This window comes from Pezoporus flaviventris, unplaced genomic scaffold, assembly GCF_033815535.1.
Source record: "Pezoporus flaviventris isolate CSIRO_AGI_PZ_B2104156 unplaced genomic scaffold, CSIRO_AGI_Pfla_v1 ptg000013l, whole genome shotgun sequence".
Classification (NCBI taxonomy): domain Eukaryota; kingdom Metazoa; phylum Chordata; class Aves; order Psittaciformes; family Psittacidae; genus Pezoporus; species Pezoporus flaviventris.
Window position 1 is genome coordinate 15,848,806 of NW_026892561.1, and position 71,357 is coordinate 15,920,162.

At 49.5% G+C, this 71,357-nt stretch overlaps 1 protein-coding gene across 1 annotated transcript; it reads right to left on the bottom strand.

The window, feature by feature from the left end:
- Nucleotides 1-6,301: 6,301 nt before the first annotated feature.
- Nucleotides 6,302-45,976, bottom strand: TMEM121 (transmembrane protein 121). The gene is made up of 2 exons (XM_061451826.1): nucleotides 45,894-45,976; nucleotides 6,302-9,393 (listed from the first exon to the last, which is right to left on the bottom strand). The coding sequence occupies exon 2, from the start codon at nucleotides 8,754-8,756 to the stop codon at nucleotides 7,839-7,841; it is 918 nt and encodes a 305-aa protein (XP_061307810.1). The 5' UTR covers nucleotides 8,757-9,393; nucleotides 45,894-45,976; the 3' UTR covers nucleotides 6,302-7,838.
- Between the last annotated feature and the right edge of the window lie 25,381 nt (nucleotides 45,977-71,357).

The following is a 71,357-nucleotide window of genomic DNA, read 5'->3' on the forward strand; positions in this document are numbered from 1 at the left end:
CTGTGGACAGAGCCACACATTTGAATTCCTAACTGACGTGGGAAGAGCATGGCCCTTAGTCAGAAGATGAAGCTGCATGATGCTCTGCAGGAGCATGGAGATGCCAGTTGCTCTGAGGACATGGATCCTGGAGGGAAGCATTAATATTCTGGGCCACCACGTCTCCCTGCCATCTGTTGCACTAAAGCAAAGGACACCAAAATAAATTTCAGAATCTCCTATGAGGGAGAAAACTCTGGATGCTATTTCTACAGCAAGCTGTTTAAGGCTTGCTCACATCATCTTTCTCCTTTACAAATGTAGCATTTTTCAGAGATGTCCTGCTGCAGGGAGATGGGTTTAGTAACTGTGAGACTTGTAGGAGTGTGATTGTACATGCTGAAGATGCATGGCGTGCTCCAGCACAGCAAGCCCAGCTTATTGCTGTGGATAAGGACAAGGAAGAAAGCACACGGTTTCCGAAGCAGCCAGTCAGGATGAGGCAGGGAGCTGCAAGCTGGCAGTCCTTGTGGAATGATTTACTTCTGAGCAGGCAGCACCATTTAAAACCTTTGGACGTTTCCTGAAATGTCTGATGGAAAAGAGGTTTCCCCCAAAACACGTGCAAACTGCTCAAGGCCCTTGTGCTGCTCTGTCTACTGCTGAAAGCCTTTCCCACCAAGGATCCATCTCCTCCAAGTGCTGATTTACTCTTCCCAGGAGGAGATCAGCAGGAAAATTTTATGAGGATTTATTCTTTATTTGGCGCTTGGGATTCTCCCAGTATAACATGCTTATTGTCTATGGCCCATTCCCCTGTCTCCTAGTATGTACAGGTAAAGATGTATGCTATTCCAGGTGCCAGTCTCACCATAGAGATTAATGAGAGATAATTTCTTACAAAGAGGTTTATTGAGTTCTCCGAGTTCATTTCCCAGCTGTGAAGTAAAACATCTGAAAACAGTTTTTGAATACTAAGTTCTCCCTGGCACTAGTGCAAAAAAGGGAAACAGTGCCTTTTTCTGCTCAAGGTATTTATTCTGCTGGGCAGAGCAGGCTTCATGTGCCAAGCCCTGGAAGCTGAGATACTAGTTATTAGATGCCTTTTGGCATGGCCCACTCAAGCTATGAGAGGATGTGCCTCGCATGCTCAAGGCACCACACTCTGCTTCTCAGCATCCTCATTCCCAAGAGCTCCTGCAAGTGATGGGTAGTTATTTCATGGCAGATTGGAGAGCTGAGGGAGCCATGGAGACAAAGGCAAGAATGATCATCAACTATGGCAGTGTAAAGGCCCTAGGAAATGGGGCAGGGGCTGTGGCACCCTGCAGATCTTACGTCTGCTCATCTTGTGATCTGAAATGTTGTTTTGGTGTCATAGTGATATCTCTTCTGCCACATTATTCTTTAAGTGTGAAGAAGGAAGGTCCTTCCTTGGACCTCAATCTGTGCCAGTCTCCTCATTACATGTGTTTTGCTGACTTGCTTCTTGGGACACCCTCCTTCCCTCTGCCCTACCCAAAAGCCAAGCAGGAGCCCAGCCCCTGCACCTGCACACTGGGCTGGTGAGGAGGACAGAGACTGCACCAGCATCGCCCAGCAGAATAATGCGTGGCTGCTGGTTTGCTGCAGCTGGTTTTCTTCCTTGGTTCATGGTGCCTTTGAACAGAGTCACCATGGCTTGGGTTGGAGGAAATGGTTTGCAATCAGTAAACTGTGTTTTAAAATAATCCTCCTATTAGTAATTGCGTAGGTGGCTGCACAGGGACCTGTGGGGTGTATCTTTGTATGCAAATACTGGCCACGAGGCACTAATTACGCTCCTCTTCCATCTCAAGCATATACCTACACCTGCTAATGGATCATTCTACTAATTTTTATCTCTGTTCCACTTAGTGTACCATGCCCATAATGCACCTGCATTTTCATACAGCTGCTGAGGGTACATTAGCTGGGAAGGGTCACTGGGAAAACCCACAGCTGTAAGGACAAATTTTGGAAGATGATTTACCATTTCCCTCAACATGTTACAGTGCATCTCCAGTGAGCCACAATCAGCCCGTGGCTTTTCCTCTGGGATACACCAGTGGGAAGGACGTGAGCATCTTCTTCACTTTTTTATTTATTTACACTTCAATGCCCTTCCTTGGAGGTGACTTTTCTGTTATCTGCAGCATTTTTCCTTGAAAATTCCCCTCCTGACAGCATCCCAGCAACAGGACCACCACTTCTTCACATCCCAATGGAGAATTTGCAGAGAAATGTTTGCAAATGCTTTTTGCGCAGATGAAATGCTGTAGCATCAGGGAAGTTCACATAAAACCGAACTACGGTACTCATTCTTCCCTATGACTGGTCTTTGCCTTCAAACAACTATACAAGAGGGCAATCAATATACCTTGCCAGGGTCTTTTTAATGCTGAGCATTATGGTCGTAATACTTCCTCAGGCAGCTGTGTCAATACATTTGAGACACCAAACATGTCAAAACCACATAAAATCTTTATTAAGGTGAAATTAAATGAGCAAGCCCTACTCAGTAACTTAAATAGACATTATCCTTCAAGAACACCAGACCTAAAACGCAGATGCAGTTTACAAATCCAGGGCATACAAAGTTAGGATTAAATTAATGAGAAACTCAAACTTTTGCCACAGAGGCTGGGCAGGAGGAATTTAGGAGAACAGGAGTTGCTGTTAGGGTGCTCTGGACACCTGCTCTTTGTTTTTTATTGCAGTATTGACCTGAGCTAAAAAAGTGCATTGAATCCGGGGCAGGCAGGAGGGAAAGAGTTATTGACACAAGCATTCAGTCTCCCTCTGCTCAACAAATTAACCTGGATTGAGCAAAAGAAAACATAAAATTACTTATTTGTATATGGTGTGAGGTGACAGTGCATGGGGCTGCCCTGGGTGGCACCGCGATGCGTGGCACTGCAGAGGGAGGGCATATGGGTTTTGCCAATGAGGGAATGGAAAACCTATTCACCCTGCCCAGTTAAATCAACCTGACAGCTTTGATCCCTCCTGCCATACAGTGTGGTGCCTGCTACAGCGAGGCTGTGCATGCAAGCACATGGAGAGCTTAAGGAGGAAACCACAGTGGTGCAGGTTTGGAGGCAATGCATCCTGCTGCTTCACTAGCTGTGGGACAGCATCTCCCTGCACCCTTCTGTAGCTTCCCTGCAACTCAAGCAGCTTCTGCCCCCTGCACCTTCCTGGGATTACTGTAGGAGGTGATGGTCTCAGATACCTCCAAAGCAGCAGCACGTGTTCGGTTGGAGCTGGGGCTCGCTGCTGCCCAGCCACAGGTGAGCAGCCAGGCCCCAGAGCTGCGAGGGAGCTTGTGTTCTGGGGAGTACCAGCATGAGAGTGGAATTAAAACTCAAGAAAAAAGAGCAGATGCTGGGCTGGAGAGCAGCCTGTCCCCAGGCGCCCTGCTCTTGGTGAGTGGTTTGCAAAGTCTCACGCTGCAGAGAGCTGGCCTGACCACAGGGCCATCCTTTGTGCTGCATCGTCATGCTGGGTGTCTTTCTTCTCCCAAATCCTCCCAAGCACTTTTGGATTCTGCAGAGACATCAGTGCTGTGCTCATGTGGGGAATCTGGCTGCAGGACTGCAGGGTACTTCCAGCTTGGTGCCTGCTGCCAGCCAGCCAGCCAGCCTCCCCCCAGCCTTGCACAGGGGCTGCAGCATTATGTATTTTCACCTTCCAAAAGGAGACCATCAGAGGACAAGTAGGACTTGTGAGAGCTGCCAGGGACCTGGGAAAGAAGAGCTAGAGCTCACACTCCTCTCCCTTGGCTGTAGAGCACACCAGCACGCAGGTCAATGCAGCAGAAAGGCGCTTGTGCTGCTGAGAGCTGAATAAGAGCTCCCAGGTGGGTAAAATAGCTGGTGATCCAGCCCAAGGCAGTGAGAAGGATGCAGTTACCGCAGGTAACATGAGGCTGTTGGGACACAAGAGCTGGGTCCGGACTCTTCTCATGGTGCCAGGCATGCAGCAGCACAAGCCTGTTGCTGCCTCTTCATCCAAATGTTTGGTAGGGGAACAGGACCCAGATGGATTTCTCTGGGCTTGATGCTTTGTAACAGCCTGGTATGGCTTGCTTTGCTCCACTTACTTGTGAGCTCTCATTTTTCAGTTCTGCAATGCTTGGGAAGTGGATGTGTTCAGGCCATCTCTGAGGCTAGGAAGCGATTACAGATCATCCATGGCTGCACAGAACTGGAACAATTTGCTGTCTTTCAGGACCAGACTAGCAGGAAGGCTCAGAGAGGCTGGGATTTTGCATCTCCATAGGGTGCCACCACTCTGGTGTCCCTGCAAGCTACAGAGCAGACCTGGCTACTTCAGGGGCTGTCTCTTGGCTTGGAAGGGGCATTTACCTCAGCACTTCCCAGCGGGTCAGTAACTGAAAGGACAGCATCAGTTGGCCCCCAAAGCACTGCCAGCTTCTCCACTCCAAGGGCATGGGCTTCCTTGTGCCTGTGGCCTGTTTTCCAATGCCAGTGAGGGATGCCGCCCATGTGGGTCTTCCACTGGAGGGCTGGGAATTTCTGTCCTTTCTTCTGCATTATTGTTGTGCTGCTTTCACTTCAGCAGGTGGGAGTCTATAGCTTGCCAGGAGGATTTCGCGTTTCACAAAGGAGCTCTTTTACCAATACACCTCAACAGAAAGCTGAAAAACTGCTCTGTTCCAGCCTATTTAGTTTTAATTGTTTCCTTTAGTTCTCATTGCCCATGGCAAAATATCACCTTCCTCTAACAAACTGCCAGGCTGAGAGCCAGTCACCCTGCGCAGCCACCACCACTGTGCCGTCCCTCCTCAAGTCCCATGGCTCCCAAAGGTCTTGTCTCTGCTGGGCAGGGATAGATTTTGGGGAGGAGGCAACAGTGCTTGCATTGCCCTCAGCAAGCACTGGGCAAGGAACAGGTGAAGTGCTCCCATTGCCGTGCTGTCTCCATGTCTCCAAGGTCTTTGCTGGCTACTTTGGCTCTCCCCTCTGCTCGCAGACACCGTCACACTGCCCTTCCCAGCTAGCACTCCTCTACCCTCCTTCCCAGCCTTCCTCCGTCAGTTTCTGTGGAGGGGCCAGCTTGTAACACTTGTTTCTGGGACGGCTTTGAAAAGAAAGAGTTGTGTTGCTGGGTAAGAAACATGATGCAGACAGAGCCCCTGGGGGATGTTGAACAGCAGAAGACAAGAAAAGCCTCTCCTCCCTCCCTTTGCCACAGAGCGGTCTTCAAGGAGCAGTGAGCTCATGTGCCTTTACAGGAATGATGCAATGCACCGCATTCCAGGTGAGCATCGCCTCCATCACCTCTCCTCCCACTCCTGCTCCTAACACAGGGGCTCAGGGCAGCCATGCCCCAAGGACACCTCTCTCCACAAAGACAACACGACATCAGCAGTGAAAAGCAGGGTCTTGCAGCCTCGGGAAAAGGTTGTGGTGACTCCTAAGCCTGATTGGAGATTACAGCAGAGCAAGGATAAAGCACTATTCCCATGCAGGCTCCATCCAGGAAGCACAGCCAGACATTCCTCCAAGCAACCTTAGCAACAGATCAGGCTCAAAGGATATGAACATTCCACCATAAGGCATAGCTGCAGAGCTAGCTATCAGGCTGAGACAGAACAAAAATACACACAACCACAACAACCTGTCAGAGTAACCCCTGGGAAATTCATTTTATCCTCAGGATAAATTACTGCTACAGGTACAGCCTGATGCTGAGCACTGCCTGAGCCGTGTGTCCCAGCCCTGGGCACAGCACCGCGCTGCCAGTAGCTGCAGGGTTTCCTACACTCAATTCTGGGGAAGAGCTGTAAAATAAAGCCTCATAAATTAATTACCTGAAAGAGTGGCAGAATGTTATTATATACTTGGGAGTTAATTGCAGTGATGTTAATCGCATATATTTTAATGGCTCCAGTATAGATGTAATATGTAATTCCATAGGTATTCCAGAATAATTTAGCAATATAATTAATTTCTGCTAATACCTTTTTAATCACCTGCCCTTTTCCTCTTGTTTTCTCCGAGGGAAAGGATGAAGAAACTTTTGCAGTTGGCTAAATTTACTGCAAATTCATTTTTGTTGGCAAAGATACTGTTTGATTTCTCAGCAGACGTATTCCCAGTAGAGAACCCCACAAAGCCATGCCTGGGCAACAGGGTGGCAAAGCAGGGTTGCAATTGCCTGGTCCTTCAATGCTTTGGACAGATGATGATGGGCTGAAAAGATGAAGACTAAAATAATTTGTCAATTTAGGTCAAATTCAGTGAGCAGAGCCAGAAGAAAATGTGGAAGAGAAATGTAAACAGCATCAGGCATTTTATTCTGACTCCTCAAAATTAAATGTTTGGTTCAGAAAAAGCAAAAAGATCCCATTTCAGCATGTTTGAGATGCAGCTTTTCTGCTTGCCTCCTTGCGCCTCCCCCCAGGTGCAGGCAGCTGAGAGGTGCCCAACCCCTGGGGCAGTGTTTCAGCTGGAAAAGCCTGGTTTTTGCTTGCTGAACCCACCACTAGATGAGTGCAGGGCACAGCACCTCTCGGGATGGCACTTGGAGTCCAGGGGAGGTGGATGCAGGAGTAGAGAAGGGATTTGAGTTGTATGGGAGCTGCCCTCCGAGCTGCCCCCTCCCTCCCCACACTGGCAGAAAAGAGACCACCAAAGCCATTGCTCTCATGGGGCTTTTATTGTCCGGCTGGCCCTCACCTCCCACCACCTGCCCACAGCCAGCCAAGCCCATCACCACCACACACACCAGAGGAGGAGACCCATGCCCATCCCCAAACCCAACCACCTGCCCTGGGCAGCACATCCTTCCCAGCTCTTGTTTGAGGTTTGTTTTCTTTTCTTCTTTTTTTTTTTTTTTTTGGAAATATTTTATTTTAAAAATATAGTAGCTGTGGAAAGCAGCCCTCTTTATAAACGCTCAATGCCAGAGTGAAATGCATCATCGCCAGCCTCACTACGAAGCCCTCCTGGGTGCCCGCCTGCAGCAGTGCTGGTGGGGCCAGGGCAGCGGTGCTGGATGCTGCAGGTGGGGAGGCTTGCAACGGCAGGGAGAGACCCTTCTAAAAATAGAAATATTGTGCTGAGTTGTTTGGAGTTAATGAAATCCATAAAACACCAGCATTAGATCAGCTTCAGCTTGTCAAATATTGCTCCCAGCAGGGTTGGCATGGTGCACTGCTTGAGGTGTCCCTTGTCCTGCGGTGAGGGACCCATGCCGGCTCCCAGCCCTGCTCCCTGCCACAGGGCTTGCTGCTCTTGGCCATCACCAACCCACAAGGACTGGTCCCTGGGGCAGCCCAGAAGCCCCTGGGAGCCACTATAAATAGGAAACTGTAAACACAACCATTGGAGATAAGAGACATCTACAATCACAGGGTTTACTGGTTCAAACGTCCCACCTTCCCCCCCCAACCCATACACCTATGCCCCTGTCCCCACTTAATAAAAAGGTCTTCAGTAACAAAATCTTCGTTCCAGGCTTGGGGTAAAGGTGAGGTGCTCAAGGAGTAAAAAGGGACTTTGCAACCTTAGCAGTCTTTGCTCAGGAGTGATGGTGGCGGGAAGGACAGATGGAAAGGGCTAACTGGTTCAGGTCCTTTGCAAGTTCATTTGGTTTGTCTGGAGGACTCCTAGGGTTATACCTGAGATGAAGACATCTAGGGGACACTCCATAGCTCAATTACAATGTGGTTGGTGTTTTGTGCCTAGAAGAGCCCTCGCTGGTGGGATTTGTCCATCTTGCTCGCCCATGCAGCGGGAAAGCAGTATCCCTCCTCTGCTTGGCACAGGGCTATCTGAACCAATGCTCGGCTGGGCGTGACCCCTCATGTGTCAAGGATCTCCCTCGTGGGTGATGGCTCGTGCGGGATGCCCTGTGTGCTGTGGATGCTCTGGTTGTGGGAGAGGGAGTTCTGCTGGAGCTTCCAGAGGGAACTCTTTCACCTGCCGCTTGTACTCGAGGAAGGTGCATGCCTTGGTGGCAATTGCGATGATGTTCTTGCCAATAAAGATGGTGGAGACCCTGCTGTCCTGGAACAAGACCATGTTGATAGCCCGGATGAAGATGGTGACGATGTTAATGGTGACCAGGCTGAGGACAGGGTAGAGCATCATTTTTTGTGGGGCAATGTGCTCCCCTTGCATGCTGATCTCACTGAGGGACACACAAGGCAGGATCAGGAGGAGTATGTAGCAGTAGAAGAACATGAGCCCCTCTGCCCAGATGGGCAGGCCGGTCCTGTGTGGCTCCCACAGGTTGGCCTGGATGTCCAAGATATCTAGCAGGTCAAGGGCCACCCAGAAGAGGCGTCCCCGCAAGTCCTCTTTCTTCCGAAAGGTCCGTATATACTCCATGCTGTCCAAGGCCACCAACACCAGGTAGAGCCCGGGCACACAAATAGAGAGGAGCAGGGTCAGGGCTTTCCTGGCCACTGTCTCCAGGTTCTTCTTGTCTGCTTTGTAATTCTGAAAGATGAAATACAGCTTGATCTCCAGCACGAAGATGTAGAGGAACCACAGGATCATGGCATAGCCCCGCTTGGCTGTCTTCACCTCTGCCCCCACCCACACTGCCACGTAGCGCAGCACGATGAGGAAGCAGATGTCCCCCACCAGCACGATGATGCAGACACCAATCTTGCGGGGCCCTTGGTTCTGCTCCACCAGGTACGCATCCATGAAGGCCATGCTGGTCATGATGACGATGGTGGTCAAACAGACATGGCGCTTGTCGGGCGGTGGCAGCACCATGATGAGATGAGCAGCCCTCTCTCCACACCAGCACTAGGGGAGCGGTCCTGTTGGCGGGGCAAGGGGGGACATCCACAGTGAGCCAGGGACCAAGGGCTGCTCTGTCTGCTGGCCCCAGGAAGAGATCCCTGGAGGAGCAGCAGCTCGGCTCCCACTCTCCTGGGGTTCTGGGCTGCCCCTGCAGACCCTCTCCCAGCTCTTCACCTTTTGCTGGCTGTGCCCTGCAAGTACCTCAGCTCTGCCACCAGCCCTGGCTTGCTGAGCAACCCAAGCACCCTCCGCCAGCAGCAGCCAGGGCTCACAGGCATGCAGGGCCTCCTGGGCAGATGTCCCTACTCTGTGGTGGATCCCCCATTGTTGTCAGGCTCTCCAGCAATCCCACAGCACTAATGCACCTCCAGGTTTCGAGCCTCAAATCCTGGTATTGATCCCTGGAAATGCGGTAGGCAACCAGGCAGCAGGCAGACCTGGCTGGCAGGGCAGGAAAGGGAGCTCTCCTCTTCCCAGCAAGACCTCACACTCCTCCGTGGTCTGGGGATGTTCTGCTGTGTCCTCACAGGGCACTACCTTCACATCTATCTCTGAGGGCCTGTGCCATGCTCCTGCTGCTCCCAGCTGTACATGCATCCCTCCATCCCTGGAAAAGATAGCAGAGAATAAGCATTAGGGTCTCTCCATGTGCTGGACATGGATGGTGAGGACAACAGCTCCCATCAGCTCCCACCACACAGCAGTGTGAGCTGTGTTCCCACCAGGTAATGTCCCACTGCCAGGACACCCACTACCAGGCTCTGTGCATGGCTGAATAGAGAACAGGTTTTTATTGAGAACGAACACAGCCTAGGGTGTCCTGAATGGAAACTTGGTGTGATGCCCTTACACAGGCACTTTCCATCCAAAACTGCTCAGCAAGTTCAAGCCCTGGGTGCTATTGCAGAGAAAGCAGAGGCACAACCCTGGTGGAGACAGGCAGATCCATGAGTGTGCCATGGTACCGTGAAGTCCCACTGGGGGCCGTGGCACCCTCAGCTGCACGTGTCCCAGCCCAGCTGTGCCATGTCTGCAGTGGGGAGAGGGACACACATGCTCTGCAGAGGTTCCATCCTGGGCATGGCTCTGCTAAACGATGGCTATGGGGTTTCACTGGTGACTGAGGAGGGGAATACTCAGCTTCCAGCAAGGAATAAAGGCAAGCTCTCCAGAGAAGACTCAGGATTTCCACACTGCTTGAGCAGCCACCTGGCTGGGTGTGAATGGGTGCTTGGGGTGGCAGGCTGCAGCAGTGGAAGGGGTAAAGCAGCTCGCAGGGTGTGGGGTACTTTCCTCCTTGAGTAGGGGTGAGGTTAGGGCTGTCATGTGGTGCTTGGGCTGCCCCCAGCAGGGCACAGGGAAGGGGAAGGCGCAGCAAAGCTGTCTCCAGGATGGCACAAGGTCTCAGCAGCTTTCTGGCCGGGCACAGCTGCTCATGGCCACAGCTCCTTCTCACCGTGCTGTGCTTGTGTAACCAATTTGTTAATCTTTCCTGTGCAGGGATCCACTCCCAGGAAGGGAATAGGTCCCAGTGCACTCAGGAGTACTATCAAACTGCTTACAGAATGGAGGAGACAGATAATGATCGCAGCCAGATATGCCCATCACATGCCATGTGACAGCTAGCCCTATGTGCATAGCAGCTCTCTGGGAGGAAAGTGCTTGACCCCACAGATCCCCCCTATAGATCACCCCATCTCGCCCTGTGGATCCCAGCTATTGTGGTTGCCTCTGCCCCTTGGAAGGGAATCATGACCCAGGGATAGCTCCAGGAGCTGTCAGAGGAAATTGATGCCCTTGCCAGAGCCTGCCCAGGACTTGGTGGCACTGCTTCTGCTCCCCATCAGCTGACTTTTAACTGCAAACCTGGGCTCTCACATCTTTTAGGGAGAGGCAGAGGTGGAGGTTGAAGGGAAGAAGCAAAGCCTAAGGAATTGCAAGCCATTAAAAGCCTGCCCTACTTTGCATGGGGAAGTGTATTACAGCTGCTTATGTTCATGGGGCCTCATTTAAATAATAGCTGGATTCTCTCCTGCTTCATGGAGAGAAGAATAAAGAAGAAAAAGTGGGAAGCCAGGTGACTCAGAGCCAGCCCTGAGGACGTGTGCCTGAGTAGGTGGACACCAGGGATGAATGTACCTTTGTCCTGGCTCCTGAAGGATGTGGCAGGCGAGGATGTAGTGTTCAGCAAATGTTAGCATGGAACTTAAAGTCCCCAGGCTGGGACCATTCTGTGTCCATTGCTAAAGTCATGCACAGCAGGGAAAACTGACATGTTAAAATAATTTCTCAAACAGGAATTGCCCAGAAAGAAACCAAAAAGTTGCTGGGGGAGGGATTCACGTGTCCTTCTAAATGGTGCTTCCCAGGCAAGGCACTCACTGCAGCTCCACTCTTACCAGCATCTCTGCAATGTCTTGTAGCTGCCATTTAGGGCTTTGGTTTGTTCTTTCTTGAGGTTTTGGATAAAAATATACAGTCACTGCTGTAACTGCTTTTACACTCATGCCAAGTTTTACAGAGGATTTATAGCCAAGAATAGATAATTCCAGATAAATTAGGTCTTTCAGAAGGGAATAGTACTTTTTTCCTTTCCCCCATAAGTATTTATGCCTTCAAAAGACAGTGATTATTTAAAAGGCAACGGGTGCAATGCAGCAGGTTAAGGTTAGGAAGCAGCTTGCTTGTAAATCCTGCCCCTTCGTTCCTGTGTGGTCTGGGAAGCTGGGGGAAGGACAGGATTCCAACCCAAGCTATCCACATGCCTATGTGAAAACACACAGAGGAACCCTACCTTACCTCTCAGTAAACACCCAGGGCAGTGGGCAACACTAATTCATGGTGTTTATAACAGCAGCAAACATTGGTGCTGAGCAGACTGTTTTCAGCAAAAAAAGAGTGGATTCTTCCCTCCCCTCACATCCTAACGATTCGTAGCAGCTTGGGATGGGTTTGGTACACATGTTCATTTGTTACAGTGACCTTTCAGAATAGAGTAAGGGGATCGTGGGGCTGAGCTGAATCACAAGGCTCGAGTGCTGCTTTCTCTTGGGTTAAACCTGTATTACCCAGGGCAAGCACCTCTCTTGCCTTTTGCAAATAGTTTCAAGCTTTTGCTGCAGTGCAAGCTCTTCTTTCCAGCTGTGCAGTAGCTGGTATTTTTCTCACTTCTTGCAGCCTTGGTGCTATATGGAAACATGGAGGTCTCTACAGATCCGTGGAGCAGAGCTTGCCTGTTTGCATGATGCATGACCATCCTACCAGCAAGGGGGCACATAAAACTCTCCTCGGAGGACTATTAAAAAAAGCAGGTAGTTTTTAAGCAACCATTACTCCTGAAAATCCCAATTCATAATTTTTAAATGACTGCATTTGACAATACAGTCAGGAGCCGCTTGAGAAATGTGCTGGATAAACAAGAAAATGAGCATGTCAGTCACAAGAGCATATCTGAGGCAAATATTTGTTTAGACAAGTATTCACAATATTCTTCCTGCAGGAATTCTTGTAAATAAAAGGAAGCTCACCTGAATGTAATGAGCTCGGAGTGTTACGGATGCCAGCGAGCCAGACTGGCAGCTTCCTAAGGGAAGGAATCTAGCACCCTTTGCATCCCACTCGGTGTCAGGGCTCCCGCAAGCAGGTATTGCAGCGATGCTTCACTCTTGGCAACTATAGGCCTCCTTATCAGGACAAGATTCAATCCATAATTGCATATTCTCCCGTACCGCTATCCTATGCAAACACCTCTGTTGCTTGCACTGGAGTGAGCAAACACACTTGGTAACACCCACAGCAGCTTGTGATCAGCTGGCGAGATGCAGCCCAAGAGGAGTATCCAGCCACACCAGTGAAAACTGACAGCACAGCACAGGGATAGGCAGCAGCATCATGTCCCCTCTCCACCTGGGGGCTTTCTTGGGGACACCCCATTTCCCAGTGCAGACTGCCACTTCCCAGCATCCCTGCAGGGCAGGAGGGCCTGCAGTGGGAATGGGGGGAACCCACTGATTTCCTAGAGAGACCTGGAGGTCCTGCAGGTGGGTCTAAACTTAACTGAAGTGCAGGGTTTCACTCTTCATCTCTACCCTGCTTCCTTTGGCACCAAGGGAAAATGAGCAGCAGAAGTGCAGCCAGCCCCTGCCCTTATTGCTCTGGTCCCTTTGCTCTGACTGGGGAGTTATTTCTTGGTCTTGTACCTGTTTTTCCAGCCCTCGTGGTTGCTATAAAGCACCTGAGGATGTAGGTGCTATTCCCCATTATGTACCCACTATTATTACGAGGGACAATGTAGGCCCCCTCAGGAAGCTCTCAGTAGAACTAGCTAGGCAGCATTTGGAGAAGGCTGAGGTTCTGAATGACTTCTTTGCCTCGGTCCTCACTGGCAAAGGCTCTGACCGCACCACCCAAGTCTTGGAAGGCAGATGCAGGGACTGTGAGAATGAAGACCTTGAGCCCACTGTAGGAGAGGATCTGGTTCGAGACCATCTTAAAAATCTGAACATGCACAAGTCCATGGGACCTGATGAGATCCATCCGGGGGTCCTCAAGGAGCTGGCGAATGAAGTTGCTAAGTCACTGGTCATCATATTTGAGAAATCATGGCAGTCAGGTGAAGTTCCCAACAACTGGAAAAAGGGAAATATAACCCCCATTTTCAAGAAGGGGAAAATGGATGAGCCAGGGAATTACAGACCAGTCAGTCTCACCTCTGTGCCTGGCAAAATCTTGGAGCAGATTCTCCTGGAAGGCATGCTAAGGCACATGAAAAACAACAAGGAGCTTGGTGACAGCCAGCATGGCTTCACTGAGGGGAAATCCTGCCTGACCTATTTGGTGGCCTTCTCTCATGGGGCTACAGAACTGATGGACAGGGGTAGAGCAGTTGATGTCATCTACCTGGACCTGTGCAAAGCATTCAACACTGTCCCACACAACACCCTCTTCTCTAAATTGGAGAGACATCAATTTGATGGATGGACCACTCAGTGGATAAAGAACTGGCTGGATGGCCACACACAAAGAGTTGTGGTCAATGGCTCAATGTCCAGCTGGAGACCAGTAACGAGTGGTGTCCCTGAGGGATCAGTGTTGGGACCGGTCTTGTTCAACATCTTTGTCACTGACATGGACAGTGGGATTGAGTGCGCCCTCAGCAAGTTTGCCGATGACACCGAGCTGTGTGGTTCGGTTGATACGCTGGAGGGAAGGAATGCCATCCAGAGGGACCTTGACACGCTTGTGAGGTGAAGTTTAACCAAGGTCCTACACCTGGGTCCTGGCTCCTGGGACTGCTCCCCCTTGGCTCCCCACAGCCTCACGAAGATGGAGGCGAGGACAAGGGCCAGGATGGTGAAGAGCAGCCGGATGGCCAGGTACAAGTCCACGGCCACGTCCGTCCCGCCCTGCTGCTGGAGCCCGCCCGTATTACAAGCCATTGCCATAAAGCGCAGTGAGACAAGAACCTTAGCCCAGGCCCCACACTTGATAAACACTAACACAGCAAATACCGGCTCTAAGTAATGTACTGCATTCTGAAACTGTGAGATCAACAAGAACAACTCTGAGAGCCAATAAATCAGCATTGTGACGAATGACTATTAATCCGGTCAGATCTGTCGTTATCTCAACCCCTCGTGCCCCACGTTGGGAGCCAAAAAGGACTGTTGTGGTTTAAACACAGTCAGGAAACTCGTTCACTCACTTCCCCCCCTTCTTTCCTTCCCACTGCTCCCAGAGGGATGGAGAGGAGAATTGAAAAGAATGCAACTCCCATGGGTTGAGATAAGAACAGTTTAGTAACTAAGGTATAACACAAATCACTACTGCTACCACCAATAATAACAATGATAAAGGAAATAACAAGGGAAGAGAATACAACACCTCAGCACCAGCCGACCGATAACTTGGCCCCCCCAGCCTGACCAAGCACCACCGATACCTCCTCCAACCCCGCAGTGCCCCAGCCCTTCTGGGTAACTCCCAGTTATGTCCTGGGCATGATGTTCTGTGGTATGGAATACCTCTTTGGTCAGTTTGGGTCAGGTGTCCTGTCTCTGCTTCCTCCCGGCTTCCCCTCCTCCCTGGCAGAGCATGAGGCTCACAAAGTCCTTGACCAAACCAAAACATCATTGTTATCAGCTCTGTTCCCAGGCCAAAAATCAAAACACTGCACTGCACCAGCTACCAAGAAGGAGAAAAATGACTGCTACTGCTGAACCCAGGACAGGGACTTATAAGGATGCTGGGGAGGGACTCTTCATTAGGGACTGTAGTGATAGGACAAGGGGTAATGGGTTAAAACTTAAACAGGGAAAGTTTAGATTGGATATAAGGAGGAAATTCTTTCCTGTTAGGTGGTGAGGCACTGGAATGGGTTTCCCAGGGAGGTTGTGAATGCTCCATCCCTGGCAGTGTTCAAGGCCAGGTTGGACAAGGCCTTGGGTGACATGGTTTAGTGTGAGGAGTCCCTGCCCATGGCAAGGGGGTTGGAACTAGAGGATCTTAAGGTCCTTTCCAACCCTAACTATTCTATGATTCTGTGTGTACTCACAGCCGTGCTTCACCATCAGCCCTGGTGCTTTGGAAGAAAATTAAACCGTGCTTCCCATTGCAATGCTAGTGGCACATTGTGGTGTGAGTAATGACCCCTAGCTATGCCGTTACCAGTGTCTGCAACACGCCGCCATGCATGACCAGTACCCTCCTGTATCCTCTCCCATCTCTGCTCCCTGCCTGTGCCTGGCATCACCTGGCATGGCACAAGCACTGTACATGAGAGCCATGCAGGTGCAGGGAGCTGCCAGCACAAACCCCATCTCCCAGGGCTGGGGAGCAAGTGGCCACAGACAAGCCTGGAGGGCTTGGGAGCCACTGTGAAAACACAGCCTCATTAATGCCAGCCAGAGCATCCTGAACCCTGGCACTACCTGCCAAATTAGTTTAAATTATTTAAGTGATTTGAATTCTGTCTATAAATAAAAGAGGGAGGGAGTGAGACAAAAGTATACACAACACACTTCCCAGGTAGTTAGGATGCCACACTGCTTAAAGCTTCATTTGCACTTTAATTGCTGCAATTTATTCCAGCTTTCCCAAGTGTAAATCCAAAGTTCCCCTTCACTTAGTCCTTCAGCCCTCTGAAGAGCTGCTGCTCCATAAAGCCCTTTCCCTGACTGGCAGTGCCCTCCCCACCATGCCATGTGTCACAGCACCACCCCCAGTGTGGGGCAGATTGAGGTGATGGCATGGCCACCTTTTGCAGGGGCTAAAAGGCAGAGCTGCACGGGTGATGGCATCATTCACCCGCAGCCAGCCACGCTTCAGGGAGCAACTAAGGAACAGCCAAGTGATGGGCTCTGGCAGAGTGGGGGCTGAGAAGTGGCTATTAATTGCTTACACCTTTTGTGACCCACTGAATTATTATGAGTGCATCGCTTAAGGATGGTGTTTATAGGGAGAGCAGATCCTCCTCTGGCCAATAAACTGTAAATCATGTTATCCCTGAACCACTGCATTTTCCCACCTCACCTTGCTGAAAATCAGGGCTGGTGGATGTCTCATTCAGCCTCACTGGTCTGCAGGCTGGGATTTCATCTCCACCGCCTGCCCCGGACAGACACTAGAGACTGATAGAGTTGGGGATGCTTATACCCTAGGGAGTAGGGAAGATCACTTCTGGGCAGCAGCTGCACCCTGCCTTCTCTGGGGCAGTACCGGTATCTCAAGTGCATCCTCTGAAGGAAATGAGATTGAGGAAGATTTTTCCGGACCCTGCCCACTAATTGTGTCTGAAGGAGGAAACAGCCCACTTGCTAATGATTACAGATAATTTACTCTGTAGGCACATGGAGAAACAGAGAAAGAGCTGCAGACTGCTCTCAGAACCTGTCCAACATAAACAATACATCAGGGCTATGAGATTCAACCAGCTCCTTCTTATACCAGTGAATGCGTCCACTGTGCTCTTATCCTGCAAACCTCCTCAGCTCCCTTAAGGGGTTCATTTCACCCCCTTTCCCCCAAACAAACCTGAGCAGAAAGTATCAGACCTGTTGCCTGAGTGGGAAAAAAATAAACCCACCCTCTTGAATCATATCATTTTTGTGATGTAGTGGAGAGCTGATGCTGTCCCAAATCAGAGCCCTGCGCAGCACAGATGGCCTTTTGTGTTCAGAGCCCTGTCCCTCATGGCCGTCCTGGCCCGGGATCTCCTGTCAATGCAGGCAACTAGATCTGCTGGGAACAAATCCCTTTTCACAAACATTCTGAGTTTGATGCTATTTGACAGGTATGCCAAAAAAGAAACCAACCCAAAAAAGGTTTTTCAGGTATTTTGGGTGTTTAAAGAAGGTAAATTATTAATTTTGACTGGTACATAAAATGTTAAATTATAATATTGTGTTTTGACACTTCTGAAACTATTTACTATTTCCCCAGAAAAACATGTTTTCTCTGAGTTGCTTGACATTTCCAAGTCGGGTGGATTTGCAAGATTTCATTCTGATCTGTACTAAACCCCTGATTTAAAAGTGTCAAAATCACCCACAATTTGTTGGTTTGGGCATGCAAAACAGGGTGTGTTTAGCAAACATCTGGTTGCATGTGTGTTTGCCATGGTGAGAGATGTACTTGGAGCTCAGTGCCCCTGGTGTGCAGGGCCCGGTCATGGAGGTGTCCCCATCCTCCTCTCTCTGCACCCTATACTCACCTTTCCACAAAGCTTTCCCCACTGGTGCTGGGGCTTTTCCTCACCCTGTTACTTCAGATGACCTCCTGGGCCTGCCTCACCTATAGGGACCTGCTTCTCCTCTGCCAAAGTTCACCATCACTTTCCCATGCCCCTGTCCTCCCAAGCTCTCGTCTGATCCCAGTGCTGCTGCAGTCCCTGCTCCCAGCTCTGACTCTCCCAGGGGTGATATGACTTGCCCCTGCCAGAAGAATTTGACCCAGCTATACCCTTTTTCTGTTTTCCAGGCAGTTTATCTGCCTTTTTGAGACACTGATGGATTTTAAGTGTTTCCTCCAGCATGATCCCAGCCCACCCTAATGTGTCATCAGTAGATATAACCACCACCCTTGCTGGTCCCTTAGCCAGGTCACCTGGGACAATGTGTGTGAATCACTGCCAGGTCCCCAGATAACCTCACACTGTCAGTATCAGGGGGAAGGAAAATACAGAGCCAGCTCACAGTCCTCACATGGATGCTTTCCTCCTTCCCCACAGATGGAGAATGGAAAAGTTCCCTGCTCTTGGTCATCCTTGTCTCCTGGGTGCTGGCAAGGAGCCACAAATTTTCCCAGAAGCACTGCTCCCCAGAATGCCCCAGCACTGTTCTGGCAGCCTCAGGTACCCTTTGCCTCATCTAGGCATGACGGAAAGGGACTCAGCTAATTAAAAGGAAATGAAAGCTGGTGTGTGAAGCTATAAATAGGAGAGTGCTGGGAGCTTCCTGGTGCTGGAAGCATACTTGCAGGGGAAGGGGCTGCTGAGAGCTCTGGGGTAGAACTCTAGAAATCTCCTAGGGAAGCTGCATCTGAGCTCTGCAGGTATCTCCTACCTGTGTGAGAGAGTGTTAGGCAGGGGTTATTCTGCAGTAAATACATGACTGAATGGATGAGGGGCTAATTTGCAGGTTCTCTTCTAGAGACCTGGGCAGAGAAGAATCTGCTAGTTTCTCTGACCTGGGGCCAGACTGGATGCCAGACTAAATAAAGGCAGTAGGTGAGAGACCCATCGTCTTGGCTCCTCCCTCACCCACATGATGAAAGGAAAGGTTGTGAGCAGCAGGTGGCTGATGCATATAAACCAGGTCAAGTTCAAAAGGGAAGATGTTGGAAGACATAGGGGTCTGACTCTAAAGCTGCAATGCTGGAGACCCCTGCTATTTGATGCTGAAGGTATTGAGCACATTCTGCACTTTCAGTGGCTTTTGTGAGGTGCTGCACCGGCTCCCAGAGCAAATTCTGTGCTGGAGTAGAAGAACAGCAAGAATGTCTGTGTCTTCTGCTGCCATGAGAAAGCTTTCCCTTATCCCTCCTACATAATTTCCCCAAGCAAGCAGAGGGCCTGAGCGCTTGAGGAGAGGATGCTTCGGCATCATATAGGTGGGGACACACCTCTGGAGGCCGATCAGCTCACCTGCCAGCCCTGAGAGAGCTCCTCCACAAATCACAGGGACATCTCTGTCCTCCTTGGAAGCTGCCTCGGGCTTGTCCCTGCTGGCAGGCTGTGGTGGCATGTTGCAGCAATTGGAGAGAAATAATTATGCCTCTGTTATTCCTTCTCAGCCCTGAGCATGGGTTTAGTGGAGGTGGGATGAGCTGGGCAGTATGTAGAGATTGATCTGGGCCGGCTGCTGCCACTGCAGCCGTCGGTCTGGCCTTTGATTAAGAGCAATTGTTCTGCTCTTAATTAACACAAGGCAGCTGCTGGCTGTAGAATGGAGGAGCAGAGCCCAGTGACCGTGATAAAAGAGTCTGTCTGCTGGCTCCCACTGAGCCTGGCAAGGCTACCCTCTCCCCAGCCATGCACCCAGGCTGTGTGCAATGCCACCTCCAAACCTCGCCAGGGAACCACAACCCAGAGGGGAACTCTCCCCCTCGGTTAATGCCTGGATTCAGCTTCTGTATGAGCTAGAAGCAGAGATGAGGGGGAACCAGTTAATCTCTGGGGTAATTTTGCTGCTGTCTGTTATTCCATTAAGATGGTAATGTTGGCAATGCCTGGCTGCTCTCACAGAGTTTATGCCCCTATCTGTTTCTCAGAGACCTTCCTGAGACAGAGCCTCTCCTGTGACAACAGGTCTCATCCTCTGGTGACATGTGGCATGCTGCTGCCCACCCAGGTCTAAGGCAGCCATCTGCACTGCATGGTGTGACAAGCCTCCCTGTGAATAGGAGTGCAGCTACTTATCCTGTTGCTTTTGCGTCTGAGCCAGCTCCCCATGAGATGAGAAGGCATCTCAGCTATTTTTGCTGTCCAGGGACTTGTGAGCAGGCAGCAGGCATGGGTGTACTCAGTAAAAACTTCACCATGGAGTGGTTCTGTTTTTTTAGAGTTCAAGTGTCACAGAGCATGCCTCAAATCTTGGTAACACAGGGACAGCAAGCAAGAAACGACTTGTGGATAACCTGCAAGACCAAGGGACCTTTGCATTGCCAGGCACTTGGTGAGTTTCTTTCGCCAAGGCAGGCCCAGTGATGACAACAGCTCACTGGCTGTCCTCATGAAATGTTAGCACTCCCAGTGGTGCATCCTCCTGCAGACAGACACCTATTAACTTGTCTGGTCTTAAATCATGGTTGAGTCATGGTAGAGCGCTGGTGGTGCCACAGAGCTGGAGACTGGCCTCAGTGGACTCCGCTCTGCATTTGCTCTACATCATTTAAGTCTGTGCTACTGCCAGATCTGAAGGATGGTGTGCCAGTGGGGCATAGTGCTTGGTAGGCTCAGAGGACAGCAGGCAGATGTGGTTGGCCCCACATGTAGGAATCAAGCTCAGGGTCACTCTCCCCATCCTGTGTGTGTGCCTCAGAATCTGGGGTGGGCGAAATGCTGGTATCTGCTGCTCTGACATTGCTTGGGAGATAAGCATCACACCCATCTCAACACACTGCAAGAAAAATAATGCTAGCCCAGAGGTTGCCAGGGAGATATTTCTCTTCCTCTGATTTCCAGCCTTCTTTCTACCAGCCATCTAATAAATCTAATAAAATCTGTCTTGCCAGTGTCTAATTCAATTCCAGCATCCAGAGACTGGACTTCTTACATCACTCACAGACCTAAACAGCTAGGTCCCAGGTGCACAAGCAAGGCCAAGGGGCTGCTGCAGGCTACTCCAGAAGAGAGCAATTACCTGGGATCAGAACTCACCCTCCCAATCAATTATGTTTGCAGGTTTTTCTTGGGTCTCACTTAACTGAATTATTTAGATGCTTGAACACCATGGCCAGAGGCCCCTGATGACTTCTAGACTGAAGTCAGGGCACTAAATGAGGTGCACTGTTTCATCTTGAGGACAAATCTCCGCAGCACCTCCTGTTTACAGCTTCATGCAGCAGTTGGCAATCTGCAGTGTGTTCAGCCTAATGCTGTCTCCAGTGAGCAGCTGGGCTTTGATTTCTGCTGTAAAGGTGAAGCACTTCCAAAGTCATGTGAAGAGTTGTAGCCGAACCTACTTCCCCAAATTTGCTCCATCACTTGGAAGCACAGGGGCAGAATGGTGGCTCTGCTCCACAGAGCACATTCTGGTTCCTGGCCCCAAAAGTGTCACAGTTCAGCAGAGCTTGGAGGATCACAGAGCCAGGGCTGCAAATGCCCTAATCTGAGCTTCCAGGAGCATGTCTAATGAGGCTTTCTCATTTTATTGTCTTTACAAGAAGTATCACCCATGCTGTGTCAAACACTGCTAATGAAGGACTGCACAGCTCCCAGTGGGAGGGATTTGCGTTTCCACAGTGCTGTCCTCCCAGGCAGTGACACAGTTGTGCTCCTAGCCACTTGGGAGTCAGACCAAAAGGTTTTGGGAAGTGCTGCAGCCCACCAGCTGGCACGCACCCAGGAAAGGGTTGGAATGGCCAAGGTGAGCATGTGCTGGGGGATTAGAAGTAGCAACCTGTATATCTTGGTTGGGATCTCTAGTACCCTCTCCTTTATACCTGTCCTGTGTTGTCAGCCAGTCAGGGGGACGTTTGCACACACCTTGTGAAGTTCAGACCACCGGTGGCCCAGCCAAAACATCTGTGTGGTGTCCCTGCAAGGGCCTGAGCTGCTGTTTGGGCAGCATCCCATTGTGCGGGAGGTGTATGCTGCTTGTTTCGCCTGGGACCTGTTTGGAATGAGCTGTTCATTTGCATGAGCTACTGCTTTTCCAGGCTTGCTTTGCTACAAAATCTTTCCCTTCTCCAAAAAAAAAACCCTTTGTAAAGAAAAAGAAAAGAAAAAAATCCAAGTCATCAACCCTGCTTGAGGACTGGGCTTGGCAGGACCTGCATGTCATGCTGGCCCATGGTATGATGTGAACCAAGAGGGTGAGCAGGCAAAGTGCAGGAGCTCTGTCCCCAGCACTGGGGTAGATCCTGGGCTCCTCTCTGCCGGATCCCAGGAGATGAGGGTGCCTGGTGCGGAGGCTGCATGGAAATTGGGAGATGCTGTGGCTTTCCCATCCAACAGCATGAGCAGGCGTCCTCCACCCCAGGAGGATGTGACAATTTGCTGTGCTGGAGCTCATTGCCAAGGAGATAAAATATTTATGGCTGCTCTCTCTTGCTTCCCGTTTCAAGCCACGGTGACTTATTTGTTACAAATTTACACACATGTTTAAAGACATATTTATATTTCTTCTAACTACAAAAGGTTTATTTCTCCATGTAGCATTTTGCCAGTCAGAATCAGACACCCCATCTACTGTGTGCCTGCATTTGTTCCTGGCTTCAGTGCTCATTTTCCTCTTGGTAATGATTACCATTATACTAAGAAAAATAGGTCATTTAGAGCAGTTTCTCCCCAAATGAAAGGCTGTGGGATACAGGATATCATTAAAATTCTAAACCTGACTTCCAACCTCAAAAGCAGGCTCTTGCTATTCGGGTATCTCTGCGGAGGGAGGAAGGGAGGGAAGGAGAGAGGGTGCATGATGAATGCGCTTTGGCCACAGAATGACTGGCTGAGTCCACGTGGTCTTGTGCTGCCGACATCTGCACTGGCACTAAACACCCTGGGCTGAGGCCATGGCCTGTGCTGCTGACACACGGACTCCCTGCCCAGCGGTAGAGGGTAGAGGCTGCCTCCCATCCTCTCCAAGACTGCCTTCCCGGCCAGCGCATCCACAGGGCTTCCATTGCATCCGCTTTCCAGCCCCGTTCTGCATGGGACAGTGCAACCAGAGCAGGCAGTGGGAGCTAATTCCTACCATAAAAAGAGCAATTTAGCTCCTGCCAGGAGCAATGTGGCTGTGTCAGGTCCCCTGCAGAGGTAGAGGCTGGCAGGCTTAAAAGCCTGTGCTTGGACAAGAGAAGAGAACAGGCAGAAGTGCACAGACAGAGCATCCCTGGAGACGGTGCCTGCCTTGCCCTAGCACATTGCTAAGGGCTGAAGTAACTCACCTCTGAAAGTGCCAGTGCTGCTCCAGGGGCCAGCTGGCTGTGGGCTAAGACCAGCCTAGCCACTAACCCCTCTAACATCCTGGTCCGCACTACTGCAGGTGCCTGGAGATGGAGGAGATGCTTGCCCAGGATCTCTTCCCACCTTTTCAGCCCTGAATTCATGCTCCCAGCACCACAGTCCCTGTCAAGCTCCAGATTGGCTCCTTGCCTGCTTATTTATGTTGGTGGCATAGAATGTCCTGCCCAAGCTCGGTGGTAGCTTTGTCCACCACTGCAGGTCTCCCACCTGCTCTCTGCTCCCTGATCTCCTGCATGCTGCTTCCCCAGAGGATCATTTCTATCTCCTGGTATCTCCAGAAGGGTTTTCATAAGAAATGTTTTGCTTGGAAAGGCTGTGCAACTTCTGTGCAAGCCTGAAATTGTTGTGTACTGAGCTGCAAGGCAAAGCTAATCCGTTTTACAGCTTAGCCAGCTGCTGAAAGATGCTATTTAGGAGCAAGGAACTGCTAACTGTTTTCTCCCCACTGTGAAATGGTAGGGACAAGGGATATTCAGGGGACGAGAGATGGAGACTGACCCAAAATGGCTAATTTAGAAACATATTTTAAGAAGGGAGACTTGCCCCAAACTGTCAACTTTTGAAGTTGTTTCTTTCTAACTGTGCTCAGAATGGACTAATTTTTCATTCCCTTTTTTCACATTTTAAATCAAAACATGTATGGAAAGTTCTCTTGCTGCTGCTCACAGCCAAGCAAACACACCATGGCTAACATCACATCTCACATGTGGGATGCAGGAACAACTGCATCAGCCCATTGCAGTGACTACATTCCCCTGCTCCACATCACAATATTGACCTCGCATGGTCATAGCCATGGAGTAATTAGTGTGCATCACTTCTAGGCCCCAGTGTGCAGCTCTCCCCATGCTATGCAGTCCCCAGGCACCCAAAAACTGGCAGCTGCAGAGCTGGATGTCCCTCTGAGAAGACCGGACAGGATGGAGAGATGCAGGGGAGCATGGGTGGGATGCAGGGCATCCCTAGAGCAGGGTGGCTCTCCTCCTTGGGCCCATGTCTCCATTAGGAGTGTTTAAATGACAAATTAATCTGGGGCTAGTGGACAGGCTGAAAATTTAATATAAACTATTTCTGTCTGACCACCATTTAGTTATTTTCATTTGGGCTTTTGAGTGAAATAAAGAACTGCAAAGAATGGTTAGGAGTCAACCTGCATGCTTTGTTCAGCCTCAGAAGGACATCCTTTCTCTCTGGGATTATTTTACTCTCCTCCTCCTCCCCTCCTCTCTGCCGCTAACTTTAGATTGACTTTAAAGTAGCAAACTGTTCAGACTTTTCAGGAAGAATAAAGAAGATGAACATCACGTTGTGTGGTTTGGTGCAAAACATAGTTCCAGTGGCAAAGGATTCAAACCTCATTCCCAAGTAACTTCAGACAAAGGAAAGAGCAATAAAACCTCTCTCTATCCATTAATGGTCATGAAACCATCAGCTCCTAGTGGGAGGGGAGCTCATCCCTGGCAAGGTGGCAATAAAGTATGGAACAGATTAGACATTTCCCATTTTTCTCAGTGAAAACATGAAAGGCAGTAAACGTCTTACTGGCAGGTATTTCTCACTGAATTTTCTACTGTAAGAGGCACAGGAAAATTGGCATTTGTAGAGCAACAGGCATCCCTCCTGTGCAAAAGCAGAAACGATGAAGCCCTGCTAAGAAAGCAGAGGGACTGGATGAAACTGGGGGTTGCTGCAGCCTGGGCTGCTGCTGAGCTGGCAGAAATCCCACTGGGCTGCAGAGGCACAGTGGGTGCTCTTCCAAACAGCTTTTATTTTAATTTGTATCATGAAAACTGCTCCTGGAGACCCTCCTGGCCCCCCCTAAGCACTACAGGAACACTTGGCACTGATTTTCTCTCTCCCACCCTTGCTCAGCCTTACCCTTCGCCACCCTCCAGTTGGGCACACCACCACCACCCTACCATGGGGTCCCCATGGCCATAGCTCCTTCTTTCTGCCTGATTTGTCTCATTAGACAACCGTTTCTCATTAGGATTCCTGGCAGCCCATCTCCCAGCATGGGGGGACACAGGGAACCCTCTGCCATGGCAGCTCCAAGGGTGTTTGTCTGCTCTGTGGCCCCATACATTACAACACTTCCCTGCATTTACATATTTGCATGAAACAAGCCATCACCTGCTCTCTGTAGTTAATCACCTTGTGATCATGTAGCTAACATCCATCACAGCAGCATCGTGAAGCCCATGCCTCGTAGCTGCCACCAGCTCCTGCACGCAGGGATGTCCCTACATCCTATGCAGCCACTGCTCTCTGGGTACAAGCAGCCCACAGCAGCTGCGTATGAGCATGGAGGCCAAATATTGGACAGAAAATCACAAATTTCTGTTGCCTGAGGGATGCAGCAGGAATGTACAATTGAGGGGGGTGTCCTCACTTTGTCTGGTGCCTGACTAGCCCCTGTCATCTGGGAGGAGACAGCTTTGAGAAGGGTGCAAAAGAGCAGGGCAGCAGGCACCAGGCAATGATTTAGCGCACCACAAAAGCAGCTGCCACGCATTCCCACCCTGAAAACAAGAGGCACTAAAGACCTGGGTCTGTACAGCTGGGGAAGGGCTTTCAGACATAGAAGCCAATGCAGCTGAGCCCTTCTAGGGGAAGCAGCAGTAGCTGTTCACTGTCTACACGCATGGAGCATCTCTAGCACTCTGGGGGATGATCTCTGTAATTTCTGCTATTTCAGACTTCAGTGAACCAAGTGAGTGCAAAATGCAAATGCTGCTGCAAGCAGCCAGGCGTGGGCTGTGTTTGCTGCCACTGTGCACTGGGAGGGTGCACTGGTCAGGGGCTCATGGTTCTCCCTTTTTTGGTCCTGGGAGAGCCACCTTTCCCATCAGGGCCAGGGCCTGGGTGCTCTGCTAAGGGAACCTCTACATTGGGATGCTGCTGCCCAGCTCTCCAACAAAGCAACACCCACAGCCAGCATACTGCTGTAGGATACGGGATGGTGGGACCCTCCTTTCACCCTGTACTGTGTTCTACAGAGCTCTGATCCCCTCCTGACGAGAGCATGGCTCAAGCCATTCATCACTTAGCTCAGCTTTCTGCTCACTCAACTGTAGGCTCCAGCCAAAGGAGGGTCTGGCCTCCTGAGCTGTGCTTGGCTGGCACTGCAGCACTCACTCATTCTTCCTGCCCTGGGGATAGCCATTAGTGCCATTAGCTCTGCCCACCCTGCTGCCCCCCCGATGAATGATGGCACAGGGAGGGAATGTTGCTCAGAAGACCTCTTGGCCAGGGAGGATGTATCCCTGCTTGTTTGAGATGCTCTTTGGGCTTTTTCCCCCAGTGTTTTGCTTCAGCTCAATTTCTGGGTGTTTCCTCCCACCTTGAGAGCCCCACAGCCTTTCCCTGACCTCCTTCTTTCCAAGCCCCTCTTCCCAGTCCCCTTTGTGTGTCACAAACATTACCCTGCCCCTGTGTGATGTGATGTGCTGGGGCTAGTAGATGGCCATCTTGCCTGCACTGATAGGTGTTTCTAATTACATAGCTAAACCTGACGTGATGCTGCAGAAGCAGAGTGAGCTGGCCCCAGCAGGGCATGCTCTCCACCTCCTGTACTTCTCTGCCTCTCAGTAATAAGTGCAGCTCCAGCTTGTGGTGTGATTTGGGGTGCAACCCCCCACAGGTCTCAGCCCTGCTTCCTGCCTAGGGTAGTGGGTCCTCTGACTGTCCAAACCTGCCCTGGTCCTAGGGCAGAGCTGGATGAGGAGCACGCTGTTTTTGAGTGCTCTTATGTGAATACTGAGTCATCTGTGGCTTTTTGGGTGCATCTTTGTACTCCCTTCCCATTGAAAGCCTATTTCTTTGTGCTGTACTCCAAATTAGCTGAAGTGTACTTGCAGGAGAGACTGTGGAGAGCTGTCATTTCTTTCCTCTGAGCTGAAATACAAGTGGCTTTCTGCGTGATGTTTGCGTGAGCTACATCCTAGAAGATGCCATATGAGCCTCTGGCCCTGAGCAATGGGAGGACTGAGAGAGCGCAGCTACATTCAGGCTTGCACTAACTTGACCTCAGGTCAGCTTTAAACTGATAGGGTACACGCAGTGCAAATCCTGAATTAGTCCAGTTTTATAATAAAATAACTTACACAGCTTTCCACTGAGTGAATTACATGTGTATAAATATAACCTTTCTGTAAATTTAAACAAGTCCTTGAAACACAGCTAACCACTTGTCACTGTACACATCTGTCATTGTGCACATCTGCCACTTTCAGATTGCCACTAATGCTGGGATCCCCTTCTCTGCTGAGCAAGGAGTCATCCTTCCAGTTCACACATGCTTTGGTCTACCACAGTCAACTGAGCATCTTCAGTGAGAAAACAATGCAGATAAGGAGGAAGGAAAGAATGAACCTCTTATAATAAAACCAGGGCACATCTGTGCCCTTTCTGCTAGCTGATAGACATGCTACACTGAACACTGGCTCCTAGGAAGTCATTGCTTATCCCTTTGTCTTGCTAGACAGCATCTGCTGCTGGTGAGATTATAGATGGACTGTTAGAAGTGACGGTAGATGCTAAGATCCCATTACAGGTGTCACTTTTTCTCTCAACACATGGGGAGTTTGTATCTGCAACTTCTGTTTGCTGATGGTGAGCTCCGAGAGATGAAGAGGCTCCTCAGTGTCAAGTGATACACGTGTCATGGGCTGGAGATAATCCATAGTGGCAGTTTTGGGATTCTGCAGCAAGCAACAGCATTACTCATTTTGGACAGTGCTCACAAGGGAAAGTCTCCATAGAAGTCTCTGTTTTTTGGTACAAATGCTACATATCAGGAAGATATGGAAAAGATTCATGAAGACTAAGCTGAGAAAGGCCACTCCACCTTCCCTTTCCTAATGAATTGAAAGTAGTAAAAAATTCTTGGGGGGGGGGGGGGGAGGGAGGGGGACAGTAACCATAAACTAAACAGTCTGTGCTAGGTTCATGTTCAGAACTCTGAACCTGAGGCTTGTCTTCCATCCCAAATTTAACCAGGCATCAGCTCATTGCCTCAGAGCACCCAGCAGCCAGGCAGATGCTGCCTTTGGCTCCATATACCCCTGCATACCCATAGGAAGCAAAATGGGATGGGTAATTTTATCCCATCTCACCAGAAGCAAAGCAGCACACAAGCCTGTTCTTCCTCTCCTCTAAGTTTAGCCCAACAGTGTATTAAATAGCTGCTACTGGATTCTCGCCAGCCCCTACTTAGCTAAACTACCTGACTCTGCAAAACAGCAGAAAATTCTCCATTCTGTGTCATTTCTGATCCTTGGGAGAATGACCCACATCCATCAGGAAACTTGACCCCCCAGGCCTGCAGAAAGCCAGTGTAATTTGCAGAAATGAGTAAAGCAATGAAGGCTTTCTTGTGACATTGGGCATGTTTTCCATGGATATACTACTGCATGGAGCCAGGCTGCTGCAGTCTCAGCTCAGAGCTCCCTCTGTCCCACTGCTGTAAGCCCCTGAACAATAATGGATAAATCTGTCCCTGCTCACTTACAAATAATTTATAAAAGGTTCATAAATGATTTCTAGATGTTTTAATGAATAGTTAATTATTGCAGGGTCCATCAGGTCAGCAGATTGCTTATAGCCATCAATTACAATGTCTGCTGATGAGCTTATAAGCATCAGTAGGGCTCCACTGATGTCTGCATTGGGCTTGTAGCATCTATAAAGAGTTAATAAATAATTAATTTATGATGCAAGTGCTTTTAACTAAAAGCTGTAGAAAGATACTGAAAAACACATTCTTGGAAAGCTATGGGCAACACTGTGAGCAAACATCTGTACCTGGGTTTAAATCCCTGCCTCCAAGGAGCAAATTTGGCAGAGAGGTGCCAGCCCAGCCTGCAGGCAGCCTAGCTGCCTGAAGAGCAGCAAATTTCCTCCTGAATCTGGCTGATTCAAGAGAAACTGTGCCTGGCATGGGCTGGGACAAAGCAGACCCTCCTGATTCCCTATTTGAGCCTGGCGGTGGAATGCAGAGATGAGTGCTCCAGGGATCTTGTCCACATCCTCCCCATCTGCTGCAGAAGCGCCTTCGTGTGCACTGACTGCCCCAGAGAAGGCACTGGAAGCCAGGAAACATGAATGTTAGGGAAACCCAGAAAAATGCCCAGTTCTGTGGGGCTCTGGCCTGCAGCTCTGGGCATGAAAGTGCTTTTTCCTTCTGGTCAAAGGATGATTTGGGGTGAGCTGTTACTCACCTGGCCTCAGCATCCCCCTCTGCCAAGTGGAGAGGATGACACAGTGAAATGCAGTTCCAAGGAGCTGTGCACTATAGCACCACAAGTCAGTAATGTATATGATGTTTGGCCTCCTTAACAGAAGTGCTTTATTATCATTAAACGCTGAGTGTTTCTGGATGATAAAAGCAATTAAGTGTAAAAAAAGGTAATGATCCATTCCATATTGCGTCCAAAAGATATGAAAATCCCTTATAAAATTACCACCCAGGCACAGAATTGGACCTAAATATCTTTATAATGTAAGACAGAGAACTTTGCTTACAGTCGAAACATTCATAAGGCATTCAATTAGCCACCGGAGGGTTCCTTAGTATTCCCTAATTCTCCACAAGCATAGAGGCAATTACGGGAGATTCTAACTTTTTAAATTAAAGACAGGAGAATTTGGATAAAACCTGTTCCCAGGTTCACCCCAGAAGGTACATGAGGAGCAAATTTCATGCAGGTAAGGCTTAATTTACCACACAATTTAGTTCAGAGCCAGAGCAAGACTCTTCCTGTGCGTTTGCTGGAAGATCCTTCTGCGTGAGGAGGGACGAGTACGTGATGAACTGCTCTGTGAGCAGATCCTGAGGATGCTCCTGGGAGGGGCTGGGGCACGGTGCCATCCCTTGTCCCCTCTTGCTCTCTCTGCAGACTCCACCACCCCTGCAGTGTCCCCAGGCCCTTCCACAGGGATCCCATCCCCATAGAAGCACCACTCTGGGGATGTCCATCATGGGGATTCCTGTCCCACTTGCTCCTAGCCTGTGGGTGCTTGCAGCAGCCCTGCATGAGTGGCACTGGGTGTCTATGCCTGCAGCCTGTGCTGCCCCACTGCTACTCAGTCCCTGCACGCTCCACCATGCATCATCACTTGCCATGCCTAGGGACTAATTTAGGTTGGAAATAAGGTGTATATTTGTAACGGGTAGTTAATGGTGAGGGTAATTAATCACAGCAGCAGATTAGTGAGGGACATGATGGATTTCCTGATCCTGACATCTTTAAATCACAATCAGTTTCTCCTTCCAGAACTGCTCGGGCAGAGCCAGAAGCAATGGGCTCAGTGATGCATCGCCAGTCAAAACCTTCCCACAAACCAATGCCGCAGTGGGAGCCCTCATCCACATCCACCCTGCCATGGGGTACTGGGCTCTCCCACCCCAGGAGAAGGCAGCAGAGGGGAGGATAACCTCCTCCCCCCAGCAGGGGCTTTGATCACTTCCTCCTGATTTATATTTTGAAAGCCTTTCAATGGATCAAAATGTCAGATCTGTAGTGCTGCCAGGAAACACCATTTTCTTCTAATAAGCAGACAGCAGCAGGGCATTTCATCTCCTGTACCTGCTCTGCTCCTCCAGCAGAGAGGCAAGACTGCACCTTCTCAGGGTGGCAGCACCTCTGTTCTTTTCAGGGTGGCACTGGCAGACCTCTCCCCCTCAGTGAGAGAACAGCACCCCAGCACAGCCCCTTCCCTGCAGCTTCTTGGGAACTACATAGCCTTACACATCTGCATGGGCATTTGTTTCTCTCTTCAGAGCTCCTCCACACTCTGATGTGGCCTCACACAAGCATCGGCAGCTGGTCCCAAGCATTTGAACCTCCCACAACAGCTTTCTCATGAGCGGCTTCATGATCATGGCAATACTTTAAAAAGGAAGCCAAAGCCATGCCTTTCACTTTGCTTTCTGGCTTCTGAGCCTGCAAGACTGTCTTGGCTCACATGCAGAGCCTTATTCTCCAGCTACCAGTGATAGATGCTTCACGCTGGCTTCCAGTGCAAGCCAAAAACCTCCTGCAGCTACACAAGAGCCTGCTTCCTAGGTGGCAAGGATTGCAAGGCTCTTAATGCAACCATAGGGGCCACCAGCCCCACACCCCAGCCTCCCCAGTGCTCCACAGGGCCTGAAGGACCCAGGCAGGCAGAAGCATCATGTGGAGCAGCTGTTTGATCCCCAGCATAGTTCTGGTCTATGGGGTGCCACCAGGACTCCCATCCTCTCTTGAGCTGGCTGGTACAGACCTCTATGTGAATCACCAATTGGGCAGGGAGGAACCAGATGAGCTTCTCCTGACCCCATCCCACTGCTGCACACCCAAACCCTTCCCATAAAAACCAGTCCTGTGGCTGGCTGTGCATATGAAAAAGTAGAGGGGGAAGGAACACCACTGAAAGGTGAAGTGAAAGTTAATATAGCCACATAAGTGAACTCAAGACACTCAGCACAGGAGGAAGCAGGAAAACGTAATGCTGAAAAGTACTTTATTTGCTAGAAAGCAGAGCTCTCTGATACTTTTTCCAGAGCACTTGAAAACCTGAGCACATCCTGATCCCTTCAAGGCATTCCCTGGAAACCTCTGGCATTCCGCGCTCTCTGTGAGTACCAGACAAAGGGCATGCAAACTGTTTAATCCCACACTACAGCACATTTTGACGCTGCTGTTTTGCCAGAGCTGAGATCATTATAACAGGGGCCAGCTGCAGCAGGCTAGACAGGCAGGGCCACAGGCAGCATCCTCTGCCAGCATTCTCAAGCCCATCAGCATTTCATTTTACCCAGGGCAGTGTGTTAATCCCAGCAATGCTGGAAGTCAACAATAAAGCCATGCTTTGGCATTTCCCAGCTGTTGCTGCCCAAAGAAATAATGCTTACTGCATGTTAACATGGCAGGGCTGGGTGCCCATGATCCTTTTGCTGTGCCCATGCAAGGAAGAGGATTGCTACAGTGCAGAGAGATTCCCTGCTGCAAGAGCAAGGGCTGGCTCTCAGGACACTTACATTCAGCTAAAAAACGGGAGGGGGAAGAGTGTGTTTACAAATGAATGTATTTATATATCTATATGCATACATCTGTATGTATGTCATTATGCTAAGTCATGGTGAGATAAAGTGGATCGGCTACACTGCTGACATTCTAAAATTAGGTTTTATGTAAAATAAGTATTTGCTTCATGTAGGGTAGTTGGTATCAAGATTCATTTTCATCCTGACTTGTGCTACTGCTTGATATGACTGGGCAAAGCCGAGGGTGTGTGCATATCATTGCCATCCATAACATATACATGGATTCATGACCCAGCTAGCAAGTTGAATTGCCTTGCAATCTTTTTTCTGCTGCAGAAAGCTTAATAAGCATATAAGTCTTAGCAAAAAGAGAACCTATGTATTTGCTCTGCAAGAAGAGCTCTTGAACAGAGTTGTAGGAGCCAAAGCTTTGCATCAACTGCCTAACACTCATTACTTCATGAAAGGGCTCATTTCTACAAGCAGGACCCATCATATCCATGGTACTAACAGCAGGGCAGTAAATGTTAGCGGAGCTAACATATAAGCTACAGGTCGGCAGTATAACATAGAAGCTCCAGAACAGCTCAAGACTCCCCTTTCCACAGAAAAAGATCCCAGTGAGGTTACTTACTTCAGCTCTTTAACCAAATGCCTTTGGCAAAGGCACTTTACTGTTATTAAGAAGGCATAAATTGAATGCTTGCAAACATATACCTGTGATACCCCATGCTCCTGGAGGAATAGAGATATGGTTACAATCAATAGGCAGAACCAGTGATTTTAATAATGACTTTTATGTCCCCTGGAGCTTTCCCGACATGGTGAGGAATGCATCCCCACTGCAGCTCAGGTGCAGGGTTGAGAGCAGTGACCAAAGCCCATGGGTGGCTGTTGTGGAGTTACAGCGCTTATTTCATGGAAACAAAAGGTCCATCACCAACAGAAGCCAGGGAATTTAGGCTGCTCACAGGGAGCAAGGAAAGGAGACACAAATAGGAGGGGAAGAGGCACCTGCTTATCCTCACATGAGGGGAAAATGGGCACAGTCGGGTTTCTGCTACAAAGCATCAAGGATGATGGGAAAGGCACTGCATGCACCAGGGATGCTGCTGAGAAACAGCCCTCTTCAAAAGACCTCCACCAGTCCTTAAAGAAAAAACTCCTGACAAAAGATGGAAAACAGCTAGCTCAGGAGAAGGAAGGTTTGGGTTTATAGAAAGCTTTTCTCACAATGAGAGGTAACTATGAAGGACTGGTTTAAGAGTCCTGGATTTCTAGGGTCAGGGATGAGCTGTGACATCCTGAAGGAAAGAAACAGTTTGATGTAAACAAGAAGATAGAGATGCATCCACTGAAGGAAGAGTCTGACCAGGTGTACGGAGGAATCAGGATCATTGGCATGGGCTGAGAAACCAGGTAGTTTTGGAATAAAAGGATCACATTGAGGGTTTGCTATACATCTCCCTGGGAGTCATTTTGGAGCAATGCTGCTGGAGACAGCAATACTGCTAGGGCTGATACCATGTTGTAAGAGGCTGCTTTCCAGGCAGAGACTGAGGTGCAGATGCTCAAATTGATTCTGCTTGGATGTGGCTGGTGCAGACTTTCTACCTGCCAATCACAGAACTGACATGAAGAGATGCTGCTTTTGTTTGCTTTTTAAGTTGAAAGTACATTAAAAAAAGCCAGCTGTAGAAAATAAGCTTGGAGTGAGCAGTCACCACTGGCTTCAGTATAGTTAGAAAAACAGGCTGGTGAATGAGGGCTTCATCCTGAAGAGGAGAAACTGGATGAAGTGATCTCCAGCCTCCTCCACGTGGGTGCTTTTGGGATCTTTGGCCTCAGTTTCAACAGGTCCTGTTGGCAGCTCCAGCCAGCCCAGGAATGCACCTGGCTGAGGTTGCAAGGCGGGACCAACACTGCCAAACGCAGCAGGGCCAGAGATGCCAGAGAGGGAGTAGAGCTGTTTAGGCCAAAGGACAGTGCTGTCACAAAAAGAGATGAGGATAAACTGGCAATGAACACTCAGGCTGGAAGAAGGAAATATGGAACTTCGGTTCATCCCCAGGGTGGAGGACACAGAGAACAGGAACTGAGTTTTATTCCCAGTTTTCCAGGGAGATGGCAGGACTCAGCACCTGGGAAGCCCTGCAGGACACCATATCCCTTGCCTCCCAGCTCCAGCAGAATGTGTAATCCCCACTTTATTACATACACGTGGCTTTTTTAAGACATGTGGCATTTCCTTACAACTGTCAGCATTGACCTTCATAGCTGCCATGGTGATGAGCACCACAAAGCAGCCTATAAATAACATGAACATGCTGCGTGCTGGCCTTTTTATGGGTCCCACTCTTTCTGATTTACTTATATGCAAGATGTTTTACAGGAAAACCCAATTAAGTTTGACAGCTGGCTGACAATGAAACCCAGCCCAGTAATGGCTTGCAGACGATTTCTATTAAACCAGGTAACATGACGCAGAAAACCAGTAGAAGCTACTAGTGGGATTTTGCATTTGTACTTGCTGATATCACTGCAGGGTCCACCATGATCTTTACAGTAACATCCACTAAAGTCCTGGCATGCCACAGGAGACAAGCACAGCTCACCTCATTCGGTGCTGAGTACCAACACAACACCAGGCTACAAATTTTTAGGAGGGACCCTTAATTCCCCCAGCTGCATGCATTGGGCAAACACTCAGTCACAGAGTCTCACCGAGCTTCTGGGATGTTACAAGAACATTGATTGCGTACATTTTGGCTATAACTCGATCTCAGCAGGTCACTCTGCTGTGAATGTAATGCAAAAGTGCTGTCAGCCACCCTGCACTATGAATTTTGTAGGAGGCCACTGTGGAACCAAAAGCCATTGGGGTGCCTTGGTGGCATTAGCACCCACAGCTGATCTGAACTCAGCCACTGCCTGCAGCCAGGCTGATTACCCAGGCTTCCACCACATCTTCCAAGACAGGCACTCCTCACACAGCATCTACCGTAAGTAATGTCTCATTCAGCGGTTTTCACCTGATACCTCTGTCATTCCAGCAATAATTCCTATATTCCAGAGGAGGGAGGCAGAAATAAAACAGCAGACCCAGGGCTTCCATTGCTTGTGTCTCATGGCCCCTGGTAAGTCCCATTCCAGGAAAGCCTCTCTCACTCTCTGGACCTGCTTCCACTTTTTCTCCCAACCAAATAAACAACCATGATGGACAGCCCTCATCCCAGAGCTGCTTGAACTGGCTGTCCTTCCCAGCTGGATGGCATTTTTCTTACTCTTTTCCTGCACACTCCTCTGCCAGTGAGCCAGGGGAGAGCATCCCCAGCAGAGACAGCTGAAAAATGAGGTTATTTACTGTGGAAATAATTAAAAGTTGCTTTCTACGTTGCCCTCCAGGCAAGGCAGTGCCCGGATCCTGCTCCACCTCTTTTGGGAGGCAGGGGGAAGAAAGCCCCCATAGCTTCTGGGGGAAAACACAGACTCCACACTTACAAGTAAATGCAGGAGCATTTTTTCAGCTCTTTTCTGCTGGAGCCCAGTACTGGATTTCAGGCCCAAATATCCATTTTCAAATTTTTGATCCTGAATGATTTAACAGCATTGAGGAAGTCAAGTGCCTCATAAAATCACATTCAGTCACTTGAAAACCCAATTTTCCAGCAATTTTTCAGACAAGGAAAGTTCTGATTGGCTGAGGATTGATGTTGAGCTGACACATGAACCTGGGGGCCTGGAAGGTTAATGAAGAGCAATGAGTCCCAGTAATGTGACCTAAACTACCCAAGCCCTACGATTATTTGACTTTAGGTTTATAAATTCCCCACAAATTCACATTAAGGGTGCCAGTTCTCTCCTCTCCTTCAGCATTTTCTCCTTTGATGTCTGCTGCATTTTCCAGTACTCTTTCTTCCCTCTTCCCTGCATGATTTTATCTTGCCTTTGCCAAGGAAATCATGTGCAGGGCAACTCTGCAAAGTTCTGTTACAACTATAAATTTCCCGTACTCCCCCTGCTAGACTTGGGTGTGAAGAGAAAGTTCAAAGCAATGATCCTCTGTTCCCGTGAATTTAGGCAAGATCCATGTAGGACTGTGAGGCTTCACTGCCAGCTACACAGGAGGACAGAATTAATTAAGAAGTGATTAAGCTCCACCATGACCTCCATCCTGAGCCAGGGAGGAACAAGCGCTGCCCAAAGTCTAAGGGCACGTGAAACTATGAAGCAAAAAAAAAAAGTGTGCTGGCTATTAGGTTGTATGAGTTGCGTAGGTGCAGAAAACATGGGAGGACCAGAAAAGCTAAAAAATCAAAGGAGAAACCAAAGAAAACATGAGATTGATTTCTATCAATGAAATTAGAACTGATCAAACCACTGATTGCATTACTGTAACTGCAGAAGTGATGGAAGGAGTGGAAAGTACAAATTTCCCTTCCAGGGGAGCCACTGCTGTGCCACACACTGAAAATCAGCAGCCACGCTCACTGAAATTTAAGGTACATCAAGGGAATTCAAACAAGAACAAACCAGAAGCTGGATATTTTGCAAAGGGCTTGAAAGAAAGCTCTAAAATAGGAGCAAATTGCTGCACAGGTAAATTAATTATGTGGAAGCTGCCCAGGAAAAGGATGTGTAGCAGCAATCAAAGATTCATTAGCACCACTGGTGCGTGGTACCAGCAGATTGGGAAGCCAAAGTGCAGGCAAGCGGCCTGTGTGGGGCAAAGGGGGTGCTGACACACAGAACCGCTGTGCAGCAGGTTCTGGAAATGCAGAGAGCCAGGGAAGCTGTTGCCAGCCTGGATCTTGCTTACAGAGGTAAACTGCAGAAGGAGCTTAAAATCCAGCTCTGGAAGACAAACACAAGGTTACATTCAGCAGCAGGGAGCAGTTGCTTGGATGCAGAACTTACCCAGCCTAAGCACAAGGAAATCTCTTGCATGCTGCCAGGAATCTCCTACACTTTCTAAATGCAGGCAAGTCCACAGGGGTTAACCAAGGGTGTCCTAACTTTAATAACACAAGAACTCAGGATCTTTAATAATAAAGCTTCTATCAGACTACACTTAACCTTGCAATGTAAATGATGTGCAAGGGCAGGGGGTGGCTATAGACAAGCTAACCTAAGTTGCCCAGCTCTGCTGCTGCTGCTGCAGAAATGAACCCACAGGGAACAGAAAAGCCATCCCAGGGCAGGGGCAGCCAGCAGCCTGAGCTGTCTGCTAATTGCTAAGGACAGCCAGGGACCTGGGATTTGCTATCTTGCTCAGCCTGGTGTATGGGAAGGGCGAGGGCATGTTCACACGCTGCACGGTTTGCAAACACCACAGGGGGAAAAGGTTCAGCTGAAATCCTTCAAGTGGGAAAAAGCAGCCACATTCAAGGATTAATAATAGCAGCTTTCTTCTGAACTGGAGTTACGAGCAAAACCCCAGAGATGTGCTCGCCTAAGCAGGTAACGCTGTGAACCGTTTCATGTGGTAAGCCCAAAAGCAACTACCCAGAGGCTGTAACATGCTGGGTAGTGCAGCAGTTTTCTGCTACCCACATGAGCAAGGCCAAAGTGTCTTCAGGTGCACATAGCCCTGTTGCCCAGCTATTTCAATAGACAAGGTTTAAATGCCAGGAGTGCAGCGTGGCCTGCAAATGCACATGTTCCCATCTACTTGTGTAACAGCCATTGGAGTGGTAGCAAATGGAGAGACTTCTCTCATTCTGGGGCCACAGTGTTACTCTGACCCTCCTCCTGGCCCTGAGACCATGGGAGGTTTGGAGAGAGCATGTTTCGAGATGCTTGTCTGTTTGCCCCCTCCAGCCTTACAACCTGAGGGAGGACCTCTTGGCTCCAGGGGAACGAAGGACTTATCCCCTCCAGATCCCCTGGATCTGCTTCCAGACACTTCCTCTGAGAGAAGGAAAAGATGTGATGGCCTTATGGGAAGGGATGGAGATTTTCTTATGTATCCCAAGCATCAAACTCGCATTCAAAGGAGGCTCTCTGTAGATGCTTTGCACAGCTGGGCTCTCACACGGGTTTATCTGCAGAGCTGTCACAGTCCAAGCCTCTGCTTTGCAGCCAGATTTTCATATTCTGTGCTGATTTCCCAAGGGTCTTCATTTGGGCTCATCATCCCCACAGGGATCAATAAGACTACAGCTGCCATCCTAGCATCTGCAGCCAGCTTTGATGAGCAGCAGAGTGGTCTGCTGGATAAAGCAGGGGATGGGAGCCAGGAGCACTAAAAGCCAGCCCAGCTCCTGCCAGGAGCCTCCACCAAGGGCTCAGTTGAGCTGATCAGTGTCTTCAGAGACATCCAAGGCGTGTCCCAGCCAGGCATTAACATCAGTGACCTCGTGTCCGCCTGATTCTCAGAGGAAGCATCGAGAAGCCCTGTGGCTCCAGCAGGCAGAGGAAGCCAGGCAGGGGTCCATTCCCTTTACATCACACGCTAGCCCTTCCCTTGGCAGATGGCTCTGACTTGAGAAGCTGAACGCTGAAAAGTTACACTATCCACGGCCAGGATCAAGTAAGAGGAGCAAAATTAAAATAGTTGGCACAGTCCTACATCACGGCAGTGGGGAGATGGCTGGAGACATCTCTTCTGCCTCAGCTCTACACTTCGGACTTGATATCTTAAAGGTTTTTTCCAAATGAGTTGATTCTATAATCCTATGATTTGGGTAATACTGGGGAGAAGCCTTTCTGTGGATTAAGAGTCGTGTGTGTGGCTGGCTGCAGAGCCAAGCGCTGCTCACAACCAGAGCCTTTCCAATCTCAGTGAGTGCTTCTGTCCCCTGCCAGCCTGCTCTTTTTAAAAACCCTGTGGAATTACAGGTCCAACAACAGGCTGTAACAGCTGTTACAGAGACTAGAAGCCACCTAAGACAGTGCAGAAAATACACCCATAACTGTGGATCACAGCCTTGTATAGTATAGGTTGCGCTCCCTTTTGCGGGGATCCTGTGATCTACAACTGATGCACACTTTGTGTTTTGACGCCACCGCCCAAATATTTTGTAGTAATGCCAGGTATAACCTACCTTCCTTTACACTTAGCTCTGTGGTTGTTGTACTTGGATGTGCAATGCAGGCATTGCTCAGCACAGAGATTCAAGCCTGATTAGCACAGCAAGAGCTCTACTAATATAACCACACAACAACACCATCCCAGCCCCTCTGATCTGAAGAAACTAAACCTGCAGGGAAACACATTTGTCCCCCCGGTCACTGCACAGAGCCATGTTCTCAGTAGGATCACCTTCGCCCTTGGCATCAACAGGATGCTGGCTTAGGCCTGACCCGCCTGCACATTTCCCTGCTACGTGCTCCTTCAGCTGTAATAAAGCTCCAGGGGAAAAATTAAGGCTGCAGTTCGTCAGGTGTCTTTGTATGCAGTGATGAATTCTGCATCTAGTTATTAACCTCTTTCAAAAGCTCAGTGTTATCTTGTATGGAAGTAATAATAGGTTAAACAGCTGTTGATAACTTATCTCCATTATCAGCAACTTCATTTGAGGCCAATATTTACCCACATCCAAGAAGCACCGCTGTATTCCCAACGGCATTCTTTATAGAGTCAAATGAGAGCAGCTTTTAATAGATCTTAGGTACTTAGGAGGCCCATATTACCCAAGTGCTTCCTAATCTTCAAAGCATGGCACAAGAAAATTCCCAGGAGGGACAAAGCCTGGACATGGTGCTCAATCTGGGGAGGAAACCTAACCTGGAGGAGAAAATCTAACTTTGGGGAGGAAACCTAACTTGGAGAGCATCTCCTGCAGACACAAATGTGCTGACCCTAAATTTCCCATCTGCTGCCACTTGCACCAACCAATCATGCTGCTGCTCCTTCCTGTCCTTGCTCCCTCTGAAGACAGGTCAGCCATGGGCTAGTAGGTCCCATTAGGTCCCAATCTTAGGATGACCCTTTCCCTCCCCTTCTTTAATCCTCTAATGACAGCGCTTCAATTCAGGGCTCAGAAGAGACATCCCCTGACCATCATTCAGACCTAGCACACGTACGTTCCTCTTAGCTGAGGGTAAATGTTTGTGCTCTTGCTGTGGACACTGTCAAGAGCATCAGTGGCTTGCTTCATGGTATTTTTCCAGGGAGTCCATCCTCTTGTTTTTTTACTTTTGCCGGTGCTGTAACAGCATTGCAAAGCCTTAGGCAGAGACTGAGACCCCACTGTGCTGGATGTGGTAGAAGCAGAGATCAGAGAAAAGAATTTGCACAAAAAAAAAGACAGCCCTGCAGTCCAACTTCTCCTACCAGTGTTTATGGGGCATGACCTTGTGCATCAGGCCTGGGATGGGGACTGGGGGTTCTGGGTTCAGATCCCAGGCATTTCTCATCCGCACAGGCACCTGAAGCCCCACACTACACTACCACAGAGACACAACCGGCACCACAGCGTGTGCCACAGTGGTGTCCATGCACACAGCAGAGCTCCTGCTTTCCCTGCCTGGAGTTAGGATGCGTGAAGGCAGAGTTTCCCAGTGAGCTACACAGTCCAGGCTCTGCTCACAGCCTCTCCTCTCCTCCGCATCACCATTGGTTCACACTGCAATGAGAAATTACACCTCAGCAATCGCCGGGCTGTTTTATTACACCATTGCAATTGGTGGAGTCAGTTGAACCGAACCCATGATCTGCAAACAAACGGCAGTCCTAGGAATGGCCGGGGAGGGTGAGGGACTGTAGTTAAATGCTTAGTCTAAGCTGCAAGTGGCAGATACATTGTGTGTCCCCTGACCCCACCAACCGTGGTGAGTTTATAGCCTTCAATATTGTTACATTAATCATAAGGAATCTCCCAGTTTCTTGGAAATACAGTGACAAGCTCTCCAGGGCTGGTTTCAGTAGTTTTATTCCTAGGTAATAGCCCTCTCCCTCGTTTATAGCTATGTCTAGACACAAAGTGAAGAAGGTGCTATAAACATTTGATGTAAAAACCCTGTCTACCACCTAATTCCTACATTTCACATCCCAGCCATGCACTGAGCACATGGGTATGTAGTCTGTGCTACACACCTTCCCAAGCCACCAGCCCTACATGACTGCAGCTCGCTGTCCTCAGCACCGGTGCATGGCACGTCCCCAGGGGCAGCTCAGAGGATATCCAGGGGCAGGAGGCTATATGCTCAAGTCCTACAATCTGCCGGAAGAAAATGGCCGGGTGGGAAGGAAAGAGGTGAGGTGTGCTGCAAATCTCACAAGATGCAATGGGAGCAACTCTGCTCCTGATGGGACTTCTCAGCACTACCCTTCCAGGCACCCTCCGGCCACACAGGACAGCTTGAGGAGGAAGAAATTAAACTCACCTGTAAACAAGAGGAAAGGCAGCAGCTGTTTAATCCTTTTCTGGAAGATGTTAATTCATTATTGATCAAACCAAACAAAATTAACATAATGGATGAAATCCTAAATGTTCAAGGCCTCTCTGCATATCAAAGAAGCATTTACTAAATTTAAATAATGTGTTTAATGCACCCATAGCTCCAGCGACACCACCCAAGTTACACCTCATACAGAGGGAGCTTTTCTACCTATTTCAAGTTTCCCCAGGGCACTTGAAATAACTAAGGCCTCTGAGGCAGACAGATGGGTGTGAGGGTGGTCAGGGAGGATATATGCCTGGAGATGACCCAGCATCACCAAGACTGGGCATGTCACGGGGGAGAAGAATTAAATCATGACCGTGTGTAAGATGATGGCAATGCTGCCCAGGACCAAGCAGACAAGGGGGAGAGCCTAGGAAAGGGCTGATTATCACTATCACACCTCAGCCATGCCAGGCTAGCTCAGGACCAGACACCCTCACAGAAGTGTCACACAAGTGTAGCATCTGACACTTTGGCCTGTGGTCTTGCAGAACAGCTTGGCTGAGCCAGCTCATAACACCGGGGACAAATCCAACAGCAAGCAATCAGGGGCCAATGGCAAGTGAGCTGGTGACCTGCCTGAGGTGACTCCACTGCCAGCAAAGCTGGTGACTTCATCTTATGACAGTAGTTGTTGTCAATTATTTTCCAGTTCTTGTGTGCATTCATGCACTGCACAGCACTTTGGAGCCTTCAAGATGAAAGGTACTTTCACCAGCATTTCAGTGGCTTGTTTCCTATTATAGGTTTGGTTTTGACACTCCCCCACCCTCTTGTCTAACTTTCTCTACAAAGCATTTCACACTTTTTCATCTTTCTTCTGTGGTCCCTAGCCAGGGGAAGAAAAAAAACCAAAACAAAACAAAACCAAAACAACACACCAAACCCCCCTGTTTATATCCTCATTGGAAAGCTTAAGATTAATCAGACACAGTGGTCTGGGGATAGGAGACTTTCACAAAGGTGATTCTTTAAGAAAGACATCTGCATACTTCTCTGTGAACTTCTGTCTTCAAAATGGCTTGGTGCTTAAGAAAAAAAAACCTTCGAGTTGTTTTTTTTAAGGAGCCTAGTGGATGTTTTAATTAAGTTGAATAGGAATTCTCAGAGTTACTTGAAGTGAAAATGTGAGCCTATAAGAGCTGCCTTTGAAGCTTGAGTTATGTTTTAAACACTTGATGAGTCCTGCAGAGCTGTTAATCCTTTTAGCATAGCTAATAGCTATTGCTAGATTGCTCTTGAAATCCTGATTTGTTTGTATCTCTGCCGAGCTGGAGGCTCCCTCCAAAATGGCAGCAATCCACCCTGGCACTGTTTGCAGACACCAGGCCCAGCAGCCCCCCACACCACTGGAGCTGGAGGGAAGAGAACACTCGGGGACCCCAGGGCAGGTGGTTGTTAGATGGGAGCCATAGGGGTCTCCCGTGATGCAGGACCACTCTGAGCATCCATTTCCAGGAGCAAATGGATGCTCCTGGTGGCATCCCAGAGTTGTGCTCAGGTCAGAGGCATGTGTGAGCCACTCTGATCCCCTCCCCCAGGGAGGGGATCCCAGCCTTGCAATCAATAGTGAGGCACACCGCAGTCCGTAGCCAAACCTCCGCCATGTCCAGAGTTGCTACCTTAAAATAAGAGCTTTGCTTCTCAAATATTTTGATTTCATCTCTTTCCAGATCTGGAGAACCACACGTCACATTGTAAAACTGCTCCACAGCAATGGATTTGCTTAAGGGACAGGTAGGGAGGAACTGACTTTGGGGAAATGCAAATGCCTTCCACAAAGGATGCTGCAGGGAGAGATGAATGCCAACTCCATTTGCATTAGTTCTGTAACTCTGGATGTTTTCCCTCTTCCGTTTAGACTGGAGTTCACACACACACACATGCACACACACGTTTTCTGCCACAGAGCTATTCCGTTGCCAGCTGCTCCTCCCAGGAGTCTTGAATAAATCCCCGTTTACACATGGAGCTACTTGTCAGAGCACCAGAAGGAACCTGCGAAGGCAGAGGGAGCATTCAGGTGGCTGTGATTCAGCAGAGCCCTGCTGCGGCTCTTAGGGCCAGCACAGCCTTGCTCTGTACCCCTGTGCACAGGGAGGGGACACGGATGGACAACCCTGAGCCTACAGCAACCTATCAGTTTGTTAAAGCAGAAAAACAGGCACAGGAAAACACTCTCTCTCTGGATGTAGGTGCTAAATAAGTGAATAAGCAGGGCTGTCTCCCAGGTTGGTACGTGTACACAGCACTCCTAGGGGCTATCCCCACCTTTTCACAGCAAGGCAGCAGAGGAGCTGGGGCCCAGATCCTCCACTGTTTGAAGAGCTCCTCAGAGCACCTGCAGCACACAACAGTGTGCCCAGAGCCAGATGGGGACATGGGAACGCAGCATGAGGGACTCGGCTCCAGACGAGAGCTCCAACTGCAACGCTGTGCCAAGACACGCTTGCTTCCTCAGCTCACCGCTCTGAAAACCTCCTCCAGCACTTTCACAGTGCTCTCTGTTTATTCCCCTTGCTATTTTTTAAAGGGAGCAGGGGGATACTTCTCTGGCAGAAGCCCTGCCAGGTGCACGGGAGTTTAAGAACAGTTATGCTCAGGCAGCCCCTGAAGCCACAGAGGTAAATGGGACAGGGCTGGAGATCCTCGTGTTGCTAGTGTCTCAACCTGAGATGTTTTTCCTGTAACTGGCTTAAGCAGGCAGACAAACCTCTGCTTTCATTCTGACAGGAAAAGCTTTGTGTTGGGAAATAATAAAAAAGAAAAAAAATATACAGCAGGGTCTACTGTTGGTTGCAGTAAAACCTGTAGAGAGCCCTAAAATTGCAGGATCTGTGCTTATTTCATCTTATGTTGGTGATGCTCAGAGGAAGGGGATTTCTGGCAGACTATTTTGCATGCAGTCACCAGTCTCCCATTCACATCCACTTCTGCAGATGAACCCAGGGCACCCTTTGCACCCAACAGGCAACCAGGGGAGAAGACAAGTTCCACCTGAGATGTGCAGCCAGAGGTGAACATCCTGCAGCCTGAATGCAGCCCAGCACAGGGTCAGCACTGGCAGATCAAGGAGCTACCCTGGATATGTTGGGCCAACAAGCTCAGGAGATGGGAAGGGGATGGTACTGGGACTGGGCATTACAGCAGGCCCAGGAGAAGGCAGCTCACAACTAAAGAGACATCTAGATTCCTGACATAACCGCCATGGTGCACCTAAAGCCTTATGTCAGCTGTCTCACTGCCCAACAATAAGTATGACAATGGCATGTCTGGAGTGAGGACTCAGGATCTCCCTGCTCCAGCTTGGGATCATCAGATCAGGCTCTCCAGGGGATGTGCTGGGCTGAGCACGATTCCCACACACACATGGATTCCCGACACCCACGGGAAGTCACAGTTCAGCTGCACAGCCTGGCTGCCCAATGATGGAGACACTGCCACCATGCAAGAAAACAGTGGAAAAGGCTGCAAAACTCGGATCTTCCAGGTGCAGGAAAGACCCCCCCCCTCCAAGTAAAAGCCACCTGAGAGGTCCAGCGAGGCAGGGCAGGACCCCCAGCAGTACTCCAGTTTACATCTAGCCTGTGGGAGAGCAGCACCTTTGCTAGGGTGTAAGAGAGGGAAAGATCCCACTCAGAACACGGTCACTATCCCCAGGGTAGAGCCGAGCCCCTCTCACAGTGCCCCGGAGAGTGCAGTGACCCCCGGGCTGTGCTTCCTCTCCGGCGCTCGCTATCTGAAGTCGGCTGCAAAGAGGCAGGGTTTCCAACTCAGAGACCGGGAGCATCCCCTGCCCGCAAAGCGAGCATCACGGCATTCAGCCCTGCTGCGAGGAGGGCTGGAGAGAGTTCGCATTCCCAGAGGAAAGAGATCAAGCACTGTTCTCGCATCCTCCGGCTGAGGCCTAGCTGGAGAGCATCCCTGCGATCGGGACGACACCGGCATCCCGAGGGTCGGGAGGCTCGGGTATGCCCTTAGGGGACACCCCGTCCCACAGGTCCTGGCCAGGAGCTCCCGGGCTAAGAGCAGGTTTACCGTAGCCAAGTTTGATCCAGAAGCAAGAGAGGTTTCTCCCGCATCATCCCAAGCAGCCGGCTCTGCTTCCCCCCGCGACCCGGCCGCCGACCCTCCATTCTGGGGACCGCGTTGGCCGCAGTCCCACGGCACCCCGCGCGGCCCTGCTCGAGCGGGACCCCGGCCCCTGTCGTTGCCCCGCCCGGGGTGGGTCGGGAGGAATAGGGCACAGCGGGGAGCGGAGGGGAGGGAGAGCGGCCGGCGGCGGGGAGCAGCCCGGGGCAGCCCCATCCCTGCAGCATCCGATGGCGGAGTGGAGATGGGGGGAAGGGAGGAGGGAAACGGTGCCCGGTGGGACCGCAACGGGGGAAACTTGTGCCGCGTCCGGAGCCCGGTGAGGCGCTAAGGCAACGCGGGGCTGTTCGGAGCCACGCCAGGGGCTGGGTATCGGCGGGGACCCCCGGTGCTGCCGGCCGTGCCTTACCTGCTGGAGCCGCTCCGGAGGCTGCGGTCCGCGCTGTAAATCCGTGTGCCGGGTGCGGCGCCGGGCGGGCGGGCGGGTGCCCCCCCCTCGGGGGGGCCGCGGAGCCCCGCCCGCCCGCCGCTCAGCCCTGCAGCGCCCACCGCCCCCGCCGCGCTGCCCACCGCCCCCTCCCCGCCGCCAGCCGCCTCTCGCCGCCCCGTAGCTGGTCCCGCGGCCCCGCGCCGCGCTCCGCCGTCCGCGGGAGGCGCGCTGGGGGCGGGCGGCGGGGCGGTGCGGTGTCGGGCGGAGGGGAAGGGGGGCCGTGCCCACCGCCCTCCGCCCCGCGCCGCTGGGGGGGGCGGGGGCCCCCCCGAGCCCGCCACTGTGTCCGCAGGACCCGTGAGGAGCCGTGTCCCCCGTGACCCGCGTTCCCGAGCGCTGGAGGTTCCTTCACAGCCGTCCTGCGGCCGGGGACCCCCATCCCCCTTCCTAGCACCCGAGAGCAGCCCGTCCCCCGGGATCCCGTCCCCTTGCAGCTGGGGGCTGGGATTGGTCCCAGACCTCGGGACTCCTGTCCGCATCCCTGCGACCTAAAAGCGTGTCGCTTCAGAGTCCGGAATACCTCCCTCCATCCCACCGTCTCCATCCCCATCAAGGGAGGGTACAGTGAGTCCTAGAGCCCCGGAGTCCTCAGCCCCAGCCCCTGGGGCTGATCTTAATGCCATAGGCCAGGATTCCCCGTCACCATCCTGGGGAGCTCTGATCAGAGCCCAGCACGCTGTCCTTCAGCCCTTCTCCTGTGCCCCGGGGGTAGCCAAGCTGCTCTGCTGGAAGATGAGAAGGGGCTGCCCAGTCTTTTCCCACACCCCGTAGCCTGTCACCCCATAGCAGAGGTCCTGCACCATCCCATGGGGAGCCCAGCCCAGGCACATGCCCTGTCTCAGTATCAATTTTTCAGTCCCCCTCCTGCTCATGCCTTCCTACCTCCCCCAGCCCTGCCCAGCCACGGGTACAGTGCTTCAGCAGCAGCACTGCTGTGGCAGCTCTGACCCCGACAGCACTGAAGGCATCCTGCCATAAGTAGATTTTCGGGGGGGGGGGCGGGAATGGGAACTGATGCCACTAGAAATCTCTTAACTCCACAGACCTTGGCTTTTGACAGCAGCAGCTGAAATGTGGTGTGTCCTGTCCTAGACATCCAGCCTAAATTTGAGTGTTTTCTGGGGTGCAGAACCAGTGATCCAAGAGAATTGGCTCCTTGATTAGCTGTCTTCGTCACCAAGGGCATGCAGCACTGAAAAGCGAAGGACAGAGGGACCCCAGCCTGCAGCCCTGCTTGCATCCTTCCTGCCTGCTGGTTCACAGCACTTTGCAAAGAGGGAACTGCTGCACCTTCACTCTTTCCAAAGGAAAACACTGGTCCTTCGTGGCATGAATGGGGGACCCTTGTGAGATGCAGAAAGCAACGTCCCACTGCTTCTCAAGCAGTAGACCCCTGACACAGCTGACTGGCTCAGCTCTCTGGTGTGGCTACTCTTCCTCTGCACTGGGATGCTAACTAAGGGAAAATTATCAAACCCAGCTCCAGTAATTTCTTGAGGTAAAGGCTGGAGGCTGCTCTGCACCAGTCACCATGATGGGCTGGGCACACATCCCAGGAGAGCAGAGGTGCCTTCAAAACCAGTCCCCTGTAGCTAAAGCTGCTCCAAAAGAATAAACCCTCTCCAGTTATGGATGGGACTATGTGAGAAGGGGACCTTCTCAGGCAGCTGTATGAAAGCAGATTAAGGCAGCAAGTGTGTTTATATGAATATGAGCTTAATCCACTAACCAGGTCAATCAAAGCTGCAAGTGATGCTTTTCCCCTAGAGTACCTTGCTATTCCTGTGCCTGTTCCTACATTGCTGCAGGAAAATAAGCTTTGTCTGGCACATACAGTAGCTGCCCTCCTACATCTGGACTTGCTTTATCTACGCAGGCCAGCCACAACCCTAATTTCCAACCATATTAATGAGCAATACTATAGATTGCTATGAGGGACCTGTGGCCATGCCAGGTATGGCAGGAAGGCCTAATTTCTGAGCTGGAGCACCAATATGATTGGGATGTGAAGTCATGCAAAGCAGGGCAATTTAGAGGTCTCGCTGTGCAGTCCTGGTCACTTACCACACTTATGCTGAATTATGCTTCACTTACACAACCTCTAAAGTTGCTACTCCAGTGAGGCAAAGCCAGTTCTTATGCTAATTTGACTATTTGTTAGTATAATAACTCTTACTTGCGTTTACTGTGCAGCTTAATATTGTCAACACTCTTTAATTTTGGTGTGAGAGTGCTTTTACAGTGAATTATAACAGTAGAGGTTAATTTGCAGCAATGCAACATTCCAGCAGGCTCATATCCTTGGAGTTTATAGCTGGAGAGATTTGTACGTCATTGTACCTGACCTCATGCACAACACAGGCTGCTTACCCAGTTATTTCTGCACCACAATTTGTATTTGACTTGGCCATATCTGACAGTTTCTTCACCATGAAGCATGTCTGTGTTTCCCACTTGGGAGCCCTGCTGAACCTTCTGAGACCATGTCTGCCCATGCCCCATGCCCACAGACCCACACTAGGTATCATACCCAGGTATGCTGGGTGGCAGGAGACATTACAGAACAGGCAGCATACAGAACATGAGCTCAGAGAGTTTAACTGTGAATCAAAGCTTTGGGCCATTTAAACCAGCTCAGAACAAGGTTTAAGGTGTTTAAGGGTTCCTGTTTGGAAATATGCATCTGTTGGCTGTGTGTCATAAATATCCCCATTTATCCTGCTGGAGCTGGATGAATAATTGAATAGAAGTTTGTGGTTAATTGATTTGCTGATCAGTGGAAAGAAGTCATGAATAATTTATTTGACAAACCTTATTCAACCATCCGTAAAGCTGGTCAGTTACTGAAAATAATTAGTTACAAACACTCAGTTTTTCAGCTGATGGCTTTGTCCACTTGCAAATACACCTCACACTTGTTGCCTTCCAGTGTGGGTCCCCACAGATTTCTCCTCAGCTTGAAGAACAGAGGCTGCTCTTCAAAACATCCTGAACACTTCACCATGGCTCTTCTGCTCCATCCACTACTTCATGCACCACTGGAATCAGTGTTTTTCTTCATCATCCTCACGTTGCAAAGCTTCCTCTTCCTCCCTGTGTCCTTGAAAGTACAGGCCCTCTGAGTTGCACTGAACTTTCGAAGTAGGATTCAGTTAACATCCTCCATTCAGGATCAAGACATCTAGCAGCTTTGCCAAAAGGGAAAAAGCAGGTGCATATGTGTGCACAACACAATCTGTTCCTGGTTCTTTCCAAGCTTTGTTATATTGGTTTAGCTCCATAGAAGGTACCTGTGCAGCCAACCTTCAGGGCACAGATGCTGCCTCTTGCCTGCACTGCTGGGCCAACAAAGGGATGGGGCAAGCATGCTGGAGGAAGAATACCCCGCATGAACTTCTGGCTGCACTAGAGAAGAATCAGACTCTAACTCCATTTTTAAGCAGGCCTCATAAGCATGTCAATTTTCCTGCATCTGCATGAGTCCTGGTCTTCCCTTTGCCCACACTGCTAGCAGCACCTGGTACACTAAGCAGGCAAGACCTGCACCACTTCCGGGTTCCAAAAATAAAAATAGAGAAAAAGATGCTTTGAGGTTTCTCTAAAATTGCTGTTTATTTGCCAGTCCTTGCATGTTAAGATTTCTGAGAAAACAAATAATCTCCAGAGGCTGCTTGATGTTATTTGCCTTCTAGCAGAAATCCTATCAGATTCTCCCATGGTTCCCAGATCTGGCAGGGGCAGCTCCCCTCCCTCTTCCTTTCCCACCCCCAAGCAGCACACAGACACCCTCACTATTGAATTAACATCATCTTTTCCCTGCAACATCCTCTCTGATTTCCTGTGCTCACAAGCCCTTGCAAATTTGTTCTTTCCATGGCTGGGTATACTGAGGAGCAGAATTCAGGAGCTGCCTGTAACATGAGTGCTCCTGCACCAGACTGATCTCATTTGGAAATGAGAATCTCCTCTTCCAGTTCAACCTGGGACAATTCAGAAAACTCTGCAGAAGTCCTACTATGTTTAAAGGAAACAGGATGCTTGCCTGAACACATGAGCTTGCTGTTCTTGTTCAGGTGCAGAGAGCTCCCTCTCTGAGGGAACCCTGTGATTTTGCGCTAGAACCTGCAAGACTTGTGCAGTTTGAGGGAGTGATTTTTGTGGACAGCTCAGAGGATGCTCAGCCTTGAGCAGGGTCTATGAATGCCCCTGAGCATGAGCTGGCACTGCTGCTGTAGCCTCGGAGGGCTGCTGCTGCTGCAGTCTGAGCCTGCCCACTCTGCAGGAAGTTCACAGCCTGGGACCAAGGGGCTAATTTCATTATGAAATGTCTGCAGCCATAGTCAACAGTTTAATTATGTCTTCCCTTTTCTTGCTGGCTTTCAGCAAAGACACGTCTGCTCTGCTCTGTGTGATGCTCAGCCACGCCTGCGAGAAAGTGGGCTTGTTACATCGCAGGGAGGTGGGGGATGGAGGCTGCTGATCTAAGGGTTTGCAGTTGAAGCCCTTGCTCTGGGCGCTTCCTTCAGGCTGATGGTCCCTGATGCCAGGCTGGCAGCTTGCAGATAGTCCTTATGGCCTAGAGAGAGGGGCTGTCACAGTCCTCTGGGTCTGGGACCCCAGCTACCCTCATGCCTCAGAGCATCCCCCACACTGGGTAGTTCTTTCGCTGTGTGCAGCCCACGAGGGTCAGGATGCACCCTGGGATGGCAGCCCTTCCAGCCTCCTCATATCTGGTGCTGGGGGACCAGCCAATACCCCTTCTCCTTCTTTCTCTCTCTCTCTCTGAGATGTCCTCCCCTGGGACTCTGAATGCTACCAGGGATGGCTAACCCTGGCTGCTGCGGAGCTGGGGCTGCCAGGGCTGCTCTGCCACCTGAATTTACAGTGCTTTAGTGTATTCCTCCCTTCTCCTTGCAGCAGATGCTCCATGTAAATCAGCACCATAGATGAGCCGCGCTGCTCCACACCAGCTGGGACTTTTGGCCTTGAAAGACTTGTGGCTCCCAATAAATAAACCAAGCCATTAACCCGGGCTGAGCAGGGGCGGGGGGGGCAGTAGCTGCCTGCCAGCCCACACCACGCACCCTGAGAGGCTCCTGCAGCCTGTGCCAGGGTAGGGTGAGCCAGGATGGTCCTGAAAGCAACGCAGAGGAAGTATCCTGTGTGTACGCACGCCTTCAGGGCTGGGGAAGTGCTGTGAGAGAGATGTCCTGGATACCCAACCTACCTTGATGCCTTTATCTTTGCAACCCACTTTGGAGAGAGTGTGTGTGGAAGCAGTGAGAGCAATGTGGGGGTATTTCACTTTCAGATTTGCTGTTGAGCTTGTTTAGGTGGAGGATGGGTTTAATGGTCCAGGCTTAGCGGAAAGAAAGAGGAAAGTTTGCTCAAGACAACCTAATTGATCTTAACGAGACAGGAAGGGCTTTGTGCTGCAAACACCAGTGGGGTTTTTTTTGTGGGTTTAATGCGATTTCTGGCTGGGTTTGATTACTCTGGGGAAGTCCTCTGGCCTAATAAACAGAGCCGTAGGGAATTAACACTGATAATTTCAGATGCTGCTCTAGGCCTGAAGCAGGGTGAAAACAGAACCAGGGAAAAGGTGATTGCAAAAGGACTCAATCAGCTCCCACTTACCAGTTTGGGCTGCTCTGGTGGGTGGGCAGTGGCCAGGGCTGGATGCCCAAGGAGAAGGCACGCCTGGTGGTGTCCTCGAGTGGGGTGACACTGAGCACACTTGGTGTCTGTGTGTGACAGTGACTGATGCATCCAAAGAGACAGGAAATTGTCTGTGGAAAGCCTTGTGGATTTCCCCGCTTCCCCCCTCCTCAGTTGTGATAATGATGAAAGCGGCTCCTTTCAGGGGGAAAAATCTTTTTCAACGCTGAGCATTTGGATTGTGACTTTCCATAACACAGTGTAATTCCCACTTTCCTCTAAACTGAAAAATGGGAACGCAACGTGGGTTTGTGCTTGTTTTTTATTGGTGGGATAATGGAAGGGGGGAAAATGACTTTGAATCTCATAGCTGCTGCTGAAAAAATGGTTCTCCAGAGAGCAATGTTTCCAATGAGAGGTTTCTTCACACCTGTTAACAGCTGCCTGTTTCCATGGGCTCACTGGGATGTACCTGTGTCCAAACCTGCCCCAGGCAAGGGCCGGGGTGAGGAGGTGGCTCAGCACATTCCAGTGATGCACCTTGTTCCTGCAGCCATGGACTCAGCCATGGCCAAGAAATCCCCCTGGCATGCCTTGGGAAAACAAGGGGAGGGACACTGCCTGACTCCTGCTGGGCACCCTTGCTGAGCATCTCCCTGCTCATCCCCATGAGGACACCCGATATGGTGCCTCCTGCTGTTTTGGTGCCAGGGGAACACCAACCATCTGAGTCAGTTGATGCCTTCTATGGCAAGGAGAGGAGCTGGAGAAAACACAACAGTTTCTTAGCACTTTCCTTCTAGACATGCAAAATTCAGAGACAAATTGCCACAAGTACTCTTTGTTTCCACCAGTAGGAGGGAAAAGAAAACGATTTTTATTTTTTCTTTTCTTTCTTCTTTTTTTTTACCTTTGCAAACAAAACTCACTAAAAAGAGTCTCCCTCCCTGAAATTCCTTCCTCTTCCTCCAAATCTGTCTCTGTCTCCTGTGTTTGGCCAGTATACAGCTCTGTACAGCTGTACACTGTGGGTCAAAGCCCCACTCGCTGCTCAGCCACCCAACAGAGACATGTCAGCACTCCAGGAGCAGGCAGTCATGGTGTCAGCGGCTGAGCAGCATTGAGGGGCTGAATCACAGGGAAACCCTGCCTCTGCATCTCAGGTGAACGTCATGGGAAGAGCAGAGAGGGAGATGAAGATTATGTATAGCTGCAAATGCAATTACATGTAGCTGGTGTACAGGAGCCATCAGGCTGCCAGCTGTGGAGGAACAGACACCCCTGGGAGGCACTGAGATGGGGGTCTGGGAGCTCATGGTGGGCCAAGGATGCTCCTGCTGGGACCAGGGCATGCCTGTGTGTCTGACTGGATGTGTTCCATTGGAAAACCAGGAATAGTTACTATCCACCTCTGCCTTTTCCACATCAGTATAACTCTGGGTTATAGTCCCCAGCTCTCCATTGCTCAGTTTCCTTCAGAGCTTGAAAAATCCCCTCTACTGCTTTCTTTCCCCTTTGGACCAGAGATTTGTTCTGCCTTCACTTTTGCTTCCCAGAACCATTCATTATGTTTCACATTGATTGCTGTCTATTTTCCAATTCTGGCTGTTGGTGTATTTTGCTTTTTATTGTTAATTCCTCTTCTTCCTCCTCTGCTGGGGTAAACACTTCCCAGTTTGTTTTTAACTGATGCTAGAGGGTGTTAAACAATATTTACTAGAGATAAATATTTTTTTAAATCAGGGGTCTGATGACTGATTTGTCCTGCAGTTCTTTCCAGAGACTGGTGATATGCTGAAACACTGTCTTGTACCCAAACCTGTCAAGGCTGAGATAAGGCCGTGGTCTCGCTGTGTAATTTATGGTTGGAAACCAAAGGATGGTGTAGGGAATGCACAGCTGGAGACTGTGCAGGTGAGACAACAGATCACCACAGAAGCTCAGGCATCTGCAATGTTGGGTTATATTTAATTTCAAATGCCTGGAAGGCTCTTGTCCAATTTCTGCAAGGATTTCAGACTGGGACCTAATATGGATAGAGTTGAGGTTCATCTAAGGTTCTTTGCAAACAGTGTATGGGCACTTGCTACGCTCTTCAGGAGAAACCAGAGTGGTGTGGTGATAACTCTGCTCAGTGAGGAAGAAAGGTCCCAGGCAGGATGAAGGCCAGGGGAAGGAGGGTGGCACAGCCCATAAAGACTGCAGCACCATGCACATCACAGGCAGGGAATGGGCAGGCAGGCTCCAGGCAGCAGCACCACCCCAGCAGGACAAACCTCCCAGAAATGGCTTTGGAGGCAACTGATGGCCTTTGAATGCTTTTTAGAAAGAGACAAATGATTCAGGCCCAGAGCTGCAGAGGAGGAATTTGGATAACAAGAACTTCTGTCTGATGAGATAGATCTGTCAGCTGAGCTTTATTAATCCAAAACCCCAGCTGAAGCTGTCAAGTCAATCAAGGACCAGCGCTGCTGGCATTGCTCCTCACTCTGCGAGTCAGCCAGCTTGGCGAGGTGAAGGCACGGGAAAGCTCTGCACATCATCTCTCCTTTCCTTGTTTTTTTTCATTTTAACCATTGTTTTTTTATTTTATTTTTTTTTAAGAGAAGAATAGAAGACGTTGGGAAATCTCATCAAAGTCTCTGTTAAAGGACTGCTCGGAAGCTCAAGCTTCAGAAACTAGGCAAGGCTAGTTTTACAGTACTCAGTTTGAACTTCTTTCTGCCCCCTTTCTCCCCCCCTTTCTCCCCCCACTACGATGCAGTGTTTAGTTAAATGATCACTTAGTCCTTTCTCCTGGGGCTTTTCTCTCGTTCCAGTGTATATGGTGCAAAATTGAAGTTTTTTCAGGAACCACAAATCTGGCCTTTTCCACCATCTGAGTACTTACCTTGCTGCCTGAGCAATGTTTTTCTAACAGAGCTTTTTGTCTGTAGCATCTAAAATCATTAGGCATCAGTTCCATTCCCATGGAATTCATCGGATAATTAGGTCTTTGTTACAATAAAGCAGCATATAGCATCGTTACCTGGCATCCCCTAATGCAAGGCTTTGCATGCCACCGTGATACAGTTTTTCTATTAAAGCAGACTGGTTGGTAAAGGCCCCAAGAGGCTCTTTTTATTCACATGCTGCAGACCTGGCTTCTATATTAAAAAAACATTTAAAGTTTCCCAGCAAAATCTGTGAATTAGAAAAGTTAAATTGTATTAATTCTTCCAAATGTCCCAAGAATAAGCAAGGCCAAGATGCTGCTCTCTGTTCCCATACACTGCTCTGTGCTGATGCACACTAATTTTCCTGGGGAGCTAGAGTTACCGCTTTTGAGTGGTGTTCTTACAAATAGGTTACTGGAGCTTTGTGCAGGGAAAAATGGGTTTATTTTCTGCAGAGATGATGGTGAATTCGCATCTCAATGAATACCTTTTTCTTGAAGGAATTTTCCATTGTAGGAGTAATAAATCGTTCTTGTGGGTAAACTGCTCCAACCACCTTGCCTGTGGGATGTGCATTCCCAACACTTGCAGCCTCATTGGAAAGGTGCTGGCAGGGAAACCCTTGCCTGGCCAAAGGGTGCTATTGATAAGCCAGGAGTGAAGACAAGCCATCCACACAACTGCAGGCATTGCACAAGTAGCCAGGCTGAAGATGAGGGCAAAGCTGGCTAACATCTACCTGAGGCTGAAAATGCCACAGCAGCTGGAGCTGAGATGGGGCCACAGGGAGGAGGGATGTGAATTGTAGCTGCATGGCAAGACACAGCTCTGGAAAGGAGCAGATAATCACGGTGGTGATGAACTGCATGAATCATTTAGAAGGATGTAATCTTGTGCCATATGTTATGTGTCAGTACATAGAGAACGTGTCACATCCATTAGGATAATAATTGCACAGTTCATCTTCTTTTTTTTTGAAACAAATACCCAAACCACATTTTCTAGTCTCATCAGTACTTGCAGGCCATCGATAGGCTGCCTGTAGCACTGCATTCCTGCGGCAGAGAGACCAAGGGTACCAAGGGCAGGTGCTTGGAGAAGCATCAGGCTGTGTCAAAGAAGAGAGAGAAACAGCTGGGTGGGAATGGAGGGGGGAGGGTGTGTGTTAGAAATACTGCTTCAGTAGTCCAAGGGGGCTAAATAAAACATGAGCTTTTCCATGGACATCTGTGAAGAGGTCAGGATAGATGCCAGGCCTCGGACATAGGAAAGACATAGGCTTTTGTACACTCACATCTGCCAGAAATGTTCTGGACTCTGAATTTTGTTATGCCTTTTCTGTGCTTACAAACCCTCCTGCTGCTAGAGATGCCCTCCTTGCTAGGGCTCTGCAGCCACCATCGGTGCCCTGCCCTTCTGCAGCTCCCTGGCAGGCTCTGCTGGAGAGCCTTGTGGAAGTGGATGGGTGGCAGGGGCACGGAGTGAGCTGCTGCCATCCCTGAAGGACCCCATTCACTGTGGATAGTGGCCAGCAACCATGCAGGCAGCACGTGCAGAAGGGGTGGCTGCGTGTGCAGCCGAACCGTTCTCCCAAGGTGCACCAGGGTGCTGTGGCTCAAGACAGGAATTAGTTTTCATTAGCAGTTTTCCAGGCTTTTAGGCAGCCAAGCAGGCATGCCTGAAAGACTCTGGGGTGAGCTGTTATTATTGCACAAAGGTAGCTAAGCTCCCAAATCCTATTAGTGGAGAGGGAAGAGATGCTGTGAATGGCCTGAGGCAAGACAGCATCCAGCTGTCAGCCAGGGAAGGGCAGTGTCACCTTCCCTCACACCTCACCTTGTCCCACACTGACAAGGTTGATGGCTTTTCTCCTCCAAGCCAGCTGATCCGGTGCAGACACATCCTTCCAAAGCTACCTGACCTCTCTTGAAACCACCATCTCATGGGGAATGCCCTTACTGCCCATATCCCGCCACTGTCCCCGCAGGCTCCTCTTCCTGTTTCTCCTCTGTGAGTGCCTTTATACACTGAGGAGCTAAAATCCAGCCTTCGGGCTCCCTCATCAAGCAAAGCTGTAGCTCTCCTGCCAACTTACATTGGCTTGGCAGGTGAAGGTTACTGTGCAAATTAAGTATATTTAGCCTTCCAGGTTTTTGTAAGACACTTGACTCGAGCACTACCTGACATTTTGCTTTTAAAAAATAGCCCTGCCTAGCACCAGTAAATCCTAAGCCATGAGGCAGAAAACTTGGCCAGGCCAGACATTACCCTCAGCAGGGAGTCATCACCCATGGTTTCCACTGCTGACCCGGGGAGGCCTCTGGGCTGTCCCACCCTGTGGACAGGGATCAGTGCCTGTGACAGGGAGCACTCAGGAGCAATCCTGCAGGGTCCTCACACACATGCACAGGCACATGCTCAGAGGGACAGGAACACATTTTGCTTCAAGAGGACAGAAGGACAGAGGACAGAGCTCTCATTCACAGCCTGCCCTGTCTTGTGCTGCCCATCTCATGCTGCCCATTCTGCCGCGGGAGCCTCCTGCCTGTATTTATGCAAGTCCTGCCAGCAGCATTCACTGAGCACTTCCAATTTCATGGCTCTAATTTATCCCCACGGCTCTTCCTCCTCTCCAGCAGCATAAGCCCATAAGGCTTTTTGAAGTGCAGCGGCACCAAGAGACCTTCAAAGAGATAGATACATTCGCTGCAGTGAGTGGGCACTGGCACCTCTTCACAAACATCGTGGCAGTGAGAGATGCTGAAAAAAGAAGCCCTGTGGGGCAGAACTGTGCACAGATGATGCCAGCCAGCCCTGACGAGAAGGATGGCGAGTAGGCACCTGCAGCCCCGGAGGTGCCCCGCTGCCTCCCCAGTGCTGGGGACAGAGAGCATCACCTCAAGCTGGGGGTGCCTCTGCTCAACTCACGCGCCATTGTCTTCCATTAATTTTTAGGTCCCAAGGGCTGAAAATAACAACACAAGGGAGCAGTGAGCTGGCTTTTCATTCTAAGTAATTTTTACCCTTCTCTGATGTCCTGGGGTGTTTCTTGGATATTCTAGTGATAAGCTGCCCAAAAAAATCAAAGAAGCCAGTGGTGCTTGCCTTTTCCGTATCCTTCATACTGGCAGAGCATTGAAAAGCTCTTAATAAGTCACCCCAGAGGACACAGGGGAGCAGTGATTGTCCTACATCTCCAGCTCCCAAACCAAGGGATCTGGGAAAATTTTCACTCATCAGAAATCCCAGTAGAATTTTTAGGAAGAAAATGCCATTACCCAGAAGGGGCCATGGCCATGGCCAGAGGTATAGAACAAGGACCAGCTGGGAGTTTCCCAAGGAAATGCATGCTCGCTGCAGATGTGTAGGACTCCCTTTTGAGTCCAGCACCCAGACCAGGGTTTTAGGGAGTGGACACCAAACTTACACCACCCAGAACCCTTTTACTTTGCATTTCCCACCCTAATGGTGCAGTGATGACTGGGAGCAGAGGAAGACAAAAGCACAGCAGCTCCAGAGAGCTTCCTGAGGCTTTCTGTGTGCTATATTCTGTCAAGTGATTTTCACCCCCCAGCAAGTTCGAGGGAGCGTGGTGCACAGCGAAGAATTACAATAAAATTGAATTATTCTGGCGTGAGAAATTTTTCTTCTTGCCATTTGTCAAGCTTTCTGCATCTTGTTCCAAAGCAAAGAAAAATCACCCAGTGATCCATCAGAGAGGGGAAAATCCATAAAACCTCTGCAGCATGTGTGTTGGCTGGCACAGCATCCAAGCAGCCCCTGGGGAGCCCCTGAACTCCTCCACAGCCCATCTCCTTGGTGTTGTGCCCCTCTGTTCCTAGTGCCACGTATTATCTGACAAACTAATCTGCTGCAAAAGAGCTGGTGTGTAATGTCAGGAAGGACAGTCCCCGGTGAGGCTGTTTCCAGGGGCAAGATTCTTTTGCTCTTGTGGATGCTGGAAGTGGAGTGGTGGTGCAGAGGTTGTGCTCTCCTGAGCCCCAGCCAGAGGGGAAAACTCACCTGAAAAGATGAATTTCATATTGATTTCTATAGCTAGATGCCTGCTCTACTGCAATTCTCTATTAGTGAGCTGAGCAGCACACGGCAATGGGAAACTTGCAAGGAGGGCTTGGACTGCAGAAGGGTTTTCTGAAAATCCACGAGAAACTCATTTTGGCACAGATCTGATAAAAATAGCTTGGATATTATTAGCAGTATAGGGAAATGAAGCAAATCCCGGTTCTTGCCCCTCCATCAAAAATAATAAATTTGAATTGTTCAAACTTTGTGAAACTGGAATGAAAGGGAATTTAACTTGCATTTTTTACTTTTTTTTTTTTTTGTCAAAAAATGTCTTTGGGAAAAAAAAACCTCACCCAAACAAACAACAACAAAAAAAAAATCACCAAGTCAAAGATTTGACAAAGGACACTGAGATTTATTTCATTCAGAAAGCAGGAATCTAAATTTTGACTCTAATTAGGTATTTGACTACTCAATGCCATTCCCAGACTTGTTCCATCAAACTGAAGTGGACGGTGTTCAAAAGAAAGACAATTCTGAATTCCATCCATCTCTCCTGCCTTTTACGTCTGTGTTGCTGGACCATGTCCTACCTACACTTAGACCCTGAAAACCCGATTTTAGCCATAGGGAAGTCCAGATTCCACTGTGCATCTTCCCTCAGTGCTGTAACACCCAAAAATGAAGGAGATGAGGCTGGGATGCACCCAGTGCCTTGCTCCTACTCAGGAAATTCGGGGAGTGTGAAGAGCCTGTGTTTGCTTTGGAGTATGGCAGAGGATGCTCCAGGTCCCAGACCTTGGCCTCTGCTTAAGACCTCTCTGGATTCTTCTGCCCTGCTTCATTCTGCTCCTTTGCAGATCCTCATCAGAGCAGCACCCTGCTAGCACAAATGGGGAGATGGGGACCTTTGTAGCTTCTTCTTTCTTCTGCAGTAACCAAACTCATATCGTCTTCCAGAAGATTATGTTGAAATAGCATTTTCTGGATGAAATGACTGTTCAGCCAACTCTATTCTGCTTTCCCACATCTGTTTTATCTGTGAACAGTGCTTCTCAACAGACCAAGGACTTTCTATTCCTTTTTTTTTTTTTTTTTTGCCTAGAAAAGGTCAAACTCATAGATTTTGTTTGAACTTCATAGAAGAAGCTGTATTTGACTTGGCATATGTCATGAGGGGTGGAGGAAGCAGCAAGACATGGCTTAGAGGCTGAATGGGTGAAGGACTGATGGACAGGATGATCCAGCCCACAAGGCAGCTCAGAACAGAGCACCAAGTGGGGACCAAGGTGACTCCAGTGGCACTTGGGTCCCCTCACCATCCCCTCCTGTCACACAGTGTGGTCACAATCCCTAGCCCCCTCTACTCATTAGATGCACTCAGTGCTGTTGCAACTGCAGCACGGATTGCGGCCATTGGCCCCAGAGGGGTGGCTGTGGGTGTGGATAAGGACCCGCTTGCTCACTCAATCCCATCAGTTGCAGCTCTCAGTGGCTTCTGCAAACACTGGGGGAGGGCCACAAGAGTGGTGTTTGCCCAGGGTCTGTGGGAGGTGAGGTGCTGCTCCCTGGCCAAGGAGAAACCAAGCCCTGCAGACTTCTAGTGTCCGCAGCTTGCTGCCTTTGGGGGGCTCCTGTTGCAGATAAGCACGCAAACTGTTAGCTAAGGACAGAAAGGGAGTAATATCAGTGACACCAGAAACCTTAATCCTTGCCTTGCAAAGGGTTGACTGCATCTTAAGGGTTTCTTTCCTGCCCTTCAAGCTCCCTTTGCCACCCGCAGTATGGTTCATCTCTCTTTGATCTGAGGATGCCTGCACAGTGCCAGCTGGCAGGAGTTCCCTTTGACAGCCTGAATCTGTCAGCACCAAATGCTTTCAACTCTGGAAGGTACCGCTGTGGATATTAAAGTAAAATAAAGTGACTGTCCTTTCAAAGATTTTTTTCTTAAAAAGAAAAGAAAGCCACAAGCCTTTTTAATGTGTAAAAAGTAATTAAAAAGGGACTTTAAATGTCTGAACTTTTTCCTTTGTTGTATATAATGCTGTTCTTAAAAATCGTTTCTCAGAAAGGTCCTTTGTCCCCACCAGCAATGGTACCCAAGGCCAGGCTCTGCCCTGGTTTATCTGCATGCAGAGCTGGACAAGTCAACAAATCTCTGCTGTTTTGCTCCTCTGACAGTTTTCAGGAGTAGGAATAACCTGCCATGGTTATTTTGGGTCAGTGTCAGCACAACAGGGCACTTCCTCAGACTTTCTGGTGGTTTGGAAATACCAAATAAATTAATAATACCATTTACTATTATGCAAGAAACCATTTCCTTGGATCTCAAATGAGAGCCGCTTTCAGATGTGACTGTTTTGTCATGGTCTTTACATTTTTCTTTGAAGGAACCAATAACTCTTGTTACTTCAATTAAAAAATATATAAATTGCATAAGGGGGTTGTTTCGCCGCTGGACACTTCACTATTTCCTTCTCTTTTTTTAGGGGGAAGGAGGCAAACGCAACTTTCCAAATTCTCTTCCAATATGCTTAGCAAAAGGTTTCCCCTTGGGTAATGATGCATGAGAACCCCTGGCTTGGAATGTGATGCTGGGACCTTCGCTACTGCCTTCCTTGACTGCTCCTCCATCCCCTCTGTCCCCTCCATTTCCTCCATTCCCTGTATGGTGTCTCCCAGTCAGACCTGGGAAAACACTGCCGCTTCTCAGAGGTCACTGGCATGCACACCATAGGAACCTCTTTGCCCACCAAACCTGCTCTCAGATAAGCGAGAAACACACATTAATCTAACTACCAGTGTCCTGTAAGAGCAAATACTTAACTAGTGAAATCAAGGCAAGGAAAAAAAAAGTTTCTTTAAAATAGAGCTGAGCAGGCTTTATACAACTGACATGCTTCCCAAAAGCAATGTCATTCGCTGAGCTCACGGAGATGTCATGTCCCTAGCATGGCACTTCTGCCTGGACACACACCTCAGCCATCTGGAGACTGAGCACAAGGGACCTCGACACAACTTTGAGCCCCAAATCCAGTGATTGCCTGTTTTCATAAGGAGAAGGCAATTCTCATCACCTCTCTCTGCAGACACCACTGTACCTGGCAGAGCCAGCCCTGAGGAGCACACAAACCTCTCACCCCAGCCTCAGGTCCTGCTTGCACGGGTGCTCGGCTCCCAGCTGTGCCAAGTGCTCTTGCTCTGGTCCCTCCAGCCACGGTTTATATGACTCTTCATCAGCACTCTCCTGGTTCCTACCAATGTCCCTTGTCACCCTTCATCCCCCAAGGTTCATTTCTCCCTCTCCATGGTTACATACAGCTCCAGCATAGGACCTTGACTGATGTTAGTGGTCAGAAATGGTTTGGACATGTTTATTGGGAAGTGTGTGTGAGTTTTGTACTCAGAAACCCCCGGTTACCCAATGAAAGCCTGCACTTTTTACCAGCACTCAGCCTTTGCTTTACTGTTTGTGCTCACAGAGCAGGACCAAGCAGACCCACAGGCCAGAGGTGGTGTTTGGGAGGCACGAGCCTTTCTAAGGCTGCCAGAGCCAGACTGCCCCAGCTCCAAGCAGCCATGGGCAGAGGCAGAAGAGCAGCTGAGTTCTGCTGCACAGCTCCCATGCAGCACCCATCACCACCAGCATCTCCCCTGGCATTATTGCTATTTGGCTTTGTTGGCTTGACTCATTAGGCTTGATAATTTCTCTGTGCATTTCTCTGTGCATTTCAGATTTCTCTGGAGCCCCAAATCACACCTCTCTGAGGCTTAAAAGAGCCATCACTCTGACATGTTCCCTGCAGGACTAGCTCCCCTTACTCCTTATGGACCACAGGCAATAAATGCAAGGAACTGTCCGTAGGGAAAGCAAGAGCAGATCCTTTCCTACAGAACTGGCCTTAACTACACACTAAATTTGGGTTAATTATGAATACATTCTCCAAGATAAAAGTAAAAGGAAGAGCTGAGCATCAAATACACAATGAATCTAATTAACGTGAACACAGCTAATTAGATTTGAATCTGCTCACAATATTGCATGTGTGCTTGAAACTACTGGCTTTATGGGAGTAATTAAAAAAAGTTAAGCAGGGTTGGATTCACAAATTAAGCAGCCCAAATGATTTCCTTTTAAGCATTTGGTCTTTCCATATATTGTTGGTTTATTTGATTTCTTGAAGAAACTGTTAGTTGCAGACCATTTATCCCTCCAGAAGCTGATAGATTTGAGTTCCCAGAACTGCCACCATTCATGCACAGGGAGAAGGGATTTGCAGGAGGCACCATTTGGCACAACTCTTTAGGGAATAAAATGCCTCCTGCATGGGAAATCGCTTGCAGAGCAGCCCAGGCAGGAGCGCAGTGGCTGCTTAGCCAGGTTGGAGAGGTCAGATCCAAACTTTTCCCACATCCGCCCAGGGGCTTCCCATGGTTGGGAATGATGGAGCCCCAGGCAGGTCCAGACTGTCCAGGCTGTCCTCCCTGCTGTGAGCTTGTCTTGCTCCTGGGGCTGGACCACGGCTGCTGAGCACACCTAGGTAGCACTAGGAGACAGTGGGTGGGTAGGAAGCTTCCCAGGGCCAGCCCAGGCTGGGGGAATCAGCCTGGGGCAGTGCAGATGGGGGATAATCAGCAGCTCTGGGCATACATAAAGGTGTCTGGGGTGTGAGTAGGGTTGAGGATGTGGCATAGGCTTTCAAGAAGAACTGGAAGCAATTGCGTGGTCCTTGCTCCAGCTCTGATATTCTGTAGGGGGACAAAATGGTGAATTTATGGCTGAGGAATGGTGTTCTGCTTCTTCGTACCACATCTAGAAATGGTGCCTCTAGGTTAACCATCCTGCTGGGGCAGCCCCTCTCCCTGAGAGGGAGCAGCCAAGGGAAGAAGCTTCTTGGAGCTATGCTGGGGTGAACCTAGAGGTGGGGAGTTTTCTGGAGAAAGGCTGTGTGGGATAGCGAGTAAGTTCTCTAGTTGCCCCCTGCAAACACAGTGCAGGTCCTAGTATCCCTTGCAGGCTGCTGTCTGGTGATGGAAGGGGCCTCCATACGCAGTGGAAGTACATACATTAAATAAGATATATCACATATGTTAGAAGGGCTTAGACCCTAATGAAATTGGACTAGCCTGAGTCCTTAAAGCTGTCATGTTAGCAATTTATTTTATTTTTCTTTATCAGTTGTAAAGGAGGATGAAATTGTGCTCTTGGTCTGCATTTCATGCTTCTAATTCCTGCTGCTTCTCACTGTCACATATAGACATGGTCTGGTTTAGGTTCCTGACAGCCTCTTTATATCCAGATAATCCACCATGGCTGAAGCTGTTGGTCAAATATTGCCCTTGTGTTCCTATTTTCTGGTCAGTGGGGTGGGGAATCCAGCCTGGACCAAAGCGGCACATGCACGGCAGCATGCACAGCTCCTGATGTGTATTTCATGACCCATTCCTGCTGTCCTGGGAGCCTTCTGTCTGGTTTTGAGGCCCTGTTTTGTTGTTTTGTACCTGAGAGAAAAATGGCTTTTTGTTCAAACTGTTCACAAAGCAGAGGAAATGAAGTGCAGGGTGGGGGAGATGCAATGGAAGCTTGCCTGGGAATTTTGGATACTAGTGCATCCAGCAGAGGCAGTTGGCTTTACTTAATTAAAATGATCGTTGTGCTGAAATACCTAATTAGATTCAGGCACCTGTAGCCAGACAACCACAGTATTATATATTAGCTACTGTGGCAGAGATGTTGCTGCTGCACTCAATGGCTCTAGCCTGGCACTGTGTCAGGTGGCTGCCCCGGTTCATTGGGCTTCCTCACGCTGTGTCCCCTTTTCAGAGACAGCCTCCTGTCCTTGCTATGGATCCGTCCTGGAGAGAAAGGAGAAAGTGTCACATCCTGCGGTCATGGTGCTGCTATGTGCTCCCACAGCTGAGACGTGCGTCACCTCTGCCTGATCCATTGCGCTGCGCTCTGCCCCAGCAGCCTCTGCCACTAGGCAGACCACTTCTCAGGCTAAATTTGTCACCCAGGTCTCATGTTGTGTCAGTTCCCAGGGTGTGTGCCTGCCACAGCTCTCCGTGCGCCACGTTCAGGTGGCGTGCCCTGCAGGGCAATTTCCCAGCATTAAAAGAATGAACTTGACCTTCCACATGCACCTTTCTCGCAGCCAAAGTGCCTGAAGGTTTAACTGATCAGGAAACATCTTCTGTCGCTGTCCTGGTGGCAAACACTCAATGGGCACTGAGATAGGTCAGAGCAGCAGCCACAGATTTCAGGACAGCTGGGGTTTTAAAACTCCCAGCTCCAAGATCAGAGGCTGGGAAAGTTGGATCTGTGGGATACATGTCCTGTAGGAAATACTCAGCTCATACAAACATCTCCAGGGCTGCAAGGAGCTGGAGCAGGCAGTGGTGTAAGTGCTGGGCCACAGTCATGTGTGCTGCATGCATGGCCTTGGGGATGGAGGGTGGTCTCAGCCCATGCTGAAACAGCCGTGGCATGTGGCTACCTGCAGACCCTTGGGTTTGTGTCTCTGCCTGCCAGTATCCTGCAGTTTCCTTCCAGCTCTGGCAGTGGATCCTCCCAGGATCTGCCATATGCAAATGCAGTGATGGCTGCTTGTGCAATGCTGGCATGGCACACAGACCATTACAGCACCCTGTGTCAGATCCCATACACCATCCAGACATTCCCTAAGCTGGGATAAGGGTCTCCAGGACATGGCTTGAGCAGCTGAGCCCAGCCGGCTCTGTCAGGCCACTTGTGTGGAAGCTTGCTAGGGACAGGACAGGAATGTGCCAAGTGCCGACATGTAGCTTTATTGTATGATTGAACCAGTGATGGAGGAAAACAGGAGTTAATGAAACCAAGTATGGAATTAGAGAGGCGAGGATTGCTTCTGTTCCCTTAATGGGGATGAATCACCAGTGATGCTTTCCCATTCCTTGCTGTTGGGGTGAGATGGATAGGCCCCCCCACAGCCATGCTCAGGGGGTGCTGTAGGGGCACAGTGCAGCAGGGTTCCTGGCCCAGAAGCTGCAAGAGGGACAGTCGCACCTTCTAAGGAGAAGGGACACTGCTCAGGAAGCACCAGCAGCCAGGCCACAATTTTGGGTGCTGGGAGGGAGAGTAAAACCCCTGAGCTGCCAGAGCAATTCATGAGTCACTGAGTCCTGAATTTCACTCCAGCCCACCCATCTGTCATGACTTGGCTGCAAGATAGAGCCATGAATGAGTAATCTTCCCACACAGAGCAGAGCAGGAACAGACGGGAATACGCCCTGTATTTTCAAAGTGGAGGTTTTGATTACCACAGAGCACAATAACTGACAAGCGCCTTGTGGTGTAATTATTGTTGTGAAAGTAGAACTACCACCACTTGCCATTGAATGTGCTGCGGAGTACTGATTTGGCAGCACCAAAAAGGCATGTTTACTTGCAAGGTGGCAACGAATGCGTCTGGGGAGGAGGAATATGGGGTCTAATGGGGAGAGGGAAAGGCCATTCTGCATTGAAGCCTTTTCCTCTGCAGGGTGTGCAAGCTCCTCTGGGAACCCAGCCAGGATGTGGCAAGGCTCCAGCAAAAGATCCTGTAGATCATTGTAATGTGACTATGTCTTACAACTGCACAGTGTGTGCAAGAAAGGGATGTTGAGATCAGCTGAGCTTTGTCCCTTTAGAAACTGTGAGCTGATCTATTTCCCTGTTTGAAGACCTCTGACAGCTCAGTGATGCTCACAAGCTCCTGTGCCAGCAGCAGTGAATGTGGAGGCTGGAGGAGATGGGTGTGTGGTTTGCTCCTCATGCTGAGCCTGCTCCCTCCAGTCAGATACGAAAATTGGAGTTATTGCCACAGCATTCCCTGGTCTTCTTGGATCCAAAAGCACATCAGTCCTTATCTTGTTTAATTTACACTCAGCTTCCTGCAAGGAGCTTCTTAAAGTTCTATCCCCAAAAATATGTTCAGACGAAAAGGTCAGCTCTTCAGGGCCCAGAGCTTTATAAAGCCCATAGTGAGGGGATATCATATTGTAGCTAGAGTAGAATTGGCTTCTCTGTTATTGAAACCCCCTCAGGTTGCTGCCTTCTCTGCCAGGCTCGAAGTAATTAATTTCTCTCCGTTTCAGCTCTTTCCAAGAGCACTTCCCACCATCCAGCTTGGAGCTGTGCGGTGCAGAAAGCCTTGCTGTTAGGAGGACTCCTAAGACTAACAGTGGGATATAACTGGGTTTGGAAACTACATTTGACCCTTGTTGTTCACAAAGTCTTTTGTTAGTGGCAAAGTGATATTCTGGGGGGGTGGGGTGTGTTGTGGGGGAGGGGAACCCTCATCATTGCTTGGTGAACAACTCAGTTGTTCGGCTTTTACTGCTTGGGTAGTACCAGGCAATTTTGGACTCAGTCCCTGTCCAAAGCCCATTTCATTTCAGAGCAAATCAAACTCTGGTTGTTTTCTTCCAATTGTGTTTCTGGCTTGTGAGGAGCTGAGGCAATTCCAAACAACACTCTTTCTCTTGGAATGCTAATGAATTCTGGATTTTACAGAGCTATCAGAGGTCTTCCTGGAAGACTCACTGTACTGGGCTTTCTTGGGGGTGCAAGATTTTTTCCTCTCCTAGCTTCGGTATCCTTTTCAGCAGTTGGAGTGGCTCCCAGCTCCCTCTGTCTGTCTGCACACAGTGCTGAGACCCCCAGGGACATGTCTCCTTTCCCAGGGAAAGAAGCTGGCCCATCCTCCAGTGTGACTTCCAAACTGGGGAGGGATATACAGGGAAGCCGACATGAACCTGTGTAGCTGGACGGGGCTGGGGGGGTGGGTGTATGTGTGGAACTGAATGTCAGGCTGGGTAAAGCCTTGAGCTCTTATTCAGGGAAACATCCAAACATGCATGTGTTATCAGCCAAGTTACCTCCCTAAACTCATTTGCACAGATGCATTTCAACACTCTGTAGCACTCTGCAAAAAGGAAAAAATTGATTTTTCTCACTGGTTCAGTGACCAGAGTGTTTGGGTTCTTTTTAAATCCTTATTTCACATTGAATGAAGCACTTGATTCTACTCAAAAGAAAACACTTTGGTTTTGTTCTGCAGTACTTACCATTCTCATTTAAATTTAGCTTGATTTCTAAATGAAACATTTCTAACGGATCACTGGAGCCTCTCAGGATTGCTTCTATTTAACATTATGACATAGAAACCATAATATTTTGGGGAAGGAAAAACACTTTGCCAAATTTACAATCATTTAAGTGAGTCCGGAAAGGTGAACAGCCTCTACACAGATGACCATGTGTCCACAGCCTTGTTTGGGGTCCACTGATGCTGAAGTAGCCAGGCTGAGCTGATGTCTTGGATATTCCTTCCAGGCACACAGAAGGCCCAGGTCTTTCTCTTTGTCCATGTCTGGCTGGATGCTGTTTCGGCATGATATACAGGCAGGGGACCAGCAATAACAGGCTTCCTGCTTGGAGGAAGTAACTGGTTTTGGTTGGGAGGCATCCCCAGCCCCATTGAGGCTGGATTCCCTGTCTCAAGTCATGGGATGGGGTGGGGGGGTGGTGGGGGGGAGGGCTTTAAATCCTCAATCCTCTTCCCCATTTCTCCCCCTGCCTCCTACACCCCTGAATTATTCACTTTATTGCACAGATCCCATGAATTATTGATCTCAAGTTTGGTGTCTCCTAGCAACATGTTTACTTATTCCATCACTGTCCTTGACCAGTCTCTTGGGCACATGGATTGTCTTTGGCCCCTCTCCCAGTGTCTCACCTTGGTAGTTTTCTGCCTGCAGTCACCATGCTCAGATGAATGGGATCCAAGTGCCATGGTTCTTGGGACTACCCCTGTGCTGCATGGGGCTGGTGGCCACTGGCAAGGGAAACCTTGAGCACTTGGGTCCAGATTCTTTATAGATCCCCTCTAAGCCTTTCTGTGCTTTAAGTTGAGCTTGCAGCTGGCTTTGAGGCTGGCATGTGTTTGGAGGGTGTGCTTACAGAAAAGCTTTCCTTCCAGCTCCTGCTGGAGCAGTCCCTCGCTCTGTGCAGATGCCTGATTGAATCCCCAGTGCTCATGTTAAGAAAGGGCTGATGCAGCCCGTGCTACAATTTCTTATAAAATGCCACCTTCTCTCCCTATGTTTCATGCATAATTCAGAGGATCCTCTAAAAATAAAGTTCCCCAGGCAGCCTCCGAAGCCTGAGTAATTTGCCTTCAGGATCATGGGAGAGGTGAAGAGCTCTGTTCTCTCTTGGGGCTGCTCATTAGCAGAGAGGCTGAGGTCTGCCCGAGGTCCCAGGGGGACACTTGCTGCTGTTACAGCTCAGAGAGCAGAAACGCAGCTGGTGCAGTGCAAGATCATGGTCTCTGCTCTGCGAGGGAGTCCAGGCTGGCCTCTGCCTTCCCCTTACTGAAGGGACAGGCTGTGAAAAGCCTCCACTCATATATTATTTTTCCATGTTGTGTTGTCTTGCCACTGACTGGCAGTGACAGAATAATGCCATGGGGGTTTCGGAGAACCATGTCGGACTGAGCAAGAATAGCAAAGGTTGCTCGTTAACAAGATAATAGCAGTGAGAGGACTATATTTAGCTGTTACACGTTGACCTGCGCGAGAATCCACAAATGTCTGCTACCAAACTGAGAGCTGCATAAGGTAAAATACAGTACATTTGCCCATGGGAATGTATGCTACGTCACCCCCAATCCAAGGTTTAATACCCCTAGGTCAGACTTAAAGGGAAAAAAAAAGGCAAAAATCTCAGCTTTCCCTCCAATGTCCCCTGCTTTCCTGAGATAACCTTGGTGTTCTGCTTTACTGAATCCAAGTTTTATGTACAGTAAAGATAGATCCTACTATCCAGCTCATGTTCAACTCTCATCCATATGTAGTGACTCCCAGAATAACATTTAAAAGACTAGAAAGGGCAAAGTTGGAAAAAGTTTGCTCCCTTTTTTTTTTTTTTTAGCATGCTGGCAACCCACTGCTTATCTGCTAGAAACTCTCTTCTGATCAATGGACTGATAAACCAAAGAACTTCCTTATGCTATGAATTATGTCCATTAATTATGTCTTCCTCTGCCTAGAGAAAGGTCCCTGACAGTTTATCTGCAAATCTTCAACAACAGGCATTTCCACAGGTGGGAGTGACAGGCAGGCAGCAGAGTGGATCTCAGTTCTTCCTTTGGTTAATGGCCTTGGTAGCAAACCCCAGGAGAAGCAGAGCATGATCAAAGCACTCCAACAACTCGACATTTGCTCTTCAGCAGTGATGTTTCTGGGGCTCACCAAGGCTTACTCCTGCCTGAAGGCTCCTGAGCAGCCAGGAGTAGATGGATAGGTCAGGAGTAAGAATATGATGGGCAGCAGACAAGAGTCCCTTTGCATTTTCTGCTGGTCCGTTAGTTCTCTCCTGGTCTCTCAAAATAAAAACCAAAGTAAATAGTTCTTTTGAACCAACACAACAATAAGAAATGGTTTGGGAGTATCTCTGTGCCCCACTCGGGCAGGGATGCAATCCTGAGATCCTCTGAATCGCCTGTGTGCCAGCGCAAAGGTTTCTGCTGGTGAAGGCTGGAAGATCAGTACAAATCTCCGTATACTGGACCTCCTCACTCCCTTCCATGTGGTCGGTCCTTAAATGGTGGGCCTCAGCATCGCAGGATGCAGTGTGTAATAAGCATCTGCATGACTTTGAAAAGTTCCTAGGCAATTGTATGAAAATCAACCTGTCACAGAGTATACACGCTAGCGGGGTTGGTTTTGCTCAGGGATGGTTGTGTTTTGTCATGCTCCATGCTTTGCCCATGACTCTGCCATGCAGCTGATAGTGTTTGCCGGTTGCATGAGCATGTCTGCACAATTTCAGCTGCTGCCAGCATGCAGGCCTGGGGTTTGCACAGGTATGTGTGCAAAGGGGATTTCTCCACAGAAATTATAATTGCAGTGTTTCTGGGCAATGCTTTTGTTACCGACAGAGAGATAAGGTGACTGTAGGTGAGAAAGCAGCTGGAGACTGCACTAGACAGCAGCTCTTAATTTAAATTGTGTTTCCAGGCTGTTTCTGTTGGTTTGGGACTCCTCCTTCTGATGCTTTTGAAATGGACCTCATCTCATTTCTCCTGGTTTACTCTGATCTGAGCTTTCTGGAAGGCAATGGGGTGACTGTGGGTCTTGCTGATGGTCAGGACTCTGCTTACTCATGCCAGGCTGAGCATGGGGTCCAGCCCCACAGCTGTGACTTCAGTGAGGCTGGGAAATGGCCAAGATACATCTTATCGGGCAGGAAATTGTTATATAGTTTTAGGATACTTTTCTATTGCTGTTGCTTGTTTTATATTATATTCAGAGGCAGTATAGTCACTTAGCTTGCTACTACAGCATTATTTTAGAGCTTTGGAGCTCATGGCAATGTTGAATGTATTTTTTATTTTTTTTTTTGTTCAAAGATTGCAAATTCTTCCCATCCCCTGACCTTCTGTGTTAGCAAAAGTAATGCCTCTTGCTTTGCAACTAATGGTTTCAAAATGGAAAATGTGTACTGGAATTGGAGACAGCTGCTAAGCTTTGCAAAGAGCCTGAAATAGTTACTGCAAGATGCCAACTGTTGTGTGCATTTTGCTGTGCTCCTACTCATAGCACAGGAGGCATTTTCATTATGTGCTTATCAGCATGTCCAACGAAGAAAAGATCAGATAGTAGAGCTGTAATACAGGAAATGAAGGAGGGAAGAGATGGAGATGTAAAAATTCAGCTGTGCCATCTGGTAGCAGCTCTT

What these genes read in the sequence shown, in the direction of transcription:
- TMEM121 (XM_061451826.1), bottom strand. Translation starts at nt 8,756, where the DNA reads ATGGTGCTGCCACCGCCCGACAAGCGCCATGTCTGTTTGACCACCATC.